At 38.1% G+C, this 70,192-nt stretch overlaps 2 protein-coding genes and 4 long non-coding RNA genes across 7 annotated transcripts; 3 read left to right on the top strand and 3 right to left on the bottom strand.

Annotated features, from left to right (window-relative positions):
* Window positions 11,572-14,291, bottom strand: LOC107645931 (NKAP family protein). Its single transcript, XM_016350087.2, has 6 exons — window positions 13,977-14,291; window positions 12,996-13,071; window positions 12,858-12,920; window positions 12,243-12,287; window positions 12,101-12,157; window positions 11,572-12,008 (listed from the first exon to the last, which is right to left on the bottom strand). The coding sequence occupies exons 1-6, from the start codon at window positions 14,180-14,182 to the stop codon at window positions 11,916-11,918; spliced, it is 540 nt and encodes a 179-aa protein (XP_016205573.1). The 5' UTR covers window positions 14,183-14,291; the 3' UTR covers window positions 11,572-11,915.
* LOC110263697 (putative uncharacterized protein DDB_G0277003) lies at window positions 16,743-17,684 on the top strand. Its single transcript, XM_021105433.1, has 4 exons — window positions 16,743-16,762; window positions 16,883-16,967; window positions 17,179-17,235; window positions 17,445-17,684. Exons 1-4 carry the CDS (start codon window positions 16,743-16,745, stop codon window positions 17,619-17,621), a joined length of 339 nt encoding a protein of 112 aa, XP_020961092.1. The 3' UTR covers window positions 17,622-17,684.
* On the top strand, window positions 19,890-20,332 carry LOC110263899. Its single transcript, XR_002349636.1, has 2 exons — window positions 19,890-20,206; window positions 20,277-20,332. It is a non-coding gene; the product is annotated as an uncharacterized LOC110263899 (long non-coding RNA).
* Window positions 20,681-22,008, top strand: LOC107648013. 2 transcript variants are annotated; one of them, XR_001621696.2, is made up of 8 exons: window positions 20,681-20,891; window positions 20,969-20,990; window positions 21,095-21,178; window positions 21,252-21,305; window positions 21,390-21,476; window positions 21,549-21,615; window positions 21,696-21,791; window positions 21,876-22,008. It is a non-coding gene; the product is annotated as an uncharacterized LOC107648013 (long non-coding RNA). The 2 variants fall into 2 exon arrangements; XR_002349635.1 differs by lacking the exon at window positions 21,549-21,615 and having other exon boundaries at window positions 21,876-21,987.
* Window positions 36,195-49,692, bottom strand: LOC110263166. The gene is made up of 3 exons (XR_002348322.1): window positions 49,476-49,692; window positions 48,252-48,254; window positions 36,195-36,206 (listed from the first exon to the last, which is right to left on the bottom strand). It is a non-coding gene; the product is annotated as an uncharacterized LOC110263166 (long non-coding RNA).
* LOC107648014 lies at window positions 38,068-38,763 on the bottom strand. Its single transcript, XR_001621697.2, has 3 exons — window positions 38,678-38,763; window positions 38,349-38,447; window positions 38,068-38,149 (listed from the first exon to the last, which is right to left on the bottom strand). It is a non-coding gene; the product is annotated as an uncharacterized LOC107648014 (long non-coding RNA).

The following is a 70,192-nucleotide window of genomic DNA, read 5'->3' as shown; positions in this document are numbered from 1 at the left end:
ATATATTAATTTATCTAATCATTTGTAATATTATTTTTATATAAAAATATTTTTACGAAAGTAATCATCTTTTGTATATATTTTTTTAAATTTTTTATACTATTAATTGCTTTTAATATTAAAAAATAAAAAATAAATATAATTTATCTTTGATTTGATATGGTTGGTCCAGGTACAGTTTTCTTAATAATGATGCAATAATGCATTTACTTCACACGTGACATACTTCGCGTTTCCAAGGAAAATGATTTTTGAGTAATGATTTATATTCTTATGTTATCTTCTTAATTATTTTTTAATATTTAAATCGTAAAACTATTTAATTCAAAAATTTAAAAATAAATTAAGACTTTCAATCATTTTTTAAACATATTTCACATTTACATTTTTAATGTGCTAACTAATGGTAACTTATGAAACACAGACCGACACTTGTCCAATATATTTTGAACGTATGATGGCATGGACACGTGACATGTCAACACGTAAATTTTAAAATTTTATAAGGTATGGAATTTAATTTTTTAATTATTTTTAATATTTTATTTTAATTATATCAAGTATTTAAAATATATTTTTGTTTTAATAAATAATAATATATACTATATCTAAATTTATTTCAAAAATATATGTTAAGAATAAGATTGGACACGCTGACATGTGATGGTATTTAGGTGTGTCCAAGTGTGTCTGGAGAAGAATTTTTTATTTTTTATTAAGACACGGTTGGACACAGCAGACACGCGTGTCGGACGAGTGTCGGTGAGTGTCGTGTATGAAATGTGTCTGACACGTGGACACGACAACTCAGCAAAGTGTCTGTGCTTCATAGTTTTGAACACAACACTTATCGACACTTGTTCGACAAACCGACATAGGTGTCTTCTTGTCTGACACTTATTCGGACACGCTTGAATACACCTAAATACCATTACGTGTCGGCGTGTCTAACCTTATTCTTAGTATATATTCTTAAAATGAGTTTAGAAATAGTATATATTATTAATTATTGAAACAAAAAATATTTTAAATATTTTATATAATTAAAAAATATTAAAAATAATTAAAAATTTAATTTATATTTTAATATCAATAAAATACGAAAATATCATTACAATTTATCTAAAAAAATACTTTATATTTTATATATATACCGTGTCCCCGTATCTTATAAGAATTTTAAATTCACGTATCTGCATGTCTGGTATCTGTGTCCATCATAGATGACAACCATGATGGTAGAATTGAGTGATATAAGTAGAAGTGTCGAAAATATAAACGCTTCTAAAGGAATCTGAAATGGTAAGGGTTAATACTCAAAATCGTCCCTGAAAGATCGCGCGTTTTCCATTTTCGTCCCCAAATTATTTTTTTAACCAAATTAGTCCTTAAATGAATATTTTTAAATCACGTTTGTCCTTTTGTTAACCTTGTGACGCTTCCGTTAAAAGTCTGCTGACCTGGAATGTGAGATGGCAATACGAGTAACACCTGGCATGGTGTGTATGTTGCTAACGAGATATGTTTAGGGTTATGTATCAATTTAGTCCCTAAGTCTCACATAAATAAACCCGAATTCCCATTTTCCCACAAACATAAATGCCTTGCTTGAGTGTTATCGCAGATCCAGCAGCTGTTGAGGGAGGAGGAAATCGATTTCGGCGCCATGATGGGGAGCAGAAGTGGAGGTCCCGGTGGTGGGTTGCCGTCGCACTCACTTGATAGCTATGCTTCGAGCTCGTCCATGCGAAGAAGAAAAAAAATGATGAGAAAACTTGTTTCTGCAGTATAAAAACTTTGATTAAGAAATCTAGGACATCACAGAATTTGGTTGTTTCATACTTGTCCAAGATACTGGGTCAGTTTAATTTTGTATGAATGATAGCATCATCTTGGCTTTCACTATTTATGTGGGGTTAACAATTTTATTCAATGTTTTCAGAAAGGGAGCCACTGTAATTTTTTTAAATGGGTCGAGAAAAATGAACATGTAGCTGTTGCCGAAGGTCCAAGGAGAGTCCCAAAAACTGATGGAGAACTGGAGATTGATTATGAAGATTGGAAGGTTAAATTAGCATAGAGAATAAGTTGTTTAGAAGTAGAAGTCAGAGTATACAGAATGTTAATGTGTTTTATGTTTACTGGTCTGATAATGGTCATCTTAGTAGGAGCTTTACTTTGCATATCATATATGTACAAGTAGGAGACAGTGAATGTGATATGGTGGTGTGATTTAAGGTTTTGGTTTTCTTGTTTCCAGTTATCATGGCTAAATTATTTTAAACTGAAAGTAGAGCTTATAAATGGCAACTTGAATTTTGAGTACACCTGTGAAGGAAATAAATTTATATGCATCACTCACACTGTCATATGTAAAGAAGTAAATGACAAATCAAAGACATAAAAAGATAATAAAATTCTTAAAAAATTCTTAATATAAACTCTTAATATAAAGTAGCCAACATTGTGTATGTCACCACAAAACATAATAAAGTTCCTAAAAGTGATTCCTTAGAAATACTATATACTAAGGCAAAACATTCATCCAAAATAAAGGCCTTACAAAACAGTGAGACTTAATAGTATTTAACACCATGATATCTTTCCTAATCTATAGCCTTATACAAAAAAAAAAACATATGTTCTGATGATGGTCTTCAGATAGCGTTATCTTTTTTCCTTGGCCGTTTGAACCCCGGAGTCGGCACAAAGATCATGAGACTTGCAAGCTTTTTGGTTGTCACAACACTAGATCCTTTGATTGTTCTAACAGAAATTGAAATTGTTGCAGTTGTTGCAGTAGGTTGGGGAGAGACAGCCTTTTTTTTCTTTTCTCTTGGAAACCTAAAACTTGGGTGGTCTTCCTTTCACCTTAGCCTGCATGACATATGAAGTAAATACATGAATAGACAACCACATATTCAGGTATATGAAAATGAAAATAAAGTAATTAATCAAACTACTACAGCTTCAGTAGGTGGTGACAATTGTGTTTCTTGGGTTGCTGGGATTATTTTCGGTTAGTTCAGGACTATCTGTGAGACTGCATTCGATCGTAATGGCGGTGGAGAAACAAACACTGGAACAAGGTTAAGTGGGGGCGACATGAGCAGCATCATTTGGGAGTTCGTTTGGTGCATCTGTGTTATGATCAACAACTGCAAGTTGCAGTTGTATTAAACGATTCACAAGCATTGTTACAAATAGTGTCCATTTTTGGCCCCTCACGAAAATGAGCTTTAGTCCATGCTTCCTTCGGCGGCTTATCCAGATAAGCCCATTCCCTTTTGTTTATCACCTTGACTCTCTTCATGTTTCTATCAAAGTCACTCACAGTCCTTAATCTAGCACATTTTCACACCAACTCCTTCAGTTATATACTCCCCCACTGCTTCGAGAAATTCCTCCAGAGATGCCACACGCAAAATTGATGGTGAACTCTTGTCATTACTTCCTGCATCGCTGGGATTAATCTCTGGAAAAATAGTTTTCAGCAAAAAGATGTTGCATTAAAATAGTCCCCAAAAGATATTTCAGTACATCAAATTAGTCCTTTAAAATCTTTTCGTGGATCAAATTGGTCCTTACCTTCTGCATATCTGAGATAAAGGCCCATCCATTTTCCTTGTAGTCACCAAGGTCGTTGTGTAGCAGTTCAAGAAACCATTGCCAGTTGTCTCTGTTTTCGACATCCAAATTGCATAAGCAATCATGAACACGTGATTGTTGGCATCTTGGCCACAAGCAGTCAGCAGCTGTCCTCCATGCAAGGTCTTCAGAAAGGCTCCGTCCAGGCTAATTAACGGTCAAAACTCGTCCTTGAATCCTTTTTTACACGCATTGAGACATACATAAAACCTTTGAAACTGTGGAGGACTTTTAGGCATAGGAATGACACCAACTTGGACTGTTGAACCTGGGTTGGTGGTCCACAGTTAGTTAGCATAATTCCAGATAAGTGCATATTGTGCAACTTCATCTCCTTCCACTACTTTCTTTGTTGACTTTAAGGCCCTAGTAATGCAGGTACTGTTTAGCTTAATGTTGCACTTCCTCACAAACTAGTTATAAACCTGTTTATGCTTCATAGTTGGGTACTTCCAAAGCTTAGGAACCAGCTTACCCAACGTCCACTCCTGTGTTGCAGCCCTGTTCTTTCTCTTCCTAGCACATTTGTGTTCATCAACTGATGTCTTAATATGCCAAACCCTATTTTGCTTGTTACATGCACAATACACAACCTAGGAACATCCCTCTGTTTTGCATACAGCTCTGACTCTAATGTTGTCATTTTTAGTAAAAATGATATTCCTACCCCATTTTATGGTGTAATCCCTAGTTGCATTCATAAAGTGGTGCTTCGACTTAAAAATCATGCTTACCTCAAGTTTGAGGTTTTCGAACTTTGCCTTTTTATTGTATGGTGGATACACAGTAGTTTCCTCTTCATCAGAGTCCAACACTTTATCCATATCTTCCGAGTGCCAGGAGTCACAGTCAGATTCACCTTCAATTTTGGTTTCCTCTTTTGAGTCTGTCAATCCAAGTACAATGAAGTTCAGTATTCCAATCAACATGTTTGATATAAAATAACATGAGTAACATAAGAAAGACCAATCATGACTTACCAAAATCAGATGGCTCATCCTCTTTAATATCTTCATAGCTAGAGTCATCGGTGTCAATAACCTTTTCAGTCCCTCTAAAAGAAGTTGGTCTGTGCTTCTCTCTAAAATCAGTTTTTCTTGGCCCTCTACTGTTGAAGTCATCATTGCCACTGTCAGTGTCACTGAGATCTCCCAAGACTTTAGTGGATTTATACAGACTGTCCTCAGTACTCTCATATGAGTCACGAGAGTCACTATCATCCTGAATTAGAGATGGCTTAACAACTCGACTAGACCTTGTGAATTGCAGAGGTTCTTTGTTCTTATTTTGAGCATGTGACTTCTTTGGAGGTTGATGGCCACTTCTTAGTTTAACAGCAGGTTTCAAAGGATCAGTGCAAGATTTTGCAGGTTGGGAGTAACTTTTTTTTTATTGGAACTTGGGCTGGAATTTGGGCTTTTGTGTGGGCTGAGAATTACACTTTTTGGTGGGCTAAGAATTAGACTTGTCAATGGGATTCTATGTGGGCTTGGAGGACCTTGTATTGGGCTGCACATAGTCCATTTTCTTGGGATGAGGATTGGGTCCAGCAAAGGTGGGACTGGCTTTGTGTAAAACTCGGTTAATTAACAACTAATTAATCCATAAATTAAAATCTATTCCAGAAAATTAGAAATGCGAATTTGATGGTTTAATATGATAGAGAAAATTAAAATGAGAATTTTGACACCAATTTTAAAGAATTTGGCCCAAGATTGAGCCGAACGGGCCAAACCGAGCCAACCGGACCCATATTGGGCCTTGGCCCAACCCAAAATCCAACTAAATGAAGGGCACAGCCCTTCCCTCCCCATTCTAAACACACACACGCTGAAACACTTTCGGGGAGAAGGGAAGAACACAATTCCCAAATCCTAACCCTCACTTAATCTTCAAATCCTTGTAACTTTCGATCCGGAGCTCCAATCGCCGCACCGTTTACGGTCACGCGACTGTGGCGTCAAACGCTACAAAGGCCATAACTTTGTTCTTGAGGTAAGCCACGAATTCTTCTCTGAATTTCTAGCCCTTAATTTAGAAAATTTTGGGTAAAAAATATTGAGATTTTGAGTTTTAATGTTATAGGATCCAATTAGCTTGAGAGGAAGGCTTAATCTTGCCTCTTTGATCTTTGGGTAAGGTAAGATTATTAACCCTAAGCTAAACACTTGGAATTTTGTGATTTAGTAATTGAGTTGTATGTGTGGGTGTATATTATGTGTATCAGGCAATGTATGTGTGTACATTGGAACTTGATTGATGGTTTTGGAAAGCTTTGGAGTGAAGCAATAAGCTTGAAAATCTATTGGTGAAGTTTTGGGACCTTGAAAGATGGATTTGGAAGTGTTCTGGGTTGAACAGGAATCGGCCAAGGTATGGTTTCGGTTTCGTGTATCTAAAATTTGATGTAATGTGAAAACTTAGGCTAGAGACCTTAGGATAGGCATTGAATTGGAGATGTTGTTGATTGGTTATAACGGATTATGTGGATTATGTGATTATTGATCTTGAAGGTGGATTTGATGTTTTGTTGATGATATATATGATTTGCGTATGATGATACTTGGAACGTATAAAGGTTGAATTGAAGTTGAAAATTATGCTTGATATGGTTAGTTGGTATTTGATGATGTATATTGTGAATTGTGAATTTGGATTATTAAGTTAAAGTTGATGAAATAGAAAATTGATGTATTGTGGAATGAATATGGAAGTTGGAAATGTGGTTGAGGTTGAAATGGTAAAGTTTTGGTTGGTTTCAAAAGTGTTTGGAAGTGTATGATTTGAAAATTGGAGATTTGTAGATTTTGTGAAAATAATGGTTTTTGGCCCAACTTTGAAGGAGCATAACTTGGTCTTTGATGCCAGGGCATTTTGGGCAGTTTCACTGACCTTTTCTTTACTGTTTTTAAGGAAGTTTCATGCATTTCCTTAGAAAATATAACTTTGTCACTAACGTTGGAATGAACCACACAAGCCACAATGAGCCACGTTAACTCCCACGTTAACTTAGTTAACGTGGTAGCTAACGTGAAGAAGAGAGATGATGAGCCAACGTTAGTGACATTCACCTTTGTCACTAACGTTGAAGATGGCTAGCATTGCTACGTTAGAGGCCACGTTAACCTAGTTAACGTGGAATCTAACGTGGGAGATAGGGGCACATTGGAATGTTAGTGACAAAGGTAAGTGTCACTAACGTTCTCGAACCCACAATTTCACTTAACATTAACACCACTAACGTCCTGAGCTAAAGTCCTTGCCCACTTCACACTTTCTCTCTGCAAGTAAAGCTAAGCCCAATGAAGAAGATAACTGCTTCAAACTCAAGATCCAAAGGCCCATACCAAGACTTGAGGAGCCAACTAGAAGATCAGAAGAGTAGTATATATAGGAGTAGTTTTGAATTGATTATGGAGATTGGAAAAATTGGGGGAAAACTACTCTCTGTATTTTGCCATTCTCTGCACTTCTAGTTTTATTTTCATGATGTATTCTCCATCTTTGCTTTTATTTTCCAGAGCTATGAACAACTAAACCCCTTTCATTGGGTTAGGGAGCTCTGTTGTAATTTGATGGATCAATACTAGTTTTCATTATTCTTCTTCTATTTGTTTTCTTGATTTTACTTGAAAGCTTTCGATCTTCATCCAATTGGATAGTTATCTTGGAAAAGAAGCTATTCAAACTTGGATCTCTTCTGAACCTTGAAAGAGGAAGGAAGAGATCATGCTAGAAATGCTTTCTCATGCTGGACCAAATTGGGTTTGGATGGATATGTGACTATAATCCTCTCAATACTTGATTTGGGAAATGCATGTGGTATAATCAGTGACCATACTTCATCTCTTCTCATGAGCAATTGACCAAGGAATTGGCTATTGATCAAGATTTGAGAGAATGAATTACAAGGAATTGTAACTCGATCACTTAAGATTGCTAAGGAGATCAATGAATGCATTGATTGAGGAAGAGATGAAAATGAAATTGATCCGGAGAATGCAACATCTCCTGAGCCCAATGAACTCCCCATTTCTGATCTTACCCATTCTCTTTAGTTTCTGTCATTTACTTTTATGAGCAGTAACCCCATTCCTATTTACAATTCTGCAATTTACTTTCCGTCATTTACTTTCAGCTCTTTATTTCTAGCATTTACTTTTTTTGTTATTTACTTTCCCGCCATTTTATTTTCTGCAATTCTCAACTCAAATTCTGATTCGCTCAACTAGAACATTCCTCTAATTAAAGTTGCTTGATCAATCAATCTCTGTGGGATTCGACCTCACTCTATTGTGAGTTTTTACTTGACGACGAAATTCGGTACACTTGCCGAAGGAAATTTGTTACGAGACAAGTTTTCCGTGCATCAGTCTTCGGACCCCGATTAGTGTCAAATTTGATTAGAAATGAAATTGGGTTCGAGATGTTTATGCCATTCGAAGAACGGAGGAAAATATTTTAAAATGAGGTAGTTATGCTTAATCAAAGTTTGGTGCATAAATTGGATAAAATGGGACTTAGCATCTTTTTCGTATTTCTGCATAACATGCGTACGCATGCAGCTGATACGCGGGCAAAATCGCATGCCCACGCGTACGCGAAATTCTCATGCGCGACCAGTCGATTCTGCCTGGTCCTCATGCGTGCGCAAGAAAGAGCAATGCGTACGCGTAATGGGCTAAAATGCACGCTCACGCGTGCGCGTCGCCCACGCGTATGTGTGACCCTGTTTCCAGCAAGTATGATTTTTGTGCTTTTAAAACTGAATTTCAAGCTTCTAAACCCCCATTTTCATCCCTTAAGTCCTAAATCATTATAGAATGCCTAGTAATTAAGAAGAAGCTAGGAAGGGGGTAACTTGTGAATGAAGAAAAGGGAAATATTGAGGAATTATGACTAATGATGATTGTATGAGTTGTTGAGGAGGATGGTGAGAGTGCTATGTATGATATGAGTCAAATGGCTATATATGATGATGGATTATGGCTGGTTATGAATCATGATTTTAAGCCGGATGGCTGAGATAAATGTTGATTTATAGCTGAGAATGAATGCATATATGCTGATTAATTGATATTGTGATTGTTGCACTTCCACCTATCTGAGATACGAGTTTCCCTAGGTGAAAGCAGTGGCTAGCCACCACGTGCTCCAGGTTGAGACTCGATACTCTGCTGACCCTATGTCGTAAGTATGGCCGGACAATGTGAAAGTTCCAGATGAGCTCGCCCCCGTGGATAAACACCAGTGAGGGTGTTGTATGTGATTATAATTATGTTTGTGAATAACTCGAGTTGGGGATACGCGACAGAGGGACAATCCAATGGTTAGCTATCAGGACTTGTCGGGTTGGCTTTATAACCAACATATGAGACTCATCAGCCACTAGGACAGGCATACATCATATGCATTATATGTTATTTGTTTGGAACGCCTAATTGATTGCATAATTACTTGCTAATTGTCTAACTGCCGTATCTGCTTCTTACTTGTGATTTTCTTTGTTTGATATAATTGTTTTTGCGATATCAAATTACTAGTGGCGGTTGGGAGGTCCGAAGAATTTGGAAAGGGGAGTTTTAGTTAGACTGAAGATCCTTAGTTAGTTGCCTATTTTTGTTTCTCATGATTTAGTTATGTTTATACGCTTTACTAATGAATTGGGAGTTCTAGGATTGCCTTCAGCTTTCCCAAGACATTATATGTTAGATATTTAGGCACTGTTACCATGTTGAGAACCTCTAGTTCTCACCCATGCGAATTTTGTGGTTTTCAGATGCAGGACGTGAGGCTCCTCGCTGAGGCATACTGGAGACTTCTGTTTTAGCGAAGATCCTTAGCTCTGGGACTTTATTATCTCCATTGTGTATATATATATATATATATACTGTATTGACTCCTCTTAGAGGTTATTTTGGAGAAACAGGTTCTGTAATTTGTCTTTTGGGTTTCTTTTGGGTTCTCCTACTTTATATATGTATGTATACTTCTATGCTCAGACCGGTTATCTTTGCAAACCGGGTCTTGTGCTTTGATATCTGTATCTTGACACTCTTTTGTGCATATACTCATGTTAGCTTATCTTTTATCCTGCCTTGCTTACGTTATCACACTCGTGAGTGTTGCGCTTTTCTGTTTAACGATTTTGATTTACCCATTTTTCTTCAAAGGCTCCTAGTTATAAACATTTTCACACTACTATATATACTAAATTTTATTTTTAGAGGTCGTAATACCTTGCCACCTCTGTTTTATGACTTAAGCATAAGACTCTATGTGGTAGGGTGTTACACTTTGGCTATATTTTTGGAAGGGGAGTGGAGAGGGTTAGTCTTCGATGGCTGTGAGTGGCTCTTTGTGGGCTGGGATACATTTATAGTAGCTTGCATTGTAGGCTGTGTGCAGGGCAACTTCATCAAAGAGGCATTCTTTGGCAGAATCACTTCATCATCCTCACTCATGCATTCCACCACGTGTAGCTCTGAAACTCCATGTTCAAAGAATATGTTCATGATGTTGTGATTCCTTCTATAGGTCTTACACATTTTAAGCAGATCTTTATCAGTCTCCAACTTTCTCAGCCCACCCTCAAGTGATAGCCAAGGAACTTTCCACCAACATATGTCCCCCCCAGCATATCCCAGTTCTTTATAGTATCCTTTAACAAAAAACGCATCAAGAGAATCTCCATCAACCCCCATCAAAACTTCTGTATTACCTGGTTCGTAGATTCTACTTCCTTTCTCATCATTTTTAAAATTTTCACCATGATGAAAATATGAATGTCATCGGATGACCGTCCATCTACATAATAGCAAACAACAATATTAAGAAAAAATGTCAATATAGCAAGCCATCTAAGACTATCAATGCCTCCAAACCCTATCAAAAATTAATACAGAACATGCATAATACTAACTCATCACCAACACAACAACTAAACCGGTAACCATTACTTCATTAACACAAACAATAGGTATTATTTTTCGAAGCCACAAAAATAGAGTCTTGCCATTGTTACCCATATAACCGATCATAAGCCAAACCCTGGGATGAAACCCTAAACCCTATGCACTAAGTCACTAACAGATTCTTCACCATGACTCAATCATATAATGGGGAAACTAAGGGTTTACATAGTGTTACCAATTTTTTTTACAAGATACAAAAATTTTACCTCTCACGTCGAACGCAGAAACAATGCTGTGTTGTTGCCTTCAAGATTCCCACCAAGCTCCAGAACTGACGCACGAATAATGCTCCACAACTACTCTAATGGTTGCGGACGACGGCACGGTTTTTTTCGTCTTCGTGATGGTAGTTTATGGGTCAAAGAAACAGAGAGTTACTGCGAGAGTGAAAAAGAACAAATGAGGACTTGTTCAGGAGACAAAGTGCAAAATATTACACTCTCTACTCTCAATGGTGGCGTTCCACAACTTGCATACTTTTAAAGTGCAAAACGACACTGTTTAGTAGGATGGGCTGCAGCTCACGTTCCAGATCAGCAGATTTTTAACGGCAACGTCACGAAATTAACAGAAGGACGAACGTGATTTAAAAATATTCATTCAGAGACTAATTTAATTAAAAAAATAATTCGAGAACAAAAATAAAAAACGGGTGATCTTACGATTTTGAGTATTAACCCAAAATAGTAAATGTTAACTCTTGCACAGAGATCTCACGAGTTTATAATTTGATATGCTTTTATAGGTAAAACTAACATTTCTTTTTTCTTTTTCTTTCTATACACGCATAACAGTAAAAATCATTTTCTTATCTCATATATCCATTGTTTAATGTTTATTGATCTTGCAATAATAGCCAATAGGGGTAACAAAATGTGTGAAAATGAACTGCCGTAAATTTCCTGCAAAATCCAATAAAGATCATTTAATTTGTTTTAGACTCACACGATTAACTGATTAAGCCTTATATCAATAACATTTTATAATTTTCTACTAATAATTTTATAGTTTTCCTGTCATGGTATGGGGAAGATGGAACATGTCCGGAACAGGAAAAGAATACAAATGTCGATCCATTGATCCGGAACCATACATGTTGAACAAAATTTCATTCAATTGTAATTTAAATGAATTCCACCCTTTCACCATTCACTCATTTTTCACTCCCATCCTAGATCGTAGGCTACTTGGTTCTCAAAATGGCAAGATATTTTAGGCACCCAGGTAAGCTTGGTTGGTTCTTCGTTAACTACCTTGTATCCCCAAACAAATCCATACCTTCACCCTCAAACGCTAATCAAAACTAGCATTCAAGAAGTTCAGCAGTTCATTTCTCCTGCTTTCAGCCGCCTTATCTTCCTTTGATTTATCAAGTTTCAGAAGAATCTGAAGATATAAGGAAAAAAGAGAGATACAAGCTTACTGTTACTATTATCCATAATAAGAATAACATAAACAAGGAGCAGTTGCATCAATACCTTCTTGCCAGATACAGCACTACGACGAACTCCATCATCTTTGTCACGCCCTAAAAACTGTATCAGGTATAAGAGATTTAGTAACAAAAATAACCATATAGTCTAGTAAGAGAAATGAAATTTTAGCTTTTAGCGGAGATACCTTGGAAAGCTGCACAGGGCTGCTGCTCCTCTCACTATTCTTCTTCTATATAGAGCTCCCATTGCCAGGACAAACCCGACCAATAACCAACATCCAAGACAATCAAGCACCAAAACATGTCACAGATCCCAGCTCCAATTTCAAAGAGCCAATGCATAAAATAGGCAGAAGGTATCATAAGCATCTCAGACTAGAATGTATAAATCTTTTCTATGAATTTGGAAAAAATTCTCAATGTTCATGGCAAATCAATGATCATTCTCTGCTCTCTGCATGCATTTCTAGTTAAGGGCCAACAGTGTATAATCAAAATTTAGAAGCCAGGGAAAATGAATTTTATGGATAGCAAGGCTCAGTAATATGAACATCTGAAGTTGACACGTAATGTATCCAAATAGCAAACCTCCGAAAGTTGCCAATTAGCAATAAGTAAGGCAAGTATACTTATGGTTCTGAATAAAAAAAACTAGTGGTTTGTCTTACTTAAGTTCTCCTACATACTAGATACTTCAATATAAGTATTTGAGTTAGAAACTTCAAACATCTAGAATATAAAATATTTAAGCCCAACATATGAAACGCTCTTCTTTTGTACACAGTAAGAAGGTGACCAACCTCTTTTACTTTATGCTTCTGCCGCTTATGGTGATGGCTTTTACTTCGATCCTTTTCCTTACTCTAGATAGAAGAAGAAAGTGAGAAGAATAGGCAAGGTAATAAACAGGGAAAAAAACTGCAGTACCAACAAATAACCTTTTTTGGTTTGTCATTCTTTTTGTGCCTCTTTGAACGGTGAGACGATTCATGCTCACAATCAGAACTCTCACTCCTGTAGTAATTTAACAAAAGGAACAATATTTTATAACATAAACCAGACTAATACATGTATTGAATTATTAACATCAATGGCACAGATCAATATTCAACCACAGCGCAACACTCCATTGTACTACTCTTGCAAATTATTGAGTTTCATAATTCAATACACTTTATCAACATCATTAGACATTACAACAAAACTAGGTTTCCTAATCATTAGGACAAGAGAGACACTACAACATGAACAAAAGAATAATATAAGATCAGAATAGTGGAAAAACAAACGTGCTAAAGGGGACAATGGGACACCATGCTCGTCAATTGCCACTTGACCAAAAGACAGGTAGAGTGCTTTGTCAATTTTAATGATATCAATTATCAGATACATTTTCATTTTCAAATTTCATCAGCTACAATCATGGTTCCATTCCAGAAATATCACTTCCAACTTCCATGTACCAAAGAAAAAGTTCATTCTGTAAACATAAAGCAGAGCGAAAGCTCTAATTAACTATTTCCATATTGAAAAAGTCTAGAGGGCCAACACTTTTATTAAAATGTAATCTCTCACCATTAATTTTATAAGTGAGACCAAAAATAAATATGAGAGAGAGCAACGAAGGGTTAAAGATCAAACTTTCCACTCTCAATTTTTTTTACAATTGACAGGATCCATTCCCAATAATAATTCGAAACAGCTCTTATACACGATCGTTAAAAAGTATCAACCATGTTCGGCGATAATATACTGAGATTCGAATTGAACTACATAAAATATTTTCCAGAAAACAACACTAATCGAGATTCATGAACCGTAGAACATATGCGAAGTCAAAACTGTATCAAAACGACACTATGTACAGATCGACCACATAATTGATGGAAAGGGACTCAACTAAGGGATTGAAGAGGAACCTGGAGTAATCAGAGACGGAATCGGAAGAATAGGAATCGGAGTCGGAGGAGTGGTGGTGCCTGCGGCGTCGTTTGGAATGAGACTTTGTCTTCTTTTGGATCTTGAGGGATTCTTTGTCGCGGTCACGGCGAGAGCGGTGGTGACGCCTGCGGCGGTGGGAGTCGTCGGAGGAGGAAGAGGAAGAGAGAGAAGAAGAGGCCGCCATGAATGAATAACTTGTAATTGCGAGGGTTTGCCAATTACCCAAAGATTAGGGAAACCTCACGCAACCTCCACTCACAAATATTATACGAAACTAAAACAAGTGCTATTGGATTGAAGTTTATACGTAGTTGTTTGGTGAAATTGATTTTGTAGATAATATAAAATTGTATAATTATATTATTTTTTAGATAATTATTTAGGGTCCTGCTATACATACAAGCAAATAAGGCTTACAAGCCTTACAAGTTGGTCCAGTTCAAAAATAATCCACGCGCATTCATTCTCTTTGAATGGAGCGTCAATCCCACGCGCATCACTCAATGGTTACGCTTCGAAAAAAACGCTCGTTATGGCTCACTCTTCCTCTTCTCCTTCAAAGAAAACACAAACAGTCAAGTTTCGAGGAACATTCCAAACTGAAGAGACGTTCGAACTCGTCGCGAAGATTAGCAGAAACCATCAACAAAAGATAGAACTCTCCAACAACAATCTCGAAAAAAAACGAAGAAATATTATTCAAGGTACGTTACTGTTTTACTCATGTTGTAGATTTTCCAGATTTCTGTTTCTGATTTCGAAATCGAAGAACTAGGTTTTACTGTCACTACCACAAATACGGTCATTAGCCACGGAACATTTACCACGGATCCATGTTAGTAGCAAAGTCAGATTACCGTGCCCCAAATTTGCTACCAAAACAGACTCTGTGGCTAAATTGCGCTTGGGCTTTGCAATTTGCGACACTAAAGTCATCGCCGTAGCAAATTGCGGTGTTCTCCACGTTCTTTTTTATTTTTCTTTGATTATTTTCTCCCAATCAGTTATCAAACCCTTCAATTTTGAACCTCTCCTTGTTGGCTTGCTGCGATGTTCTCCTCTGATCTCGTCGTCGTCGCTGCCTTCGCTCCCTCTATGCCGTTCTCCTCACTGATCTCGTCGATGCTATCCCTTCTCTCTACGCTGCCGGTGCTTTCCCCATTAGTCTCTGCGTTGTTTCTGCCATCGCCCACTGGAGTCTGCGCTGCCGCTGCCGTTGCTTTATAGTCTCAATGTCACTATTGTTGTCGCCATCACAGCAGTAGGTTGGTATGTTATCCCTTCTTCTTGTTCTTGCTCGAATCTCCTGCTTCAGTGCGAAACCCTCGTCCTTCTTTGTAGAGCCTAGATTATCTTACTGTGCGCGTACTCTACGCATCCATTTCGGGTTCTGCTCATGCCTCTTTCCTTCTGCTGCTGCCACTTCCTTCCTCTGCTTTATCTATAGTTTGTTTTCCTTTCTTTTATTTTTTCTAATTTTTCTTTGATTGGGGCTAATTCTGACATATTTGAATTTAGTTTCATTTTGAAATAACCTAACCTTTTCTTGTTTTTTATTTTGGATAAATCTAAGTTGAGGTTTCTCCTTTCCTGTACATATCCTTTGTGTGTTTGGAACTTTATTTTTTTCTTCTTCTTTTTACAATTCTCTCTCTAAATTCAGCTTTATTTTTTTGTGGAAGACAAGCAATATCTGGTAGGAAAAAGCATTGTGTATGTATATACCCTTTAGAATTTGAATCCAAGGATCTCTGCAGATTTGGTCAAATAAAGGCTTCTTAATCTTTTAGGTGCAGTTTCCATCTATTATGTAAGAATTGAGACTACATTTCATAATTGCAACAACAAGATAGATGTCAATATGCCTGTTTGATATGGAATGTTCAATCAAATGGTTTAAGAAAGTTAATTTAGTTATGTGTAGGATTTTCTATTTTGTGTTTGGCAATCTATAACATTTGTTTGTGGTATTAGCATTAGTCCATACCAATTTTTTGAAAGTATTATTTTTTTGTGATTGGTTTCTTCTGTATTTTATTCATTGTGATGCTTAACTTGTTTCTATTGGCATGATATTAATATTACCATTGCATGTTTTCTTGGATTTGCATGTTTTATTCATTTATTTTACTATCCTTTTGGTGGTATAGAGAATGAACTACTGATATAAAGTATAATTTAAATGCATAAATATAATTATCTACTTAGTAGTACAAGTATGTACTACTGTGATTAATTACATTCCTAATTGACCTTAGTTCTCTTTTATATGCTGAAATTCCTAAAATCAACATTATTTTGGTAATGCCTATAGCCATAGCAAGGTATCAAACAAGAGTTGTTGTTTACATTTCTTGGAATTTCTTGTGTTTCTTACTTTTGAGTCTGACTTTATGCATTTAGCTCTGTATATTCTAAACCACTTCAGAAGAAGAAGTTCCACCATTTAGATCACTATGGTAGCATCCATTCTTCAAACAAGTAATTTTCTATATACTCAACCTTTTTAAGAGCCTAATCTTTGTGAATATTTCTTTTTACACGAGTGTTATTTTGTGATCATAATAATGTTAGTCAGTGTAGTTCAAACTATCTCCATGAGAGAGGATTTAGTTCGATGTATAGGGAAGAATGAAGCTCCGAGAATGGTAAGAAGTAGTCTATGTGTTTACAGGGAAGATTGATCGATAGAAGTGAGATGGCAGTAAAAAAACTTAAAAAATTGTAAGGATACTTTATTTAATATGCTTAAAGGTGATACAGGGTAAGCTCATACTTGTGGTAAAAGACCTTTGATATCAACTGCAACATTTCATGGATGGTCATGGTCTGTTTATATAAATGCAATAACTTTGTAAAGTTTGGTGCTGGTTTGGTTGTGCAGGTGTTCCATATGGCCATCGAGTCTGTTTCTATCCGAGTTAATACTTTCTCATCCAAAGTTGTTTTCTAATAAATCTTGCTTTGAGGTCAGTTATATTATATATATACTACGATTTTGTTGAATTTAGAAACAATTTTGATGTTTTTTGATCATGTATAGTCCTTTGCATTGTTGGAATTTTCACCTTCTGTTTATAAATTTTGATAATTTCATTTCTTTCCTTAAGATAGCTATATAGGCTTTCAAATGTTATAATTGTCTTGCACCGAGTCTTACTTCCTCAAAATTTGAAACAGATTGGCTCAGGAGTTGGCTTAGTTGGATTATGTCTTGCACATGTGGAAGCTTCCAAGGTATACCAAAAACCAATCTTTAATTGATGACTCATCCATGAATACTGAATACAAATGCTTGCATTTTTGCTTTTCGAACAATGTTTTCTTTCATTCTTAACAGAGTTTAATTTTAACAAGCAATATGTGATAGATTTTTACATTGGTAATCTTAGGTTGTGATTTACCAGTCAAATTTAGTCAACATAAGACATGTTTTTGGTCAACAGGTGATATTAAGTGACGGGGACTTATCAACTCTAGCTAACATGAAGTTTAATTTGGAGTTGAACCACCTCAATATCGAATCTGACATGCCACAAGGAAGTGAAGATCCAAGCATGGTAAGTCTGAATCTGCATGGACTCTTTCGGATTCTGATTTTATACATATATATGCAATCCTGACACCATTCATCTCTCAGTATTCTATAGACCATTAATATGTGCTTCAACTTATTACCTTATCTCCTTATTCATGTAAGGATACTTTGTTTGATTTGCTTCTTTCAACCTTTCTTTCAGCACTAGATGAAAATAAAAACCCAGCCTTATTGGGTATGCATTTCTACTTTTTTTTTTTAACTACATTAAAATATTATTTTAAATAATGTCTTGGGACTTTTTTTTTCATGAATTAAGAGATAACACAATCTTATTTAACTGTTAATCTTAATTATATATATTATATATATATATTTTTTAATTTATCATTTATGATTAGCCACGGATTTTCCGTGGCTAAATAACCCAACAATGTTTAGCCACAGAAAAAAATGTGGCAAAAAAGCCCATATTACCAATTTTAGCCACAAAAAAATTATGGCAAAGCTATACTTGTTGGTTACACTGTTGTCATTTAGCCACGGTTTAGATTGTGGCCAATAACGTAAAAATTGTGGCTATTCAGATGTCTCCACGGGTCATAAAACTGTGGCTAACCGACGGAAAACCGTGGCTAACTGAAAAGGCATCGCCCTTGTTAGCCACGAAAATGTATTCGTTGTTAACGCTTAATCGCCATGGAATTTCTTGATTTTAGCCACGGTTTTTTCCGTGGCTAATCACCGCATTTCTGGTAGTGTGTTCTTCTATGTTCTTCTAGGTTTTACTGATCTTCTTGTTCTAAATCTCATATTACTGTTTTTACTATTCTTCTTATTCTAGGTTTTACTCTTCTTCTAAGTTCCTCTAGGTTTTACTGTTCTTCATATTCTAGTTCTTCTCGTAACTAATTTTTTGTTGTATATTGCTTAATTTGTTGGGTGTATATGGCGTAATTTATATGTGTGTATATAGTTGATTGTTGGGTGTATATGGTTGATTGTTGGGTGTATATGGCGTAATTTATTGGGTGTATATTCCTAAACCCATATAATGTAATATAATCAACTGTTGCAATTGTTCTAATATTACTTGTCCTTAGCTTTATATTTCTTGACGTTGTAATATTGCTTGATCTTGTATATTTATCTATGTTTCAGTGAATTGAACATTATTTTGAACTGATCTAATTAAATACTTATGAAATTGGTTTAGGTGTATATGCCTGATCTAAGTTTTTACTGTTCATCTTGTTCTTGGTTTTACTGTTCTTCTAACTTCTTCTAGGTTTTACCGTTCTTCTAAGTTGTTCTAGGTTTTACTGTTCTTCTTGTTCTAGTTCTTCTCCTAACTGATTTTTGTGTGTATATTGCTTAATTTGTTGGGTGTATATGGCGTAATGTGTTGGGTGTATATGGTTGATTGTTGGGTGTATATTTCTGAACTCATATAATTTAATATAATCAACTGTTGCAACTGTTCTAGTATTGCTTGTCCTTGGGTGTATATTGCTTGACATTGTAATATTGCTTGAGCTTGTATATTTATCCATGTTTGAGTGAATTGAACATCATTTTGAACTGATCTCATTAAATACTTATGAAATCAGTTTGGGTGTATGTGTCTGATCTATGGGTGTATCTGACTGATATATGGGTGTATTTTTTATATATTGACAGCATCTCTTTTTCATTGCAGTAAAAATGGAAGGCAAAAACCAAGCTTCAAAAAATGTAAGAACAAATATATGTGTTGGATCAAATTAGTTTTTCATAATAGAAATATATCTAACTCTAATTTTGCTTTGTTTACAGCAAACCAAAGACCTAAAGTGTGCAACCTGTCTGTTGAGTGAGAAATTCAGAAATATGAGCGCCGAGAAGAAAGAAATTGTTAGGAATTTGGGGTTTGGTGGCCTGATGCACATCCCGCCGCTAAGGGTGCATCACAAAATATTAAAGGAGTTGGCTAACTCCTTTAAATTAGGGAAAAACACACTCGAAACCGGTTATGGTTCGTTTAAAGTAAGACCAAAAATAATAGGGGCTGCGCTTGGCATTAACGCGTCAAGTAACTCGTTTCAAACATAGGTGTATATGAGCCATATTGAGGTTTATTTCAAGTGATGCTTGGGTGTATTTCAAGTGATTTTCATACAAAGTTGTTTCCCTTTTTGTAGGAGATCTACTACCTCAGAAAGTCAATTATAAGGGTCTTTTTGAAGACAACAAACAAATTTTTAGAAGATTCCAGGGGAAGACCCTCAAAAATCTGACAGATGAGATGATGGCTATTGGTGTTAATAAGAACAGGAGCGCCTCATGTTCAAGAGGATTTTCATCCTCTATATACAAATGGCGTTCCTGTTACCAACCACAATAAACAAAATCTTCCCTGTGCACCTGGCACCAATTTTCAAGATGGACACAATAAAAGAGGGGAACTGGGGGGCACATGTTCTGAATTTCATCATCAAGGGCATAACAGATTACAATCTGAAAAAGAAAAAGGTAATTGATGGCTGCTTGTTTGCCCTGATGATAGTTTACTTCCATTTATCAAAAAATAAAGACAAGAAAGTAGAAGAAAGACCTCCAGAACCCTGGATTGCCAACTAGACTAGAGAGCAGTTGGTTGAAAGAATGAGAGCAGAAATGGAAGAACATATGGTAAGTGAAAAGAACATTGGGTGTATTTTATTTACCTAAATACAGTTAACTAACATTTCTAATGTTTCAGGGAATTGTAAAGATGGCCGAAACAAAGGATAAATTAAAACAAATGAAGAAAAAAGATAAGAAAGAAAAAAACAAAAAAACAAAAAAGGAAAGCAAGTTCATCATCATCAGAGACTGAAACATCTGAAGCTGAAGTCTATTCTTCCTCTGATTCTGAGAATGAAGAAGAATCAGAGGGACCAAAAAGGAAATAACCTACCCGAACAGCCAAAAAGTAAGTAAGATACTTGGGTGTATTTTGTGCATTCAGTTGGGTGTATTCTGTGTATTCATTTGGGTGTATTCCATGTATTCATTTGGGTGTATTTTGTGTCTTCATCTGGGTGTATTTTATGTCTTCATTAGGGTGTATTTTGTCCCTTTTAGTATGTTTTTAAATAATGATTATTTGCCTTCCAGAATGGAATCCAAAAAAGGAAGAAGATTCAGGAGGATTCTGATTCAGAATCTGAATCGAATGATGAGTAATGTTCTGAAATTATTATTGCTTTCCTTTCAGTTTATTATCAAAATTTCATCTATTAATAGAGCATCTCTTATTAACTTTCAGAAGCAAAGAATCATCACCAGTAGAGAAGCAAAAAACAAAGAAAAAGACTAAGAGAACACCCCAAAAGTAAGCACTTCTTTGGATAGTATTTTCTGATCAATTTTATATTTTATTTCTGATTCATACTTGTTTTTTCCCCCCAGGACACAATCGAAAAAGAAAAAGGTCATTGTTGAGGATTCATCTCCTAAACAAGCTCAATACTATCATGGGTAGAGTACTTTGTAAGCTATATTTGTTAACATGTTCTTTTATGCATGTACTGTCAGATCTGAAATTAGAACCGAAGAATTAGAAGAAATCTTAAGGGAATCTAGGAAGAAGCAAAACAATGAAAAATCTGCTGCACAGGGGTACGTCTTGTTGGGGTGTATATTTCTGATTTTAAGGTGTTTTCTTTGCTAATAATTGTTTCTGGTTTGCCAGGTAGAAGGAAGCTGACCTGCGATCAACAGAAGGTCACTATGACTCATCTGAAACGTAAGAACCTTTATTTGATAAAATCTTGTTATCTTGATTTAACTGTATGGTATTTTTACTGAATAATATCTACTCTATGTTTAGAATACCGGAGGTAAACTTAGGTAGTGATGATCCTTTGTCTCAAGGACACACAGATCAAAGTAGTGTAAACAAACCGGCGGAGAGCATGTAATTTCTCTTTGTAATGCTGGTTGCTTTTATCTTTTAGTACCTTCTGCTTCTAATTCTGTATATATATAGAAAAAAAGCCCTTTAATGTTTTATTCGAGAAAAAAAGGCAGGAAAAAAAAGCCAAAACTGGAACTATGTAAGTTCTCAAAAAAACAAAGCCTGTCTTTCTTTTGAATGCTTCAGATATATTTTTGACTTTCTTTCGGTGTATTTCAGGTTGAGTCTAGTTGAAGAGTCGTCCAATGAGCCAGGTGAAGAGAACATGATGGTTGTGCGGATAGAGACACAGTCAGAAACCGAAGCGCTTTCAATGTGATTTTTTCAAGAAAATTTCAACCTTATAACCTTTTTACCTTCGCGGGGCTTTGCTAACCTTTTATTTTTCTTCTTGTTTAGAGTTCCGATTCAAGTTTGTCTACCACTGTCCCAAACAACCACTGTGCCAGAAATTGAACCAACCCTGTGCCAGAAATTGAACCAACCCCTGCAAAGTCTCCAACTGAAAAAATTAATGAAGAAACTGCAAAAAGGTAAGGAATAATCTTGGGGTGTATTTGTTTATTGTTTGGGTGTATATTGTCCTTGTTGGGGTGTATATTCTCACAATTGTTCTGTAACACTGCAGCACTCCAGAGCCACCGCCAGAAACTGAACAAAGCATACCCACGCTTCCACCAGCACCATCTAAAGTGTAAGTTGAGCAGAGTAAAATTTTGTTTTCAATATCATTGATCTATTCTTATTCTCATAGTATGTTATATCTCATCACGCAGTAATCCAGCCCCAGAAGATGCTGATGCCCTCTTGATGATGGCACGGACAGCATCGTACGTTCCTAAAGAAGGTCCGATGCCATCATTCAGCCTCGGCTTGACTGATTCAAGCCATGAAGAAGCATCAACTCAAGAGGGTCCAGCAATGCAAGAGGGGCAGAGGGCGAAAACTCCTGAAACGCCAAAACTAATAGAATAGTTAGGGGAGCTGGTTGAAAAAATTGTAGGCAGCGGGGTGAAAACGAAAGGTAAAACTCCACCTATTCATAAGCAAAGTGGTGAAAAAAGTTTTGAAAAATTTGAAACTCCTGTGAGGACAAATGAAATGACTGCTAAAATGAAAGAGAAATGCTACATCTGGGCCACACGCATGAAAACATACGCAGATCGAAATACTAATGAGTATGACAACGTGTGTACACTCATTGCCCAAGATAAATATATTTTGTCAAAACTCCAATTCGCATCTCTCCAAGCTGATACACATATAGAAGCTGAGGTAATATTAGAATAACATTAATGATTTTATCATGAAATGTAATTGCAATATCGATTTATGTAAAAATGATTTGGGCTTTTATTTCTAGATTGTGTCTGCCATGTGCATCATCCTTAACCAGCAAAAGATTAAAAGGTTTCAAGAAGAAATATACTGTCTCCCCCTGATATTGTGGTAAGTTGTACTTCAACAAATCTTGGGTGTATGTTGTTTATTCGTTTGGATGTATTTTCTGTATTCGTTTGAGTGTATTTTCTGCATTCAATTGGGTGTATTTTCTGTATTCGTTTGAGTGTATTTTCTGTACTCATTTGGTTTTTCACAATTGTTGTAGAACATGGCCCTTGCAAATCATCCAGAAGGGGTATTCTTGCAGCCTAAAAATAATAAGCCATTCAGGGTGGAAGACTACCCAATGTTTATACCCTTCTTGGACCTTAAAAAATTAGTATTGCATCGTTATGTAAGTTTTTTTTCTAAAACTTCTTATTACCATTCTTTAGTTATGTGCCAAATAAATTAAAACACTGTTCAATGTGGACATACTTCAGATTTTTGCACTTGTTTTCCATTCGCAATATTGGTGGTTATGGGTGGCTGATACAAGGAAAAAAAAACTTTTATACTCGACCCATATCACAAGACTTGTCCATCCGATGAAAGGTCATAAATATATTTGTTGTAAGTAGGTTCTGTGTTCTGTATTTTAATATTTGGGTGTATTTATATTCAATATAAGGGGTAGGTTTGTGGTCTTTTGTTTAAAATTATTCATATATTACTAATTTATTTTGTATTTTAAGGGACATGTAATTTCAAGAATGAGAGTATATGCTGGGGGGGCACCTTTGAAGAAAAATGATCAGGAAATTCATACACCCTACATTAAAATCTCAGGCCAAAAGACAAGGTATAAATCTTTTAATCTGAAAATTAAACTTTCCCAAATGTAATTTCCTAAATTTTTTTTCTTGTTTTTCAGCTATGACTGTGCTATTTATGTAATGAAATGGCTTGAGATAATTTAGCCCGAAAACATTAAAAGGGGGAAGTATGAGTAGGACAATTGGACCCAGGTAATTGTGTTTAAAAATTATATAACTCTATATTACCTTACTAAATTAACATAGTTGATTAAAAAGAAAATTCTTTTAAACTTCAGGATGAGGTGGACCACTATAGAGTAGATTATGCTTCCCAGATTCTATTCCATAAAATGAATCAAGACAAAGCTGAAGCCATTAGGGGAAGTGATGCTATAAGACTGTCCAGGCCATCCTCATTGTTATTGAGTCCATATCGTCAGATAGACTCTAATGATATTGACACTGATTAATGTAACTGTTACTGTTATATAGTCTTGTAAGAAATTGAACAAATGCTGTAAAAATTTGACAATTATAAGTAAAATTTTTTTCCATTATTAAACTCCCTCTGCTGTATTCAAAATGTCTGAATTACAGGTACTATAGTATGAAGGACAACATCAAACCAAATATACACCCATAACCTGACATTTTACACCCAAAGAAAGTTGAATATACACCCAAACCTCTATCCCCTAATCATTGATTTTACACCCATAAGATCTCATTTTACACCCAACGAAAGTAAGATATACACCATGCTTCTATCCCCCTGATGCTTTATCCCTAAACCCCTAAAACCCTAAATCCTAAACCCTAAGCCCCTAAACCCGTACAACATAAACCCTAAACCCTAAACCCTAAAACCCTAAAACCTAAACCCTAAACCATAATTAAAAAAAAAAAACAATAATTTATAACATAAACAGCAGATTCTGAAATATATGTATATATATGTAAAATGTCAAGCACAAATAAATTCAAAAAAACACCCAAGGAAAACTATGGTTTACACCCATATTCTGTAACTATACACCCAAAAAACTATCCACTACTGTTGGTTCCCTAAACTGATAATTCATAACACGTCCTTGATATTGGCTGGAATTTGGATGCACCACTGATGCAGCATCAAAGAGGTTTAACTGGATATAATAAACTCACATATTAGCAAAAATATTAAGAATAAAATTAAAATCAATCACCACAAGTTTACAGAACATCACTTTTACCTCGTTTAGATCTTTTGTTTTCTTCTTCTTTGAGGCATTTGCAATCTGTTTGTCCAACTTTGAACCTAGCCTATTTTTTGGACGTCCCTTTGTTCGAATCCTTGGAGGGCTTTGAAGCTCGTTAACGGATTCCAAGTTGGCGTCTTCATGAGATAAGGAACATGTCCCCTTCCTTTTGACTTTCAGTTCTTCAATCTCAACCATGACCTTATCGTACACACGGTGGAGATTGGCAGCCAATTCCTCTGATTCTGATGTAAATTCACAAATATTTTGAGAACGAAAAACCAATTCGTCAAACCTCTTGCTTCTTGGCTCCAATAATGGCTCGTCGTGTCTGCTCTTGATGTGTGTGTATGTCGTCTCTTTACTTTCTTGCTCCATCGTTCCAATATATACTCGATGACACTTGGCTTACTCGTTCAAAGCTTAACACACTTAGTGCGTGACGGCACAATATCCCTCTTGACTCGAATAATAAGCATTGACATTTTACCTCGGCTACTACTGAGTCGTAAGTAACCACAAACTTGTTGAATATTGAGCTGGAAACTTGTTCTCCAACTTCGTATACTGAATAGCCTAGAGCGGAATTCGTTAATCTAGTGATGCAATTCGCCTTTCCTCTAAATTGTGCTTAGACTTCCCTAAACTTTTGATGAGTGTACACATCTTGAAACTGAGCTTCAATGGAGGATTTGGTTGCACACGGTATGACCGTATGAAAAACTGCTGCATCTGATTCTCTCTCTGCTTGCTCCCTGCTTCTGAGACAATTATCGTATTGTTTGACAAATTGAATAAGCAAGCTTTTCCGGGTAATAAACTTGTTAAAAAATGAATGCATACTCTCGCTCCTTTGTGTGATTTTCATCCCTGCCTAGAAGTGGTGATCCAGAAAGATTGGAACCCATATATGATGGTCTTCGTAAAGATCTGCAGAATACACCCAAAAACAGACTATAAATACACCCGAAAAAACATGCAATTTACACCTCTACTGCAGATTTTAAACAACATTAGCTGAAAGCCACCTGTTGTCCACAAGACCAAAATTCAGCAGAAAATCATTCCAATTCCTATCAAATGAATCTTTACTATGAGAGTTCCAAACAACTTGACTCAATTCTTGTTCGATTTCAGCATGTTCCTTGTACCCATTTAATTTGCTTGGGATCTTCTTTGTGATATGCCAAATACACCAATGGTGAATTGTTGTTGGCATACAAGCCTCTATAGCCCTTTTCATTGACGCGCATTGATCGGTGAGAAACCCTTTCGGAGCATTTCCCCCCATGCAATGAAGCCAACATTGAAATAACCATTTGAACGACTCAATTTCTTCATTTTTCATCAAAGTGCATCCAAGAAGTATTGACTGACCGTGGTGATTCACCCCGACAAAAGAACCACAAACCAAATTATACCTGAAACAAATTACGACATTGCAGAATGCAAATCATTATGTACACCCATATAATGAATTTATACACCCAAGGACATATCCAATATGCACTTCTGCAGCAGATTCATAGAACAAAATTAATTTAGCAGCATAAACAAGAACTGCATATTACCTGTTTGTATTGTAGGTGGTGTCAAATGAAATAACATCTCCGAAATACTCAAAGGCAGCTCTGCTCCTTGCATCGGCCCAAAAAGCAAGCTTAATCGATTGATCGTCCTCGAGTTCAAGCTCGAAAAAGAAATTCTTATTCTTCTCTTTTATTCTCAATAGATATTTCCCGAATTCCTTTGCATTTTCTTGTTCTGAAACATTCTGCACTTCTCTCATGATGTAATTCCTCACATCCTTTTCAATAAAATTTAACTCGTGGTGATCCCCAGCTGCCGCAATGAATGATTGGAATGTTTTGCTTGGTCTGATACCGGCCTCCTCATTATTCTCTATTGTACGACGAACAGACATGCTTAGTTCCCTGTGCTGTTTGAGCATCTCTGCTTGAGTTGGACAACAAGGGTGTGAATGATGCAGCACGACCTTCGAAATGATCCAAGCACCAACATCCTTCAATGTGTGTATATAAATTCTTGCAGGACAATTTAAACCAGTTGTGGGATTTGTCTTCTCGGTCGAAGATATTTTAGATTTCCATTTTCCCTCTTTACTACATGTGATCAATTGATTCTTAATTTCGTTTCCCTTTTTATTTGTGCTCCGAACTTTTGTAGAAAAATCTGCAGCCTTGGCATAGTCCTTGTAAAATTTTGCAGCATCTTCAAGGGTTTTAAAAGTCATTCCAACCTTGGGAACAAACTGGTCATCAACAACAGAGAGGGGCTACAAAATACAACATGTTAAAAACAAGAAAATACTATAGAATACACCCAAGGACTCTTGATCTACACCCGTTACGACAACAAGTCAACTAAAATAACAGGGAAAACCATAAACTATAAATACACCCAAACTTTCCCTAAAATACACCCAGACTTCCCTAAGAATACAGCCAAAAAGTTCTGATCTACACCCGAGCGTCTGCTAAAAATTGTAGATAATTAATCAAAACTAATACATTAGATTCAATCCACAGATTATGTTCACGCATTAATTTCACAGTCTATGTTCACGAATTATTCAGCTAGACAATCATAGACGAATAAGTGCATCAAACTCAGATTAATCTTAATTAGCTGAATCTAAATCAAACCTCAGGAACTTCATTCGATTCAAATTCAAAATCGACTTTGCCCTGATTGAGCTGACAATCTGAGGTTGAATCATCCATTATCTTCAAAACGAGTTCAAAATTTGATTTCAGAAACCAGAAAATTGAAATAAAATGAAGCTAGAGTTACAGTGAGAGAAACTCACGTGAATGACGAAGAACAAAGCAGTGATAAACGCAGAAGAAAGAACGATCGAAAAGACAAGGGAAGAATGCAACAAGCAGAACGAAGAAACTTGGCAAGAGATTCGAAGAAGGTAACGAAATCTTTTGAAAATTGAAAATTATATATTCGCGCGTTAATTGATTTTGATTGAATTAGTATTCTGTTATATAGCGCGTGACTTGTTCGTAACAATTGGAGCGCATTTAGGGTTTTAGTAAGTTTCAGGACTTGTAACACTTGTAAGTGTTAATGGCTTGTATGCTAAGATTAATCCAATTATTTATGTAATTAATGTGAAAGATATTTATTTTTGTTGATGTGACATTATGTAATTAAATGTATTTGTAAAACTATCTTACACTGACAGATAGTTTATTAAAGTTAAATTTATTTAAATAATGTGAAAAAATATATCAAATTATTTTTATGTGAAGATGATAGGCAAAGTTTGATTTTCTCCCACAAAATTAACATCATCAAAACATAGCAAAGTATATAAATAACATATGTGCAATCTGTGGCCTATTAGGGTTAATAGTTTTCTGCTAGGACAAACAATGCTCTTTTAAGAGTAATTTTTTCAAAAATTTTCATAACTGTCTCGAATCTTTTTTCCTGTAATTCATACTAATTTTGTAGTAAATTTTTTACTCAATTTTCAACGTATGGCAACGAGAGATGGAGGAGGTAGGTTGGATCAGAATAACAGTGATGAAAAAACGAAAGAAGTGATTTTACTCGTTGAAAAAGATATCAGAAAAGGGAACCAAGCTTACGTTAATAGCCTTTTTGGGAGAATTTTCTCAAATATGATTTTCTCAGCAGGGACTATGTATAATGCAATGAACGTGATTTGGATAGTCCAAAAGGATTCTGTGTATCAGAGAAACGGAGTAACCATTTTCAATTTTTCTTTGATAGAGATTTCGATGTGGTGAGGATTGAAAAAGAATCTCCTTGGCTTTTCAAGGATTTTGTTCTTCATGTTTGACGCTAGAAAGAGAATGATCAAAGTGATAATGTTGTGATCCACACTTTTTCAATTTAGATTCAGTATTGGGGTATACCACGGAACTTTAAAACGCTGAAGGCTGGTTGAAAGATTGGAGATAGACTCGGAAAGGTAATTGAAAAAGGTTTCTTTGAGATGAAAGGGAAAGAATCGAGGATTGTGAAGGCTAGAGTGGAGCTAGACATAAGTAAACGTCTTAGAGATTCTCTGCGTGTTGTTAGTCCAAATGGTAGTACTAAGAAAATTGGCTTGAGATATGAGCGCATAGGTATCTTCTGTACCTATTGCACGAGGATCGTCCATGAATCTAAAACTTGAGTTGAATTCTTGGAACACTCTAACACCAATAATGGTCGACAAGATCGGATTGGTGAATGGAAAAAAGCTGAACAAGTTGGGAGAAGAATAGAATGCAGGGATGAAAACTGCTCTAATGCCTCTGAATCAGCCCCTTTACAGAAAGCCTAGCCGTAGCGAAAGAAACATACTCCTTCTTGGCTCTTGAGTAGATTTTCTAATTTGTCTATGAAAAAAAAATGGAAAAGAGGCATTGTCAACTAATTCAACTGGAAATCCTAACAAGGTAAAAGAAAAAGAAACAGGGGAGATGGAAGTTTCCTCTATGACTGTGGATGACAATATTCTATTGCTGGATGCAGCAGTAATTATGCAGCTAAAAATGCAGAAAATAAAAAATTTGGCATAGAAAGGAGTTATTATGGAGAATTTTTTTAGTGGGGGCAAAGAGGAGTAATTTGAGTAAGGAGAATTTGAATAGCTAGAAAAGAGTTTGTTTGAAAAATGACCAATCTAATGTTGCTGAGGTAGAGGGTGCCAGCCGGGAAATGGCACCCCAGAGGTCATGAGAATCCTCTTATGGAATTATGGAGTTTGGAGAGACCCCTGAAAATTCATAGCCTAAAAAGAATAATTAAATCCCACTCTCTCGAGATTGTGTTTCTATGTGAATCCAAAAATCAATCTCAACAAGTGAAAAGAAAGACGAGATCATGTGATTTCTATAGGTGGTTCAGTGTAGATCCTATGGGTGCAGCTGGAGATAGGGATGGCAAAACTTTCCGAAATGTGGGGATCTTCGCCGGGACCATCTCAAATGGGACCCGAAGACGAAAAATTTTCTCTGCGAGGTGGAGATAGAGGGTAAAATTATTCCGAAACAGGCATGGGGATTCAAGTGGGGATCCCCTGCCCCATCCCATTAATCTCCAAATTATTAAATTAATTTAAATNTGGGAATGGCGGGTAATATTCTCCCATGGTAAGGATGGGGATGGGGACAGAGAGCAAAGACGGGGACCAGGTATCCCCGTCCCCACCCTCGCCCTGCCCCGTTGCCATCCCTAAGCTGGAGGTCTAATTTTGGCATGGAAGGAAGACTTGGAGGTGGTTATTTCTAGCTCTACCAACTTCTATATAGCTACTACGATTTCAGATCCTATGTCTCATGAAGAATGGACTCTAATCGAGGTTTATTTGAGTTGCAATGAACAAGTTAGATTGGCGCGATTTGAAACTATATCTTTATTAATGGAGACAAAGTGATTAGAGGGTGGTTTTGATGGGGATTTCAATGCAATTACAAGCCTACAAGAAAAGGAAGGTAGAGGTGACAAATCTCCATCTTCTATGGCATCTTTCAACTGTTTTATTGGTGATAATGGTTTGGATGATCTTGGAATGGTAGGGAGGCATTTTACTTGGACAAATAGAAGAGGAGGGACTGATCTTATTCAAGAATGTCTGAACAAGGTTCTGGCTTAGAACAATTGGTTGCAGTTATACGCTGACCCAATGGTTTTAAGGCTTTCAGAGACAGGTTTGGACTATTCCCCATTATTGGTGGACTCTAACCCTAATTGGAGAAAACCAAGTGATGTTTCAAGTTCAAGAACATTGGTGTGACAAGGATGAGGTTAGGCAAATCATCTTGGAAAACCCTAGTACAAGGATTCGCAATGTTTCAAGTGGCTCAAAAAATCAAAATCAGCAGATACAAGTTAGTTCAATGGCAGCAATCGACAAAAACAAACTCTCAAAAAGAGATTGAGGATCTTCTTAAAGAAATTGAGGAGATGAAATAAGGGGGGGTTCATGGTGGTTAGGATCTAGCAATTTTGAAGAAAAAATGGAGACTGCTTTGCTTAATGAGGAGTGATTTTGGCGAGAGAAATCCGAGTTAAATGGCTACAGGAAAGGGACTGTAAAACTAAGTTTTTTCATAGGACGTATAAGTTCAGAACATGACGAAACAAGATATGGCATTTACATGGTCAGAATGGTGAGACAGCCTCTTCTCTCCAAGGCATTGTGGTTATTGTTGAGGACTATTTTAAAAGAATTTTGTCTTCCACAAATCATGAGGATCCTTCCCCATTTTTCACAGACTTTGCTCCTAAGGTTACAGCTAACATAAACTGAAGGTTTCAAAGACCATTCATCCTAGAAGAAATTAAGAGAGCCACTTTTAGTGTTCACCCCCTGAGTGCCGCATGATGCGATGGAATGACGGTTAGATTTTTTCGAAGTTTCTTTTGGGGAGGGAGGATATTGAAGAGTTTCAATCACACTCATATTTGCCTTATTCCTAAGATACCATACGCTAGTAATATAACGCAGGTAAGACCTATCGACTTATCTTACAATTATGTACAAGATTATATCTAAAGTCTTAGTTCATAGACTCCAACTATGTATGAGTAAACTTGTGAGCTCTAATCAGAGTACTTTCATTAAAGGGAGACTTATTTCAGATAACATTCTTATTACCCATAAATGTATGCATTATCTAAAAACAAAGAAGAATAGCTTAGAGAGTAAAATGGCTTTGAAATTAGATATGAGTAAAGCATCACTACAACAGAAGCGGAAGTTAGCAGCAACAAATTTGGGGCCATTTGAAAAAATGCCGCTATCTAGTGATTTTGGGGCAGTTGCTGCAGCGGTTTAATTCCCCAGCCACCATATCGTTCGATTTGTGGCAGATTTGGAACAAACTGCCGAAATTATCATCTATTCTAATATATTAGATAAAGAGGAAAAAAAATCAAATCTTCATTTTCATTTTCTTTGTGGCAAAAATCCCCATTATTCTTCTTCTCCATCTCAGTCGAGAGATACCTAGGATCCTTTTTCCCCCTTTTCTTGAATGGCGTCATCACGGCCTCTTCCGTCGAAATCGGCTGACCTGGACCTCACAATTGTCTCAGCCAAACACCTCAAAAATGTGAACTGGAAGAATGACATTCTCAAATCCTATGTCGTGTTCTAGGTCGGCCCTGATCGCCGATTGGCCACTAAATCCAACGATTATGACTCCACAAAACCCGTATGGAGCAAAAAGTGTAAGAGTAGATGTGAAGGTATAGGATTAATTTTCACTCTTATTTCTGTAAAATGCAACAATCTATAAGTATTTGATTTTATTGACACATGTAAATATTATGCTTCTTAGGTTGCTGATGGAAAAGGGTTACCTTTGGTTGTTAAGGAATTGGGCACTTGTGATCTCTACCCACAAATGAGTGAATATTCTTCTTCCTCACGTGATGTTCTATTTTATTGCTCTGTTTCCTCTTATTTTGAAAGGTTTCTGCTCTTTCTCAATTCTCATCATACAACCCTTTCTTTATGGGATTTTGAAAATGAATGATTGGCATGTTTATCCTGATTTATTATGCAGTATTTTCCACATGTTTCCTGAAGCCTACCGGCAGTTTTGTTGTGCTTCTCTACTAAAAGCTTGATTTTATTATGTAATGTTAGAAATTAAAATTGAGCTATTGAACAACTTAATCTATAAGGATATAATTGGATAAATAGAAGATTTTATCTAATTTTATGATTGGGCAGATTGCAGGTTAATTTATCGGATTGATGTCATTGTAAAAGTGAGTAAGTGGTGTTCATTTCATATTAAACTGAAAAAATGGAAATTTCAGATAATTTTAAATGCATTAACTTGACTTTTTATTATCTATCAATTTATTGTCAGTGTTATGGGATATACATGTCATATATTTAAATTGATTTATACATGTTTTGCATTAATAAGTTACTGTAACCAAATGCAACTATCTAGAGTATGGTTGATTATATTCTGATATACACTGACAAACCAGAAAAATAGCATCAGCTATCACTAAGAAGCTGAAAAAAAAAAAGCTCAACTCCGATTCTGGAAACATATACACAAGCCTCCAAATCTCTATATGATTCCCTGATCGGAGCAAGAAGCATTGAAATTCTTCAAGAGAAAAATTTAAATTAAGAATGATGGGGAGCGATGGCGACGGTGATGCACCATTATTGGATGATAAAGCAAAGCGAATGAGGGAAATATGGTTTTATATGCACCATTATGATAACTTATATGATCCTGTAGCGTTTTATATGCATGCTTTATTCGAGCAGGATGAAAAGTACTATTTTGGAGATGGAGGGGAATATGGACTACCTTCTTGAAAAAGTAAGTGTAGCATTAAATTAATATTATTTATCATTAGCAAAAACAAAAAGAAGAATAGGAGGCTTGAAATTAAATATGGACTACCTTCGTGGTACTCCATCTCTCTTTCTATCTCTAATCGTGTTTGATTTACATTTGATTTGTGATAAACCACTATTTTATGGTTTATCTTGTGTTTAATTGAGTGGTTTCATCAAGTCTTTACCCACTTATTCATATGATTTGCATGATTTTAAAATCCCTTCCTAGTTTTGTTCTATGGTTAAAAACTTGTTTCCTAGAGATCTTTAATTTGTATATTTTAATTCTCCTTTATACCATTCGATGCCGTGATCCGTATGTTAAGTGTTTCAGGTTTTATAGGGTAGGAATGACTTAGAAAATGGAGAGGAAGCTTGCAAAAATGGAAGGAACACAAGAAACCAAGGAGATAACCAGCGAGCACCGACGCGCACGCATGGCTCACGCGAGCACGCGATATGGAGAAATTTGCAGCGACGCGTGCGCGTGCCTGACGCGTGCGCGTGCCTGACGCGTGCGCGTGCCTGACGCGTACGCGTGGATTGGAGTTTGCACAAGGACGCGTGCGCGTGACTGACGCAAACGCGTGACACGCCAAAAAGACCAGCGACGCGCATGCGTGACTGACGTGTACGCGTGACATGCGCGATCTGCAGAAATAACAGAAAATACTGGGGGCAATTTCGGGCCGAGTTTTGACCCAGTTTCTGGCCCAGAAACACAGACTAGAGCCAGGAAACCTGCAGAGACTTAACACACATTCTCATTAGCATAGTTTTAGGTTTTTAGATCTGAATCTAGAGAGAGAAAAATTACTCTTCCTCTAGGTTTTCTTTTACATTCATAGTTTCATAGTTTATTGCTTTTGCTTTTGATATTGAAGAGTCATTACCTCCGTTGAAGATACTATTCTAGTTTGTTTCCTTACTCTTTTATTTATTCCATATTCTTAATTCTTGTTTAGAGTTACAATTGGATTATTTTCATGGATTGTTAATGCAAATGATTACTTTTATTTTTAATTAAATCGTAGTTATTGTCTATCATGTCTTTCTTTTATTCCCTTTTTAATTCTATGCAAGTAGTTCTCATGTTAATGGAGTAGATTCCCAACTTGACATGGGGGTTGATTAAAAGGAGACACTTGAGTTGGAATGCTCAAGTGATTAGTTAAATTGGAAGTTGTTGGCTAATTCTGTATTTACTAACGCTAGACCTTCCCAAGGGAGAGGATTAGGATTTGCGAATAAGAGTTAGCTCAATCACTTGACTTTCCTTTATTTAGTAAGGGTTAACTAAGTGAAAACAACAATCTCTTTACACTACACTTGAGAGAATTCCAATAAGGATAGAACTTCCAATTAATCATTCCCCCAGTCAAGGCTTTTTATTTTGAATCTTATAAACCTCTTTTAATTTTCACTGCTTTAATTTACAAATATTTACTTGCCCATTGCCCAAACTCAAAATTACCCAGAAAACTCCTGATTAATAAATTAGCACCCTTTCTAGCAACTCGTTGGGAGACGACCTGGGACTCATACTCCTAGTATTTTTATTCTAAACTTTTGTGACAACCTTTCTAAACTGATGAGGCAGATTTTTGCTGGTTAAGGGCTATACTTGCAACACTGTTCTTATATTATAATCTCTTAATTGGTCAAATTTCTGTCGCGCATCAATTTTTGGCGCCGTTGCCGGAGAGCTGCAATTGTGTGCTAAATTATTAATTAGTGTACATATTTTAATTTTAATTTGTATATTTTATTTTATTTTATTACCATGAGCTGTATGTTTCTTTCATTGAATGACGCGTTCGTTGCCTTATCCGAGCTTAGCCGCATTTGACCCTGAAATTGAAAGAACTATTTCACGTATTAGGTGAGCTCGGCGTCGGTTAGCCTCTGAGGGTGGTGAAGTGATTGTTATCGATTCACCAGTCTCATCTGAGGGCGAATCTGAACCGCCATCTGAGAGCGAAACAAGCTCCTTTACTACTGATTCAGTTGATTCACGTGCAGATGGAATGGCAGCACCTAGGAGGATTACTCTCTAGGAAGCTGGAACTCTAGATTTTACACTGCAGCCGTATCAAGTGCATCATCCAACTCTGGCTGCAGATTTTGAACTGAAGACTGCACTAATCAACTTGATGCCCAAGTTTCATGGCTTACCTGCTCAGGAGCCTATCAAGCACCTAAGGGATTTTCAGACAGCCTGTTCTACAGTTAGGTGTTATGGTGTAAATGAAACTTCTATTCTGTTAACCGTCTTCCCGTTTTCTTTTGAAGGAAAGGTGAGGGAGTGGAACTACTCCCAACCTGAAGTGACTGTTACCAACTAGGATACGCTTAGGAGAGAATTCCTGGAAAAATACTTTCCAGCTGAAGTTACAGATAGATTGAGGAAAGAGATCTCCTACATTGTTCAGGGTGAATTAGAAACTCTCTATGAGTACTGGGAGTGCTTTAAGAACCTTCTAGACGCATTCCCCCATCACATGATTGAGCGGTTGGTGTTGATCAGCTACTTCACTCAAGGCATGAAGCCTCGGGATAAAACTACACTGGATGGAGCATGGCAACTGATCAACGACTTAGCTGAGTCCACTAGAAATCACAGGCGCAGGAACAGCCACTCAAAGTCTGTTGCAGAGGTTTTCTCTAGCAGTGAGACTTCTACTCTTACACAGAGTATATGTGAGATGACCAACATACTGAAGCAGATGCAGTTGAATCAACAACAACAACAGTCTCCCCCACCACAACAAAGCCAATAGTTGGTCCCTCAAAGAGTATGCGGAATTTGTGCCGATTATAGTCATTATACTGATGAGTGCCCGCAGCTCCAACAAGAGGACAACACCGTGGCAGCTACTCATAACTTCTATGACCGCCCGAATCAAGGATACAATCAACAAGACGTCAATTACAACCAAGGTGGGAACTATAACCAAGGGTGGCAGGACAACTCCAACCAGGGCTGGAGAGATAATTCCAACCATGGATGGAGGGATAATTATAACAGAGGAGGCAGAGACAACAATGGAAATCAGAGGTGGAATAACAACAACAGACCGTAGAATCAGAACCAGCCTTACAGAGCACCTCACCTAAGGCAGTCCCAAGGACTCCAGCACAACCAACAACAGGCCCCTCAGATCACTTATCCCCCTTCCTCATCAAATGACGAGATGCTTCGTTCTCTTGAACAAGGACAACAAGACATGCAGACTACACTGAACTCTACTCTAAATGGTTTGAATGCCACTTTACAAGCTCTCGTCTCCCGGATAGATTCATTACCTACTTCCACCAACCAACCTTTAAGCTCCAGTGGAATTCCTTCTCAACCCTTACCTAATCCCAAAGGTGGCATCAATGCCATCACTTTGAGGTCCGGAACCACACTGCAAGAGAGGACCCAGGAGGAGCCAAACCTACAAGAACACGCCCAAGATGAAGACTTGGTTGAAGTGGAAGATGCTGAGGAGGAAGAGGAAGTACAGGACAAGGTTGAAGAAGAAGTAGCTCAACCAAGGAATGGAGCACCAAAGGACACAAAAGCTGCAAGTGGCACCATTCCTATCCCATTTCCACATCACTACAACAAATAAGGCTTTTCGCAACGGTCAAAAATCATTGCCGTAGATTGAAAAACCGTTTCCAAAACTTTAGGCAACGCTTTGGCAATGGTTTTTGACCTGTGGTATATGCGGCCGTTACCAATGCTCAAAGGCAACGGTTTTTTACCTAAGGCAACGGTAACAGAAAAACGTTGCCACAGTTAGTGGCATAGACAACGGTTTTGACTGAAAATTTTAAACAACGGTTTTCATCCGTTACTTAATAAGCAACGGTTTCAAACCGTTCCTATTAATATGACAACGGTTTAAAACCGTAACTGAATAGGCAACAGTTTTAAACTGTTGTAATTTTATTATTCATAAAGCCAACGGTTTTAAAGCGTTGCCATTGATGTCATTTTTTGGCAACAGTTTTAATACCATTGCCATTTTATAGTTGTCTTTGACAACGGTTTTAACACCATTGCTTTTTGTGACTTTTGACAATGGTTTTTTGTAAGATATAATTCTTTATTTACAATAGTTTTCTCATTAATAAAATTAGTTCCAACTTATTTTTTTAATTTAGTGTCAATAAATAACCTAAACTATTTGAATCAAATTATTAAAGAAAACTTATTGAATATTTACCATCAAATTTGACTTATAAAAATTGTTGTAAGATCTACAATCGCATTATATCATCATTATAAAATAACATAATACTAGTCTAGGTCATAACTGCTTTTACTTATATCATCATCATTTTTCAAAACACCATAATAGTATACCCTAAGGTTGACAATTTCTTCATTTTTGTTCAACAAAGTTGGTGTGGTAACTCTTCCATCACATCGCACTCCCCCGGCCTTCTCTTTCCCAAATATGGATTGGAAAGCTCTAATTACTAATTCTTTAGACTTTTCATTCTCAGCTTGCAGATGTGCCTATATTAATTTGAAAAATAAGAATAATTAAAAAATAACTACACAATTGGACTAAAAACATATATCATTTGACAACATCAAAGTAAATAGTAGAAATTAAGAATAATATCATGAGTCTTTAACTCAACTGTAAACGTAAAATTAACAACAATCGATGGACAAATTGCCAAGAGACAAGAAATCTATAACCTATTTTAACTCAACCCCAAAGCTAGCTCAAAGGCGAAGAATGTCTCACATTTATAAACCACCAAGAAACCTCATCTTTGAATGACGTTGGATTTGTAATGCTGGCAATGTTCATTACCTCACAAAAGTCACCAGAAATCTGCTTAGATTTTGCTTGTAAAGTCGTATATATGGTACTCACGCAACAAGCACTGGTCAAGAGTTTAAAATCTACCCTCTCGTATCTGCCTCAGTTAGACGGTTTACATTATAGTAAGTAGCTTTTCGTATGGAAGGAAGAAAGCATAGTAATCAAGAACTCAAATGAGTTTTGACAAGAAAAAGTTAGACGGTTTACATTATAGTAAGTAGCTTCTCGTATGGAAAGAAGAAAGCATAGTAATCAATAACTTAAATGAGTTTTGACAAGAAAAAGAAACTCACTGATCTCAGGGAAACCTTCAAGCTCAATGGCGAAGCTTCTTTAAGTCTATTTAGGGTAGAAATGCACCATGCATCATTTGTTTCACTTGCCACTCTTTCCTAATGGAAATTTAAGTAATTAGATGGGAAAAAACCGTGAAATGTTAACAGAAAGTTAAGCCACTCACAATAGAGATGTTAATCAAGACTAGCTGGTACAAATAGAGTTAACGAGATAAGAGACTACAACTAAGAGTAACACTAAAGACATTTTAGCAGCAGAATAAATGAAATTCTAAGATAAAGTTGTGCTGGAGGTACTTAAATTTAATGGAAGATGTAAAGATCACCAAAGAATCAACAATCTGTTCCATTGTGTCATGGCAAAAGCATTTATCTACAATTTCAATCCTGAAGAAAATGAAACATAGAAAAAAGAGCTATCTTAAACTGTGAATCAGAATATAAGAAACAAAGTTAGTAAAGAGAGCATCTAAACAGCTATAGGAATTTTTCATTTTTAGAGAACCAGTTTCCAAATCAAAATCAGAACAACATTAGACATGTATCTTCTCAACACACTCTTGCAGACTACAGCATACACATATCAACATGTTCTACCTTACTATCGTAAAATCAACAAGAGGCACAACCAGTCACATATTTAATCTACAACCAAAATCCATTACATATGAAGCATTCAACTATTCGTAATAATCCAGTAAACTTTTCAGGCATTCAAAGTTTAAAATATTTAATGAATTAATCAACATGTTCTGAAAGATTTATGCATACATAAAGACAAAATTAATGAATTAGAAACTATTTCTTTAGGTAGTTCTATATCTGCTTTAATGGGAGGTATACCTAAAAAATGTAGTGACCCAGGTCCATGCATGGTTAACTGTACCATTGAGGGTGTAATATTTTCTGACTGCATGTGTGATTTAGGAGCGTGTGTTAGTATAATGCCATTGTCTATATATGATACTTTGAGGCTCCCTCCCTTGAAAAGGTCAGCAGCTCATTTTGTGTTAGCAGATAAAAGCATTATTACAGTGGTTGGAATTGCTGAAGATGTATTAGTGAGCATTAAGGGGCTCACATTTTGCATTGACTTCTATATCTTGGAAATGCCCCCTAATGACTCAGGAAGACCATCATCAATCCTGCTTGGAAGACCATTCCTGAAGACTTCAAAGTTCAAGCTGGATGCATTCTCAGGAACTTACTCCTTTGAGATAGATGGCAGAGCTGTAAGTTTCAGTTTAAATGAAGCTATGAAGCACCCTTCGGAAGATCATTCTATCTTCCAGTGCGACATCATTGATGAAACTGTAGCTGAAGTTCACCAAGAAGAAGTAGAAGAGAAGCACATGGAGCAAGGTCAAAGTGCGGGGACACCCTCTGAACATAATGAAGATACCTTGCCATTATTACTAGTTCCAGATAATCCAGAGCCTAGCCATGAGAAGACATTGGAATTAAAGCCCCTTCCACTCTGCCTCAAGTATGCTTACCTTGAGGATAATCAGAAGCTCCCAGTTATCATTGCAAGGGAACTCACTTCCCAACAGGAAGAACAGTTGCTCAATATGCTGAGAAAACACAAGAGAGCAATTGGGTGGAGCTTGACGGATATAGTAGGCATTAGCCCTCAGGTTTGTGAGCACAGGATATTCTTAGAAGAGGGAGCAAAACCTGTCCGTCAACCCCAAAGAAGATTGAATCCCACCATCTTAGAAGTTGTCAAGAAGGAAGTGACCAGGCTAAACAGATATCATTTACCCCATCTCAGATAGTGAAAGGGTTAGTCCAGTACAAGTGGTGCCCAAAAAGTATGGAGTCACAACAGTAAAGAATGAGCATAGAGAACTCCTGACAACTAGAGTGCAGAATTCATGGAGAGTTTTCATTGATTACAGGCATCTCAACCAAGCTACTCGCAAGGATCATTATCCCTTGCCATTTATTGATCAGATGCTTGATCGCCTGTCAGGTAAATCTCATTACTGCTTTGTAGATGGTTATACAGGCTACTTTCAAATTCATATAGCTCCTGAAGATCAAGAGAAGACTACTTTTACATGTCCCTTTGGAACGTATACATACAAAAGGATGCATTTTGACTTATGTAATGCACCGGCTACTTTCTAAAGATGCATGATGAGTATCTTTTCAGATCTTATTGAGAACTGTATGGAAGTTTTTACGGATGATTTTAGCGTATATGGTGATTCCTTTAACCTTTGCTTGGATAGTTTAGCTAGAGTATTAGACAGGTGCGTTAGTTCAAACCTTGTTTTAAATTTTGAAAAATGTCACTTTATGGTAAAACAAGGTATTGTACTAGGACATGTTGTTTCTAATACTAGTATTTCTGTAGATCCAGCAAAGGTAGATGTCATTTCTAGTTTACCTTACCCCTCCTCCGTGAGGGAAGTCTATTCGTTTCTTGGCCATGCAGGTTTCTACAGAAGATTTATTAAGGACTTCAGTAAGGTAGCATTGCCTTTATCCAGACTACTGCAGAAAGATGTTGAGTTCGAGTTCAATGAGAATCGCATGCAAGCATTTGATAAGCTGAAGATCGCCCTGACTCAAGCTCCAATTGTGAGAGGACCAGACTAGAGCTAGCCATTTGAGATTATGTATTATGCCTCCAACCATGCAGGAGCGGTGCTGGCTCAGCGTGAAGGTAAGGATCCTTTCGTCATTGCTTATGCGTCTAAGACCTTAGACGCTGCTCAGTCTAATTACACCGCCACTAAAAAAGAGCTTCTAGCGATTGTTTTTGTTCTGGATAAATTCCGAGCCTATTTACTTGGTACTAATGTGGTAGTGTACTCAGACCATGCAGCTCTAAAGTATTTATTAGCTAAAAAAAAGTCTAAACCAAGGCTAATACGTTGGGTACTGTTGCTGCAAGAATTTGATTTAGAAATTAAAGATAGGAGTGGTAACCAGAATTTAGTGGCAGACCACTTGAGTCGCCTTGAGCACATTAAGGATGACCGTACTCCTATAAATGATGCTTTTCCATTTGATAGCTTGCATGCAGTATCTAAAGTAGTTCCTTGGTATGCACCTGTAGCTAATTATCTAGTTAGCCATACTTTCCCTCCCAATTTTACTAAGCATCAAAGGGACAAGCTGAAAAACGAGTCTAAATATTATATATGGGATGACCCATACTTATGGAGGTGTGGTACTGACCAGGTAATTAGAAGGTGTGTGCCTCAATCAGAATTTCAGTCCATTTTAGAGGCCTGCCACTCTTTTGAGAGTGGAGGACATTTTGGCCCTCAAAGAACAACTAGAAAAATCCTAGACTGTAGATTCTAGTGGCCTACTCTTTTTAAAGATGCTGCTGTCTTTTGTAAATCTTATTCCCCATGCCAAAGGTTTGGTAATATATCCAAGAGGGATGAAATGCCTCAACAGATTATGCTATTCTGTGAAATTTTTGATGTTTGGGACATTGACTTCATGGGTCTATTTCTAAACTCTAGTGGTTACCTTTATATATTGTTAGCTGTAGATTATGTTTCTAAATGGGTGGAAGCAATTCCTACCCATACTGATGATGCTAACACTGTTGTTTCCTTTGTTAGAAACCATATTATATGTCACTTTGGATCACCACGAGCAATCGTGAGTGATCAAGGCACTCACTTTTGTAACAGGAGACTAGTAGGATTGCTGAAGAAGCATGGAATTGTTCACAAAGTAGCAACAGCATACCATCCCCAAAAAAATGGGCAAGCAGAAATGTCTAACAGAGAGATTAAACGCATTCTGGAAAAGATAGTAAAGCCTCATAGGAAGGACTGGAGCGCCAGGCTACAAGATGCACTCTGGGCATATCGAACAGCGTACAAGACACCCATTGGGATAAGCCCCTTCTGCTTAGTGTACGGAAAGGCTTGCCACCTTCCAGTAGAGGTGGAACACAAGGCTTTCTGGGCCGTGAGGGAGTGCAACATGAATTTTGAGGAAGCTGGTGCTGAAAGGAAGCTGCAACTAGCAGAATTAGAGAACCTTCGCCTAGAAGCATATGACAACTTCAGGCGATACAAAGAAAAGATGAAGGTTGTCCATGACAAGCACATAAAAAGGAGAGAGTTCAGACCAGGGGAGTTGGTTCTTCTTTATAACTCCAGACTGAGGCTCATGCCAGGCAAGCTGAGATCAAGATGGAAAGATCCCTATAGAGTAGAGAAGGCAGAGCCATACAGAGTTTTTCACCTGCGTCATCCTTCTAGCTCCAAATTTATTAAGGTCAATGGACATCACCTAAAGCTTTATCATGTGAGAAGATGAAGGATCACAAAGAGCTAGAGGTCTTCCTCTTGGAGGACCCACCAACAAAAGCAGAATGAGCTTGAAGACCGTCCAACTTAAGGACATAAAAGCAAAGTGCTAGGTGGGAGACAACCCACCATGGTATGATCGTTCCGTTTTAGTCTTAGTTTTGTTTTATTTTATTCTACTTTATTTTTCTTAGTGACTCTTCTCATAATCTCTGCATATAGTCTACATTTACATTTGCATTCTGCATATAAAAAAAAGGGCACGCGACGCGTGAGCGTCGCTGACGCGTCTGCATCATGTGTGCATGCGAAACAAAGAGGTAAGAAACAGAAAGTTGCGCGGGAGCATGGCTGGAGGTGTGCCTTAGGCACAAACACGCCCACGCGTACGCATCCCTAACGCATCCGCATCACTTGAAAAATCAGCCTCCCACACATGCGTGTCACCCACGCGCACGCGTGACCTTGTAAAATCGACGTAAAGGGGTGTATGGCAGAAAGTTATGATGGAGTGGGGCTGGAATGGTGCTGGAAGAACAAAACCCATCACGCGTACGCATCACCAACGCGTACACGTCATTTTTCAAAAAACAGGCCACTCACGCGTGCGCGTCCCTCACGCGCACTCGTCACTCTAAATTTTGGCAATGTACGTATAAAACAGAGAGTTGTGCGTACGCGAGACTGCTCTCGCACCAATGGCACAATTCATTTCACGCATACGCGTCACCCGCGCGTACGCGTGACTTGAAAATATCACAACCCACGCGAACGCGTGCTCCACGCGTCCGCATCGCCTGCGCCGCACATTTTATCCAAATCAATACTAGAATTCTTATCTTTTCTTCTCCAATCCTAATTTTTCTTCTCCCTTCTTATTTCTTTCTTCTTCCTTCTTTCTTCTTTATTCCTTCTCACTTTTTACTTTCTCCCTCCTTCTTTTTCACGTCCATTATCAAGGTTCTTTTCTTTTCTTCTTCCCTTTTTACTTTTCCATTATTATTTTTATTTATGTTTTCTTCTTTTTTCTTTTTTTACTTTCATTATCTATGTTTTCTTTTTCTTTCTTTTTCTTTTTGCATTATTTTAATTGGTGTTAGAGATGTAATTGGGTGATTATTTTCTTCCCTAATTGCTTGTGGACTATTAAAAAAGTTGTTTGACAATTATCAATAATTATTTTTGGGTTACTTACATGTTCAAATTTAGTACTTCCAATAACATATCTACCATGCATGCTAAGTGTTTGTAAAAAAGCCCGTATGGCATGGTGCATTTTTAAATTATTCTATTCTTCTACTCTAATACCTGTTTTTCACAAAATCCCTTTTCATATATTATTTATTGAATATAATTGTCAATACAAACAGATTGTTAGTTTAAAACACTTGATAATCAATTTGGGCAATTAATGCTTGATCTATGCTACTCATGCCTTTGCCAGCATGCCAATAAATATCTTGCATCTACTTGCCATAATATGCACTTGCTATATTCCCATTGATGAACTTATCACATGTAGTCGCGACCATGTGTTAATGACATCCTTCTTTACCGTGCATTGATTATCACTTGTACCATCCTCTTCCTTGCTCTAACCCTTAGCTTTAAATGTTACTTACTTTTTCCCTTTTCAGGATGGCCACCAAGAAGGGTAAAGAGAAAGCTACTCCCAAACCACCGGCAAGGAAAGCGAAGAGAATGCCGTAACAAGCGCCGATTTACATACCTCAAGGAGCTGCTTGTTGGTAACCACCCACCTGAAGAAAACCCAGACACCCCAGACTCCACTTCATTTACCAGCACAGGGAGCCATGACGGTCCCGATTGTGGAGATGCTGCTACCAACCCCCCGTTGTTCCTGACTGATGGCACCGAGGACGGTGCTAAGCTTTAAGTGTGGGGAGGTCGGTCAGTACCTGACTTCTGGAGGTAACTGCTCTTTCTTAACACCAATAAATTAGTTATTTTTCTTTTGTTAGGATAGGATAGATTGCATAGTAATAGGTATTTGCATGTATGTTCTATTTGGTTGAAAAAAAATAATAAGTTTCTTTTCAAAGACTCTATTTTGAAAATCTCACTAATTTAAATCAAAATTTTTGAGTTAAAAACTTGTTTGAAGATTGTAAATTGGAACATAAATTATAGCAAAGAACACACAACATGTGAGAATTGAACTTAATTACATGGTTACATTATTTAACCATAATATTTTATTCTTGTGTGTTTTTCTTCTCTATGATTGTAATCTATATTTTGTTCCATCCTATATGTCCAATGTTTAATGTGTTATATGCATGCATATGATTGAGGCCATTATTTTATTAGCTCACTTATCCCAAATAGCCTACCCTTTTATGTCACCTTTGTTAGCCACTTTGAGCCCTTTTTATCCCATTTGTTCTATATTTTACCACATCACTAGCCTTAAGCGGAAAAACAAATTAAATACACCCAAATTGAATCTTTGGTTAGCTTAAGATAGAGATTATGTATCAACTAAGTGTGGGAAAAACTGTGAAAACTTGGGTTAATGGAAGTGTACAGTGCTTAAATGATGAATTACTAGGAATTTGGGTACCTACTCATGTGAAACCAGAAAAATTAAAAATCTATGTGCATTGATAAGTTATGTTTACTTTTACTTTAAAAAAAACCCAAAAAACCAAAAATGTTCAATCAAATAAATAAGTAAATAAATAAGGGGACAAAATTACCCCAATGTTAAGTTAATGAAAAGATCAATGCATATGTGATACAAATTAAAAGAAAAGTTGATGCATGAGTATGTAATGCAAAAGTGAGAATTTTGGGTAGCTAGGCATGATTTTAAAAGCATAAAGAGTGTATGTATAGGTAAGAGCTTAGGTTAGTCAAGGATTCAATTTATAGCTCACTTAGCCATATATATATATATATATATATATATATATATATATATATATATATATATATATACCCTCACCTTTACCTTGGCCCCATTACAACCTTGAAAAGACCTCATGATGTTTGCATTGGTACATTAAATACTTGTTGATTGGTTAGGTGAAGAACAAAGTTTAGAAAGCATGATTAGAGAAGAGTGGAGTGATTACCCTATACACTTGAGTGGTTAGAGTGCACATACACTATCAGTGAGAGTTCAATACTTGAATTCTATGTTCCCTGCTTTCATGAGATGTCTTCTTATAAGTCTACTTGTTTTTACTGTATAATTTTAATTAGTGATATTTGATTTATGTTTGTTTTGAAGAACTTATTTATTTTTAAACCAAGTAGACATAATCATTTTAGCATATAGTTGCATTCATAGGTTGCATTGCATTGCATTGCATGAGTTTTACTTTCCCTTATTTAGCCTTTTAATCTCCTTGAGCTGAGCATGAGGACATGCTAATGTTTAAGTGTAGGGAGGTTGATAAACCACTATTTTATGGTTTATCTTGTGTTTAATTGAGTGGTTTCATCAAGTCTTTACCCACTTATTCATATGATTTGCATGATTTTAAAATCCCTTCCTAGTTTTGTTCTATGGTTGAAAACTTGTTTCCTAGAGATGTTTAATTTGTATATTTTAATTCTCCTTTATACCATTCGATGACATGATCTGTGTGTTAAGTGTTTCAGGCTTTATAGGGCAGGAATGGCTTAGAAAATGGAGAGAAAGCTTGCAAAAATGAAGGAACACAAGAAACCAAGGAGATAACCAGCGAGCACCAACGCGCACGCATGGCTCACGTGAGCGCGCGATATGGAGAAATTTGCAGTGACGCGTGCGCGTGCCTGACGCGTACGCGTGGATTAGAGTTTGCACAAGGACGCGTGCCCGTGACTGAGACGAACGCGTGATACGCCAAAAAGACCAGCGACGCGCATGCGTGACTGACGTGTACGCGTGACATGCGCGATCTGCAGAAATAACAGAAAACGCTGGGGGCGATTTTGGGCCGAGTTTTGACCCAGTTTCCGGCCCAGAAACACAGACTAGAGCCAGGAAACCTGCAGAGACTTAATACACATTCTCATTAGCATAGTTTTAGGTTTTTAGATCTGAATTTAGAGAGAGAAAAATTACTCTTCCTCTAGGTTTTCTTTTACTTTCATAGTTTCATAGTTTATTGCTTTTGCTTTGGATATTGAAGAGTCATCACCTCCGTTGAAGATACTATTCTAATTTGTTTCCTTACTCTTTTATTTATTCCATATTCTTAATTCTTGTTTAGAGTTACAATTGGATTATTTTCTTGGATTGTTAATGCAAAGGATTACTTTTATTTTTAATTAAATCGTAGTTATTGTCTATCATGTCTTTCTTTTATTCCCTTTTTAATTCTATGCAAGTAGTTCTCATGTCAATGGAGTAGATTCCTAACTTGATATGGGGTTGATTAAAAGGAGACACTTGAGTTGGAATGCTCAAGTGATTAGTTAAATTGGAAGTTGTTGGCTAATTCTGTATTTACTAACGCTAGACATTCCCAAGGGAGAGGACTAGGATTTGTGAATAAGAGTTAGCTCAATCACTTGACTTTCCTTTATTTAGTAAGGGTTAACTAAGTGAAAACAACAACCTCTTTACACTACACTTGAGAGAATTCTAACAAGGATAGAACTTCCAATTAATCATTCCCCCAGTCAAGGCTTTTTATTTTGAATATTATAAACCTCTTTTAATTTTCACTACTTTAATTTACAATTATTTACTTGCCCATTGCCCAAACTCAAAATTACCCAGAAAACTCCTGATTAATAAATTAGCACCCTTTCTAGCAACTCGTTGGGAGACGACCTGGGACTCATACTCCTAGTATTTTTATTCTAAACTTTTGTGACAACCTTTCTAAATTGATGAGGCGAATTTTTGCTGGTTAAGGGCTATACTTGCAACGCTGTTCTTATATTATAATCTCTTAATTGGTCAAATTTCTGCCACGCATCAATTTGTTATTCTTGAGTTTTATTTAAAGACACCATATGAGTCTGTCAAAGTATACAGGTCTTAGCTATGGCGGAGGTAATATCTCATCCAAATACTACACTCGAGGAAAAAGAAGCTTTAGAACCTGAAAGTAGTGGAGAAGGGGCTGGTGAACTTCCTCCATCATCACAAAAAGAGGGAGAAGAAACAAAAGGTAATGATTATGTTGTTCTTTGAATCTGTTATGCATAATTTCCAATATCCTTCTTATGAAATTGGCATTGGCGAGTTAAAAACATTATACAAGTTCCTATTTGCCCGTTTTGTCAGTAAATCCAATTTATTTATTTATTTAACTTGTTCACTCTTGCGAGATCTTTTGAATGGTAAACTCTATCAATATGAATTTTCTATTTCAAATTGCAATTGAAAGTTCTGTTTTCAGATGGTCATTGTTCTTGTAATATAATATTGTATCTTAAAGCACCTAATGTAAGATATACATACATAACATAAAAGAGATGCTCAAGATACACCTAATGTCACTGCAGTTCCACTTGCATCATGTGGCACACACATCATGATATCTTGGTACTCTATTGCTTTTCTTTATAGCTATCCCCTAACATTGCTTTGAAACAATCAGTATATGGTTAAGTTTTTTTAATTAATGGACTTAATTAGTTGGACTAGCTATCTTAAATAAATTATTAATACATCAAGTAGAAAATTGAATTGTTGTTTAAGTAAGTAAAACTTTGAATTCAGTACAACTAGAGGAACCATAAACTTTCCCCCATAGTGCAAATTTTTGGATTGAGTAGGTTGGAAGGAAAACAAATCATGGCTTATCAAGTAACCTTTAAGCTTTCAATCATTCATCTATGATTTTTACACTACAAGACAAGCAGAGAATAGCGGCCAGAAATTAGCGTCCGTGTTCAAACTCGCCGCAAATTAGTAGAATCGCGTCGATTTTGAGCTGCGGTTTGGCTTCAGCTATGGAACTGTATTGGATAGCGGCTGTTCGGTAAAATCGCTGCAATTCAATCGTTTTGGGTATATATTGTGAAGAATCAGCAAATTTCTATCTTTTGTTCCTCGGGCGAACACAAATGGGAGCAGAGGCAAAGGACACACCTCTACGCATGAATCCTTGCCGCCGTGTACCTCTGCTCGTCAGTACCAGTTGCTACGCGCTTCCCCTTGTTGGTGGGTCCATCGTCAATCTGCTCCCTGCTTCCTCTAGTCCCGTCCTTAGGTCTGCTCAGGTATCCAAAAAATCCGTCTTTCAATTTTGTTCTGTTTTCTTTTTGGGTTTAGAATTCAATTTGGTTCACATTAGTATTTTTCTTCTTGATTTGGTTTCAATTTACTCTTTTGTTTTGATTTTGTTCTTGCCAAGAACATAGGACAAAAGGGGTGATTTCATTTTAATCTTTTTTCTGTTCTCTTTCTCCTTCCCTTTTCACTTTATTTATTATCTTTCATTCGCCTATTCTGAATGCTTTGCTATTTGATATAACAACAATTAATGAGTTTTAGTTTCTCTTGTTTCAAATTCTCAAGCACTCCAGGTGTTTGATGAATTGTGCTTGATAATTGCGGATTCCTTATGATAGTAGCCATACTTTCCAAACTGTGTTTGATGAATTGTGCTTGATACTTTATTCTTCTTTTTTAACTCATTATGATAGTATATTCTTTTGGCCATACTTTCCGAATTCATATTTCTTTTTTAACTCATTATGATAGGAAAAATTGTTCTTTTAGAGGTGATATTGAAGCTTCTGCCAAAAGCACTGACAGTGAACCAAGTTAGTTTTGTCTTTCCAGAAAAAAAGAGAACTATTTCTTCTAATTTTCTTATGGTTATCAGCAAATTCATCCTTCTTTAGGGATAATGAAGGCAACAGAGGATGACAAGATTGAAACAATAAAGAAGCGATTTAAGATTTTCTTGGAGTCTAGTCCACCTGTGATTTCTTATTATGGTGAGAAAGGAAAAGTTCGCAAGGTATTTGATATCTTGGTGCTGCAACCGCAAGTGTTGATAATTGAGTTTTAAATGCTTTGTAGTACTAATGGAATAAAATTTTGCTTCTTATTAATTGATGCAGCAAGGACTTCTGATCAGATTTTTGAGTTAGTCAAGACAATCTTTGAAGCACAAGATTAGATGGTAAAACCACTATTTCAGATGCAAAATTTGGTTATTGAAAAGAAGTTTTACAAATCAATAATATTATTTTATTGGGAGTCTCTTGTGTGTTAGGAATAAAGTTTGCTTTTGAATTTGTTATTTGGAGACAATGAAAGAGCACAACTTGGTCATGACACATTAAGAGGGTGCCTAATATGAAACCTTTTGAAGTATCTCCTTTTTATATTTTTAGGGCAATTCAGAAAAATTCATTCATGAAGATCTGTTTCCAGACATCATTACTTATTCAACATTGCTCAAGGTTAGATTTCTCATTTATTTATTTGTTTGATTACTTTGCTGTAGTTAGAAGCATAAATTCATCCCTTCAAGAGTGATATTCACTTTATAATATGTGTAACTCCCGATTAGAGGATTCTTAACTCACCAGTAGTGAACTAAGGGGTAGCTCCAAAATATTTTAGGATTTCATCTACAGTAATTTGGTCATGTGCAGGGAAAGACATGTTAGGAGATAGATAAAATGGAGTTGCCTAATAATAAGTTAGTTACAATTAGGAGACCATGGAAAACTATGGGGGAAATCATTAAAAAGTTTTAAAGGTAAATAGTTTATCTATAGACATGGTTTACTATTAGAACATTATGGCATTGCTTGATCCATTTAATATTGTTCTCTCAGCTAGTTAGAAAAGGCTTAGTTGGTTTGTACTATCTAGATTTATTTTGACGAATGTCATTATCTGCCCAGTATATTAATTCAATGGACATTATGCTCCACACAGTTTACATTTTCTCTTTGCTCATACTCTCAATATGTATTTTTGAACAAAAATATTTATAACACTATCTTAAATTTTTCTATTGGTTTGGGATGGTTCTCCAGCAGCAACTTTCTCAGTTTCTCTATGTAAAATATAGGGTTTTTAAGAGGCAAAGGATCTTGCTTTAGTTCTGAGAATAGTGCTGGAAATGAAATCATGCCATGAATTAAACATTGACAGAACTGCTTACACTGCAATAATTGATGCTTCACTAAAATGTGGCTCGGTTAAGGGTATGTTGTTATTTTACTACAAGGTTTCTTACTTTTCTTGTTTAATAGAGAACTACGATAATTTCAGGAAGACTTAAAAACATAAATTGATGTTATTTTGAATTATTATTTGTGAGGAGTGATGATAAATAGAAACCAAATTCATGTTTCTAAAATTAATGAGTTATCCTTGTTTCTCAAATTAAGGGGTAAAACTAATCTCAACTTGTAATACTAATGTATTTCTATTGTGCATTTATGTGTGATGAACGGATTTTTGCTAGTAAAGAATTTCACAAATAAGTTCTCGTTGCTAGTATAGTTTCTAAACCAACAAAGAATCCTTTCATACAAAAACTTGTTTGTCACTAAAGCAAACCCAATAAAATTAATAACCGAAGTATTTAAACCTCGGGTCGTCTCTCAAGGAATTGTAGGGAGGTGTATTTATTATTGGTTATGGGAAAAGTATCTTTTTTGGATTTTTGAAAGGTTGAACAAGGAATGTAAATGATAAGAAATTAAATTAATAATTAAGAAAACTCTTGGCAAGGTATGAAAACTAGATGTCCTATCCTAGTTATCCTTATCAATTGTGATGAGAATTGTTCACTGCTCCCACTTAGTTAACCCTTACTAAATAAAGGAAAGTCAAGTGGACTAATCAATTTGATTCCTCAAGTCCTAGTCAACTCCTAAGGAAAGACTAGCTTTAGAGGGATCCAAATCAATCAGCAAATTCCAATTATCAATCAACAAAAGAGTTTGATAACTCAAGAGTATCCAATTAATCAATTCAAGCTAAGAATGTAAAAAGCTAAATTAAAATCATAAATCTGAAATACCTCAAATTGCATTAATATAGAAAATCAAAATTGACAAGAAGAGTTCATAAACCAAATTGGAAAAGAAGAGAATCAACAAGAAGAATAGATAAACCAAAGTACTAGAATAAATAAAAACAGAAGAGAAACTAAATTAAAGGAACATTGAACCTGGAATTGAGAAGAAATAAACTTAAAACTAAGAGAAATCCTAAAACCTAGAGAGAGGAGAGAGCCCCTCTCTCTCTCTCTCTCTCTAGAAACTACATCTAAAACCTAAATTGTGAATTGATGAATGAATGAATAGATTCCCCCACTCTGTAGCCTTTAATCTGTATTGGGCCGAAAATTGGGTCAAAAATAGCCCAGAAATTGCCCCCAGTGATTTCTGATACGTCCAGCACGTCGCTCTGTCACGCGTACGCGTCACGTCGTCCACGCGTACGTGTGGATTGAACTTTTACCAGGTCACGTGTACGCGTGATTTACGCGTGTGCATCTCCTAACAGCAAGGAAACTATGAAAAATTATATATCGTTGCAAAGCCCCAGATGTTAGCTTTCCAACGCAACTAGAACCACCTCATTTGGACCTCTGTAGCTCAAGTTATGGTCGATTTAGTACAAAGAGGTCAGGCTGGACAACTTAGCAATTCCTTCAGTTTCTTGTATTCCTTCCACTTTTGCATGCTTCCTTTCCATCCTCTAAGCCATTCCTGCCCTATAAACCTTGAAATCACTTAACACACATATCAAGACATCGAATGGTAATAAGAGAGGATTAAACATAGCAAATTTAAGGCCAAAGAAGCATATTTTCAATCATAGCACAAAATTAGGAAGGAAAATGTAAATCATGCGAATTCTATAAATAAGTGTGAGAATAGTGGATAAAATCCACTCAATTAAGTACAAAATGTACCACAAAATAGTGGTGCATCAAATCTCTCCACACTTAAAGATTAGCATGTCCTCATGCTAAGCTCAAGAGAAGCTATAAAGGAGTGAAGAGGAATGGCAAAACTTATGAAATGCAACCTATCTATATGAATGCAACTAAATGCAAAATGCTTTTACCTACTCGGTGAAAAGTAAATAAACCCTTCAAGAACAAATATGAACTGGATTTCACTAATTCAAATCATAAAAATGAAGTACAAATAGACTTGCAGAAGAAAATAGCTCATGAAAGCCGGGGACAAAGAATCGAGCATCGAACCCTCACCGGAAGTGTATACACTCTAATCACTCATGTGTTTAAGGTTCAATTCTCTCAATTCTCTACTGACCTTGCTTTCTAAGACTTGCTCTTCTTCTACCAATCAACAAATAATTTGATGCACACATACACAAATCAAGAGGTCCTTTAAGGGTTGTAATGGGGTCAAGGTCAAGGTAGGATTGTATTTGGCCAAGTGGACTAAAATCTGAATCCTTAATTAACCTAAACTTCTCACCTAACTTAGGACAATCCATATAACCATAATATAAAATCTAACTACCCATTTACTATGTTTACCACATATTCATGCATCCGACTTAGAGTACAGTACATATGCATGGCCATCACAATTTGCTTTGGGGAATTTTGTCCCCTTTTATTATTTGCTCTTTTTCTCCCTTTTTTCTTTTTAATTTTATTTTTATTTTATTTTTGATTTTTTATTTTTTTTAAACCTTTTTCTCAATGCATATGATTAAATTATTGAATGCATGAACATGTCCTAAACATTTCTTTCATATTTTCATAAAGATATACAACACCCAATTCTTAAACCAAATGTTTCCAAACCCAATTTTCCCACACTTAAATCATGAACACTCTCACTAGTTTAAGCTAACCAAGGATTCAAATTAAGGACATTATTGTTTTCCACTTAGAGTTAGTGATGAGCTAAAGTAAAGAATAAATGGGGTTAAAAGGCTCAACATTGGTTTACAAAGGATAATAAAAAGGTTAAGGCCATATGGGTATGTAAGCTTAGTGAAACAAGGCCTCAATCATATAGGTGCATGCATACATCAAACAATAGAAATATAGAATTAAGCAAGACAAAGATCACAATTTTAGAGAGAAAAACACATACCAAAATAGAATATTGGTTGATAGAATGCAACCAATCAAATAGGCTCAAAATCTTACTGGGTTTTGTGTGTTCGAGCTCTAAACCATGTTCCAAAATAATATTTCTTCAAACAAGTTCAATAAAAATTTTAATTCAAATTAGCGAAATTCTATAAAAGGTTTCTTGAAAAAGAAAATATTACTTCAACCAAGCAGTGGCTAAATGCACAAAATCAAACAAACATGCAATCAAACATGCAAATGCAACAACTAATTTAACATTAAAAAAAATTAAACATTGGTGTTGAGAAAATAACTAACCCACGGAAGTCGGTATCAACCTCCCCACACTTAAAGATTGCACCGTCCTCCGTGCATGCTAAGATGTGCAAGTGGGCGGGTGGCTACAATTGATGCTTTTCTCTGAGGATTGTGCAGATGGACTTGTCTGTCGCCCCATGTAAAAGTTTTCTGTTTTCCTTCCTTGGTGGCCATCTTGAAAGAAGAGGAAAAAAGAAGAAAAGTAACCCAGAAACAAAGATATATAATAAATAAAATATGGTTGGGTTACTGCCAAATAAAAAGGGTCTCAACTACATGGTAGCTACAACATGCAAGTGAGAGAACAGTAGAAGTGCATGGCATATCAATAGTGCAAAAATTGCAATAATGGGGGAGAGAGTGTGGGTGATGAAGGACAATATAAGTTCATATCGATGCAAGAGGAGTGCAAGTATCATAAAAGATTAGCATTGATTTGAATAATATTACCCAATCAGAATAAAACAAGTCATGAAACACCAAAATAATACCAGAAAAGATACAACAGTTGAATAAGAACATTTAACACCAAAAGAAAAATAATAAACTTAGAAAAGAAAATAAAAATATGCACATAAGTAAAATGCAATGAAGAAAAATATGCAAATGCAGTAAAGATAGAAGTTAAAGAAATGAAGAAGAAGAAGAAGAAAGGGAGAAAGAAGAAAGAAAGAAGGAGAGAAGAGAGAAGAAAAGAGAAAGGAATGAAAAACGGGATGCGACGTGCGCGCGCAGGGCATGCGTGCGCGTGAAAACTGCATTAACCATGTGACGCGTACGCATCGCCCACGGTACGCGTGGGTGGCCTGAAAGCGAAAGGACGCGCACGCGTCAGGGACGCGTATGCGTGGGTGATGTTGTGCCTCTAGCACAGTGCCAGCCCCAGACCATCACAACTCTCTGTTCAGCACGCTTTTACGCCTTTTTCATACCCACACGTGGGGTGAATTTTTTGCCAGGGATGCGTACGGTACGCGTATGCGTGGGGTGTCTTGTGCGCCACGCACCCCCTCCCGCGCGTCTCTCGCGCAACTCTCTGTTCAATTGCGCATACACATACGACGCGCGCGCGTCGTGGACGCTTGCGCGTCGATCTACTTTTTTTTTGGATGCAGAATGTAGAATGCAGATGCAGATGATTATGCAGGTATTATGAATGAATGCTGATAAAAACAAAATAAAATAAAACTAAGAATGAAAGGGAACGATCATACCATGGTGGGTTGTCTCCCACCCAACACTTTTAGTTATTGTCCTTAAGTTGGACATTTGGGGAGCTCCTTGTCATGGTGGCTTGTACTTGAACTCGTCTTGAAACTTCCACCAGTGCTTGGACTTCCAATAAGCTCTATCAATACCATGTAAATTCCTCAAGCTTTGATGGAGTTCTTCACAAGCTTTGAGCTCCCAAAATTGATCCTCATATATTCCTGGATCCCAAATCTTGATTCTACACCCGTCTTCAAGTTGATCATCATGATTCCATCCGGGTGGTAAGCAATCCGAATCCTCACTAAGGCATCCAAACAGCTTCCTAGACCCATTCATTTGAGCTCTACACCAACCCTTGCATTTAGACTTTGAGCTCCCAACCACAACGAACCTAGGATTGTGTTGCCAACTAATAACCATCCTCCTCTTACTCTTAAAGCCACAAAGAGCTTTAAGCTGACCATCTGTCTCAAGTAAACCATATTCAAGTGGGAAATTAAAGGTCAAGGATAAGAATTTTACCCACTTGAATGTTGTATTGGATGGTAATGGTTTTAGGGGAGAGGTCTCCAACAGCTTTGGCAAGGTGATTTCAAGCTCTATTTTCTTGTGCTCTCCCTTGGCAACTTCCACTTCTTTGCAAGCTTCTTTAGTTTCAGCCTCTTCCTCTTCGTAGCTTTCTTCCAACTCAAACTCTTCTTCATTGCTTACCAAGGGCATGGGGGTTGTGCTTCTTCTTCTTTAATCTCCATCTCTTGATCAACCTCTTCAAAGTCTTCAACCATGATATGCCTTGGAGGTTGTACACCCTCCTCAACATCAACATCAAACACCTTGGAAGGAGGCTCTATGACTTGGCTTTCCCATGGAGGCTCCGCGTCTCCTAAGTCTTCAACCACTTCCTCTTCTTTGATAATTTCAGCTCTCTCCACTTGCTCTAATACAAAATCAAACTCCTCCTTGATGTCTTCCTTCACTAATTCTTCAACCACTCATTTGCCTTCAAGGGTCTCTACTACCTCCACCTTTAGGGCCTCCTCTAGCTTCTTATGAAGTATGGATTCGCAAAGATGATCCCTTCTCTCTTGTTCCATGTCAATAGCATAATTGGGATCATGTTGCTCTTGGATTGATGGATGTGGGTGCTCTTCCATGGAGGGTGGTGATGGGATGGAAAGATCATTATGTGGTTGAAAAGGAAGTGCACTAGAGCTTGAGGGTTGATTGTTAGGGGTATTCAATGATCCAATCTGTGAGGCGAGAGCTTGTAAAACAGAGGTCAGGCCGTTTAAGGTAGAGTTAAGTGTGTTCTCCATGGTCTTTTGTCTTTGGTGAATAACACTAAGAGTGTTGTTATCCAATGGGGTTTGGGGTGGATAGGAGGGTTCATTTGTCGGGAGAAATGGCTTATAATGGGAAGGTGGTTCTTCTTGGTAAGGGTAGGGAGATGGTGAATATTGAGGTGGTGGTTCTAAATATGGCTCATAAGGCTCTTGGTATGGTGGGTAAGGATTAGGGTCATACGTGGTTGTTTGGTGGTAAGGTGCTTGTGAGTTTGGTGGTTCAAACCTATGTTGAGGAGGGGGGTCATAGGCATATGGTGGAGCTTGTTGATAATTGTTCCGAGGGTTACCTGAAACTAGAGGTCGATCTCGGACGAGATATTCTGTACTGGTCGGAGATGATGTGTCCGGCTGGCTGGACTGGCTGCACTTCTGATCCTTGGTCACCGGAGGGTGGGGGGTACCTGCAAGAGACTCCGATGCTTAAGTTAGCACAGGAATTAAGCAGGTTTATTGTAGAATCAGAGTATGAGTTATACCTGGGTGCTCCAGTGTATTTATAGTAGTGTGGGCTAACCTTTCTGATAAGATAAGTTAGTTATCTTATCTTATCTTATCTTATTTCGAGTGAAGTCAGCTTATCTTCAAGGGAACCGCCTTTATCTCTATAGGCTTGGATTGCCTTTGGATTTGGGTCGTGTTCCTCTATTTGGGCCCTTTATTGGGCTTTCCTGTCGATTTGGCCGACCTCTTTGAGAAGAGGTCGGGTAGCCTGACCTAAAGAGGTCGGTCGCTTTGTCACTAATCATCCCAGGTCAGATAACTCGACCCAGGGTATGAATAGTGCCCCTGCTTGAGCTCGGCCTTCTTTTTTGAGGTCGAGTCCTTGACTTCGATCCTTCTCTAGTGAAGCCGAACTCAAGCATTTTGTCGATTCCTTTGTAGCAGCTTTTGAATGTAGAACGTTTTTCTCTAAAAGCGCGCGCTTTTATATCAGCGCTTTGGGAACGTGCAAGGGTTTAATACCTTCATTAATTGGTATTAATTGCCCCGTTTTTCCTTGTGGCCTTTTATTTTGAATTTGCAATCAGAAAACGGTTTCCCTTCTTCGCTCCTCTTCGTAACTTCTTTCGTTCTCTCGCTCTCTGTCCTTTGCCTACATTTTGCTTTTCTTGCGTTGTGGCGTCGTTCGGCGATTTCCTGGGCAATTTCCATTTTTACGTCTTCATTTTCCCTCGAAGCTTCTTTCTTCTCCAGGTTAGTTCCATTTGCATTTTCTTTTTCTTTCGTTGCTTTGGCTTTGTGATGAAGTTTTGATTTTTCTTTAGAGAAATTTTGGATCTTTCTATTTTTGTCGCGCCTAATTGTTGTTGAAATGTGTATTCTGGGAGTTTCTTCATCTTCTGCATGACCTTTTTTGCCTTTCCTGTTGCTTGATATTTTTTAAGGCTTTGCATGTTCTGTTGTTTCTGTCTGATACCGATACCCAGAAAATCTGCATCTTTTCTTGCTTTATTTGAAGATTGCTTTTTGTCTGATTCTGAAAAAAGGTTGCGCCTTTGATGGTTTCTACTTGGCGTGCTTGATGTTTGGGGATGCTTTTTGCTGGTAGACTGTAAGGCCGTGATTTTGATGACTTTTTATGTTTTGTTTTACTTTGATGAAAAAATGCTTGCTGTTTGAAGTCTTCTTTTCTTGTTTGAGAGATGCTGGGGTGCGAGCAGTAGATTTTTCCTAAAAATCCTGCTTTGTTACTGCCTCCAAAGGATGCCCCAGGACTTTGGTTTGAGTCTTGGGGTTTTCCTTTTCTGTTTGTTCGCCTGTATCGTATTTGATCGAGTTGTTTTATCCCTTGTCCGAGATGTTTTTAGTAATCCCCTCTTCTTTTCTTATTGTAGGATTAGTTGGCCTCATGTCTTCTCGCCATAACATTGTAGAGATGTCTTCCAGAGTTCCTGAGGGGATGTCCGATTGGCTGGACTCCCTTGTTTTAATGTGTGTTTCTGTTGTGGATGCTAAATTTTGCATAGAGCTGAGGAAGCGGCATAGGATTTATGGTAACAGTGCCTGGGAGAGGGATTATGAGCTTGTTGCTCCTGATTCTGATGAGAGGGTTTGTTTTCCGACCTCCATCGAGGGGGAGCGTCCCTTCTTCTATGCCTATGAATATTTCTTCAGTCAACTGGACGTTACTTTTCCTTTTACTGCTTTTGAGACCGACCTGTTGTGGTCGTGTAATATTGCCCCATCCCAACTTCACCCGAATTTCTGGGTTTTATCAAAATTTTTCAGCTACTTTGCCAAGAGTTAGGTGTAACAACTTCTCAGGCTCTCTTCCTTTATCTGTTTGTTTCCGCCAAGCCTGGTGGCTCTTCGAAAAAGAAAGCTTCCTGGGTTTCGTTCAGGTCTGCCCAGGGCCATAAAGTGTTTGCTATGTATGATGAGTCCTTTAAGGATTTCAAGAATTACTTCTTTAAAGTTCTTACTGTCGAGGGGGCCCGCCCTTTTTTTCTTGATGAAAATGATGAGCCTTCTTTCCCTCTAGAGTGGCAGAAGGATGTGAGAGTGTCTCGCTATTCCTGGGATATGCTTGACGATGTTGAGCGTGCCTTTGTTGTTGTTCTTGAGGATTTATGGGGAGCACCCCCCATCTTGATACAAAAAAGTTTCTGAATGATCCGTCCCTTGTTCAGACTGCTTTGGGTACTTGCCCAACTTGTTTTTATACTTGTTTATTAGTTTGATTTTCTCATCTTGTAGTTGTAACCTCTTACTGTGGCTGATTTTGTATTTGCAGAGATGTCAAAAAATAATGATTCCATGAAGGCCTTTAAGAGGGAAAAGAAGGCGACTGCTGCTCAAAACATCTCGGCCAAGGCGGCCGGGGAGGGGTCTTCCCAAGTGCAAGTGAAGCCGGCCGTTCCAAGTTCTCCTGGACCAAGGAAGGTGATCCCCACTCCTCGAGTTCATCTGGCTGACCCTCCACCAACTTCTACCTCTGCTTCTGGTGCTCCTCCCAGCAAGAAACAGAAAACAGCTAAGCCTTTCAACCTTGATGCTCCTGACTTTAATGCAATTGAATTTGTAGATCAACAAATCGGCCCCTGCGGTGCCCTTCCTATGGGCGACGTATCCATTCTTCGCCATCTGGACTTCATGACCCGAAATAGTGTAAAAATGGCGTATATGGGTGCTGTGTTGTACCGAACTGCTCAGAACCTTCCTCTCCATGCTACCAAAGAATTTATGGAGGAGGCAAAGTAGGAGTTCGACTAGATGAAGGGCCTTAAGGAGGAGCTGGAGGTAAAGGTTGCCAGGTTGGAGATGGACCTGGAGAATGAAAAGGCGAGTTCTCTTGCTTTGGCAGTTTCTGTGCGGCTGGCCGAGGACACGGCACTGATGCATAAGGACAGTTACGTTACATCTTATCGGGAGGTGATGCATCTGGGGGGGAGCTGGACAGTGCCCGAGAAGATTACGCTGAGCTTCAGGGTCATCTCGTTGGCAGTGTGACTGCTGCTTACGAGAACCTAAAGGAACAAGTTCGGGTTATTGCTCCTGAGGCCGATCTTTCCCTCTTCAGCCTGGACAACGTTGTTAGGGATGGAAAGATTGTCCCTAATGACGAGGATGATGATGATGTTGAACCTCCCCCTGTGTCCTCTGCCAAAGTGTCGACTTCTTCAGCTCCTTCAACCACCCCATCTTGATACAAAAAGGTTTTTGAATGACCCATCCCTGGTCCGGGCTGTTTTGGGTATTTGCCTGACTTGTTTCTATACTTGTTTCTTAGTTTTGGCTTCCTCATCTTGTGATTGTAACCTTTTATTGTGGCTGATTTTGTGTTTGCAGAGATGTCAAAAAATAATGAATCCATGAAGGCCTTCAAAAGGGCAAAGAAGGCGACTGCTGCTCAGAACATCTCGGCCAAGGCGGCCGGGGAGGGATCTTCCCAAGTGCAAGTGAAGCCACTTGTGCCGAATTCTCCTGGACCTAGGAAGGTGATCCCTACTCCTCGGGTTCGTCTGGCTGACCCTCCACCAACTTCTGCCTCTAGTTCTGGTGCTCCTCCCAACAAGAAACAAAAAATAGCTGAGCCTTTCAACCTTGATGCTCCTGACTTTAATGCAATTGAATTTGTGGATCAACAAATCGGTCCCTATGGTGCCCTTCCTATGGACGATGTGTCGCTCCTTCGCCATCTGGACTTTATAACTCGAAGTAGTGTTAGAATGGCGTATATGGGGGCTGCCCTATACCGGACTGCTCAAAATCTTGCTCTCCACGACACCAAAGCCTTTATGGAGGAGGCTAAACAGGAGTTTGATCGGATGAAGGGCCTGAAGGAGGAGCTTGAAGTAAAGGTAGCCAAGTTGGAGAAGGATCTGGAGAACGAGAAGGCAAGTTCACTTTCTCTGGCAGTTTCTGTAAGGCTGGCCGAGGACACTGAGGCATAAAGACAGCTATGTTACATCCTATCGGGAGGGAATGCGTCTGAAGGTGGAGTTGGAGAACGCCCGAGCTGATTACTCCGAGCTCCAGGGATCTTGTTGGCAGCATGACTGCTGCTTATGAGAACCTGAAAGAGCAAGTTCGAATTATTGCTCCCGAGGCCAACCTTACTCTCTTCAGCTTGGATAATGTTGTTAGGGATGATAAGATTGTCCCTGATGACGAGGATGATGATGATGTCGATCCCCTCCCTGTGTCTTCTGCCAAGGTGTCTGCTCCTGCTGTTCCTCCTGCCGAGGTCGGCCCTCCCGCTTCTGATCCTGACTGCCAGATCTTAAACCGGGATGATGGCACTGTGGATGTTGTGCCTATTCGGACTCGCCCTCTTTCACCCTGTACTGATGCTATTGAGAAGGCTTCTGATGTTTAACTGAACTTTTTATCTTGATTGTGTAGATAGCCCAGTTTGTGGGCTTTTAAACTCTTTATTTTGTAAATTTCATTTTGCTAACTGTTGACACTTGTTTAGTTGCTTATTTAGCAAGTTTAGGCTAAAAAACAAAAAATAGCTTTCAAGTTTTTGGGGCTGATTTGGGTAGCCCCTTTGAATTTGTTTTCATCACAACTTCGCGCCTTTAGTATCGTGTCGATCTTTATCTCGTCTAGGCACTTTTTCTAGGCTTTTGGCATTCTTGTGGCTTTGATTCCTTTGAGGCAACAAACAAAAAATCCTGTTTTGTTTGGACCTTTTGTGAGGTCTCGGCCAAGTATTACTTTTTGTAGCCTTTCGCACTTTACGTGGGTCGACTTCGTCATGTCAGGCCCTTCAAAGTTACTTTTGTAATTCTCTTTTTTAGACCTTGTTCAGGTCTCTTTCAGAGATTACATTTATAACTTTTATGTTTTGGGCCGACTTCGTCATGTCGGATCAAGTTATTTTGTAATCCTCTTTCTTGGACTTTGTTCAGGTCTCTTTCAGGGATTACTTCTATAACTTTATGTTTTGGGAGACCGACTTCGCTATGTCGATCTCTTCGAAGTTATTTTTGTAGTCCTCTTTCTTGGATCTTTGTCAGATCTCTTTCAGGGATTACTTTTATAACTTTATGTTTTGGGCCGACTTCGTCATGTCGAACCCTTTTAAGTTACTTTTGTAATCCTCTTTCTTGGACCTTGTTCAGGTCTCTTTCAGGGATTGCTTCTATAACTTTATGTTTTGGGAGACCAACTTCGCTATGTCGATCTCTTCGAAGTTATTTTTGTAGTCCTCTTTCTTGGATCTTTGTCAGATCTCTTTCAGGGACTACGTTTATAACTTGTTTGTAGGAGGTCGACTTCTTTGTGTCGTCCTCTTTTTAAGTTATTTTTGTAGTCCTCTTTTTTGGACCTTTGTCAGGTCTCTTTCAGGGACTACTTTTTATAACTTTTCATTTTGGGCTGACTTGTCATGTCGGGCCCTTCTAAGTTAAAGTAATCCTCTTTAATAGGGTTGGCCAGACCTCTTTCCAGGGTTTACTTATAACTTGGGTTGACTTGGTCCGACTTCTTAACGTCGGCCAGTCTTTAAGTTATTATTTAGCAATCCATAAGACCTCGTCAGGTTCTTTTTCCGGATCACTTTCGATAACTTCTTACATTATTTTGTGTTCATCTTTGCGGATTTGTAGAAGGTGGTTGCTATCTTTAGATTGTCTTTTAGGTGAATCGCGTTTTCACCTTTATCGGACGATTGTCTTTATCGTGATCGCGCAGTGAAATTATTTTTCACTTTATGCCAATCTGTTGCTTTATAATCGGATGATGAATACTTCAGATTAATGCGTCTTGAAGACTTGTAGAATATTTAAAATATATTTTATTCAAAGAAAAGTGCAAATATATACATGTGGGAATTCATCCCTTTAAGTCAGATAGTGTCTGAGTCTCAACTTGGTGCCTCAGTCGTTGTTCATACCCTGGGTCGAGCTACCCGACCTGGGATGATTGGCGACAAAGCGACCGACCTCTTCAGGTCAGGCTACCCGATCTCTTCTCAAAGAGGTCGGCCAAATCAACAGGAGAGCCCAATAAAGGGCCCAAATAGAGGAACACGACCTAAATCCAAAGGCAATCCAAGCCTATAGAGATAAAGGTGGTTCCCTTGAAGATAAGCTGACTTCACCCAAAATAAAGATAAGATAAGATAACTAACTTATCTTATCAGAAAGGTCAGCCCCATCTACTATAAATACACTGGAGCACCCAGGTATAACTCATACTCTGATTCTACATAAAACCTGTTTAATACCCATGCTAACTTAAGCATCGGAGTCTCTTGCAGGTACCCCCCACCCGCCGGTGACCAAGGATCAGAAGTGTAGCCAGTCCAACAAGTCGGCCACAACAGCTCCGGCTGCCACCAGCCAGCCGGACACGTCATCTCCGACCAGTACTGAAGATCTCATCCGAGATCGACCTACAGTTTCAGGTAACCCTCGGAACAGTAGTAAAAAGAGTGCATCCAGTAGTGAGATCTTTACTTTTTCTAGCTGTAGTACCTTCTTAGGTTGCAGGCGTGCCATGATCTGGGAAGCTCTCGTCCATCGAGTTCGGACAGTCTGTAGTAGCCCTTCCCAAGTACTTCTACAACTCGGTAAGGTCCTTTCCAGTTTGCTGCCAACTTCTCTTCTCCTGGTCGAGTTGTTCCAATATCGTTTCGGATTAGGGTGAGATCATTCTCTGCGAAACTTCTCAGCACTACCCTTCGATTATATCTGGAAGCCATTCGACATTTTAGTGCTTCTTCCCTGATCCGAGCTCTTTCTTGGATTTCAGGTAGTAGGTCGAGCTATTCCCTCTGAAGTTGGGAATTTGCTCCCTCATTGTAATGAACCACTCTAGGCGATCCTTCCTCAATCTCTACTGGGATCATTGCCTCTATTCCGTAGGCTAACCGGAAGGGGGATTCCTTTGTGGTGGAGTGTGGCGTCATTCGATACGCCCATAGGACTTGTGGAAGCTCTTCTGCCCAAGCTCCCTTTGCGTCTTGTAATCTCCGTTTTAACCCGGCCAATATGACTTTGTTGGCAGCTTCAGCCTGTCCATTGGCTTGCGGATGTTCCACGGAGGTGTACTGGTGCTTTATGTTTAAGTCGGCTACTAATTTTCTGAAGCCTGCATCTGTGAATTGAGTGCCATTGTCTGTGGTGATGGAGTGTGGAACTCCGAACCTTGTGACAATGTTTCTATATAGGAATTTTCGGCTTCTTTGAGCAGTGGCGTTGGCTAGGGGCTCTGTCTCGATCCACTTTATGAAATAGTCTACCCCTACTCTGAGGAATTTAACTTGTCCTGATCCCTGGGGGAAGGGTCCGAGAAGATCAAGTCCCCATTTTGCAAACGGCCAAGGCGAAGTTACACTGATGAGCTCTTCTGGCGGGACGACGTGAAAGTTGGCATGTTTCTGACATGGTGGACATGTCTTTACAAATTCTGTAGCTTCTTTCTGTAGAGTTGGCCAATAAAATCCCGCCCGAAGTACTTTTTTGGCGAGAGCTTGTGCTCCGAGGTGATTGCCGCAAATGCCGCCGTGTACTTCTTCTAGCACTTCCTTTGTGTTGTTGTCGGCACACATTTTAGTAATGGTATTGAGATCCTTCTTTTGTACAGGATGTTGTTTATGATAGTGTAGTACTGTGCCTCCCTTTTTAACCTCTTTGCCTCATTTTCTTCTGTGGGGAGTGTTTCTGTTTTGAGGTAGTTAATTATGGGGGTCATCCATCCTTGGTCCTGACTTGTTATGGTTAGGAATTTTTCCTCTTCCAAGATTGACGGGTTCTGTAGCATTTCCTGGATGAGGCTTCTATTGTTGCCCCCTGGTTTGGTGCTGGCTAGTTTCGAGAGTGCGTCAGCTCGGGCATTTTGTTCGTGGGGTATGTGGCGGATCTTATAATCCCCGAGTTATCCGAGTTGTTCCTTGGTTTTATCCAAATACTTTTTCATGGTGGGATCTTTGGCTTGGTAGCTCCCTGTTATCTGTGAGGTGACTACTTGTGAATCGCTGTAAATGTTGAGTTTTTAAGGGAGAGCTCAACTTGGGTTCCTTGGTTGCTTTCTATTATCACACATGCGCTACTTCTAGTCTTATTTGAAGAACCGTCCACATAGAGATTCCATTCTGTGGGGATTTCCGGGGCATCTGTGAATTCTGCGATGAAGTCGGCCAGATACTGTGATTTGATGGCCGTCCGAGCTTCATATTGGAGGTTGAACTCGGATAACTCGACTGCCCATTGTAAAATTCTACCTGCTAAATCTATTTTCTGCAATATTCCTTTTATGGGCTGGTTAGTTCGAACCTTAATGGTGTGAGCCTGGAAGTATGGGCAAAGTCGTCGAGATGTTAGAACGAGAGTATAGGCAAACTTTTCTATTTTCTGGTAGTTCAACTAGGATCCCTGTAGCGCTTTACTAATGAAGTAGACGGGTTGTTTCCTACTTTCGTCTTCTCTGACTAGTGCTGAGGCTATTGCCCGGCTTTCTACTGCGATATATAATATGAGCGGTTCTCCTTTTTGTGGCCGAGATAGGATAGATGGTCGTCCCAAGAAATCCTTGAAGTCTTGGAAGGCTTGTTCACATTCTGTTGTCCATTCGAACTGCTTTCCCTTCCTTAAAGTAGCATAGAAGGGGAGAGATCTTATCGCTGATCCTGCTAAGAACCTGGATAGGGCGGCCAATCTTCCGTTGAGTTGCTGTACTTCTTTGACACAGGATGGGCTCTTCATGTTGAGTATGGCTTGACATTTATCCGGATTTGCTTTAATTCCTCTTTGTGTGAGCATGAAACCTAAAAATTTGCCCGCTTCTACTGCAAAGGTGCATTTTGCGGGATTGAGTCGCATGTCATGCTTCCTTATAGTGTCAAACACTTGAGCCAGGTCGGATAATAATGTCTCTTCACTTTGTGTCTTTATCAACATGTCGTCCACATAAACTTCTATGATTTTCCCGATGTGATCTGAGAAGACTTTATTCATTAGCCTTTGATAAGTAGCTCCCGCATTCTTGAGACCGAAAGGCATCACAATGTAGCAGTAGTTCGCTTTTGGCGTTAAAAATGAGGTCTTTTCTTGATCTGGTGGATACATGGGGATTTGGTTGTATCCCGAGTATGCGTCCATAAATGAGAGGTATCTATATCCGGAGGAAGCATCGACTAGAGCGTCGATACTTGGGAGTGGGTAAGGATCTTTCGGGCAGGCTTTGTTGAGATCGGTGTAATCGGTGCACATTCGCCACTTCCCATTTGATTTTCTCACCAAGACGACGTTGGCTAGCCATAGTGGGTACTTGACCTCTCTTATGAATCCTGCCTCCAGTAATGCTTGTACCTGTTCTTCTACAGCTTGGGATCGCTCTGGCCCAAGTTTTCTTCGTTTTTGCTGTACTGGCCGAGATCCTGGATAGACCGCCAACTTGTGGCACATTAGCTTGGGGTCTATGCCTGGCATGTCTGCGGCTTTCCATGCGAAGAGATCGACATTATCTCGTAAGAATTGTACCAGTAATTCTTTTGAGTCTCCTTTCAGGATCGTGCCAATATTAGTCGTTTTGTCTGAGGTGTCTCTGATCTGAACCTTCTCTATCTCACCTTCTGGCTGCGGACGGAGTTCTTCTCGTCTCTGAACTCCGCCAAGCTCAATTGTGTGAAACTTTTCTCCTCTGCCTCTGAGGTTTAGACTTTCGTTACAACAGTGGCGTGCCATCTTTTGATCTGCTTTTATTGTGGCTATCCCCTCTGTAGTTGGGAATTTCATGCATAGATGTGGAGTCAAGACTATTGCACCGAGTTGATTTAGTGTTGTCCGACCTATTAGAGCATTGTAGGCTGAACTCACGTCGACCACAATTTAGTCTATTTTGAGCGTCCTGGATTGGTTCCCTTTTCCAAAGGTTGTATGTAGTGATACGTATCCTAGTGGTTGTACAGGGGTATCTCTCAGTCCAAACAGACTGTTCAGGTATGCCTTAAGCTCCTTGTTTTCTAGGCCGAGCTTGTTGAAGGCAGTTTTGAATAGGATGTCAGCGGAGCTCCCTTGGTCTACTAATGTGCGGTGCAGATTGGCGTTTGCCAGTATGATGGTGATGACCATGGGGTCGTCGTGTCCCGAGATGATACCGGATGCGTCCTCTTTAATGAATGTGATTGCAGGGATGTCGGTTGCTTCTTCCTTTCCCTCAACATGATATACTTCTTTGAGATATCTTTTGTGGGATGATTTGGAGATTCCTCCCCCTGCGAATCCGCCGTGTATCATATGGACGTGTCTTTCCGGTGTACGAGGTGATCGCGCGGTTCGTCCAATATCTTCGTCCCTTCGTCTCTTTCTTTGGTCGTCATCTCGGGTGGCTAGAAACCGATCTAGTTTTCCTTCCCTCACCAATTTTTCTATGATGTTCTTTAGATCGAAGCACTCGTTGGTGGAGTGCCCTCGCACTCGATGATATTCGCAATATTCATTCCGGTTTCCTCCTCCTCTTTTGCCTTTGAGTGGCCGTGCTGGGGGTATTTTCTCTGTATGGCAGACTTCTTTGTATACGTCGACTAGGGATGCCCTGAGAGGAGTGTAATTGTGGTATTTTTTTTATTTTCTCTTCTTGTCGATCTTCTTTCCTTTTGGATTCCTTGTCTTTATCTCGGTAGGGGACCCCAGATTTTGAGGTTTCTCCTAACCGAGCATTTTCTTCCATGTTGATATATTTTTCTGCTCGCTCCTATACTTCGTCTAAGGAGGTAGGGTACTTCTTTGATATGGACTGGCTAAAAGGTCCTTCTCGTAGGCCATTGATGAGTCCCATGATGGCGGCCTCTGTTGGCAAGCTTTGTATGTCCATGCATGTTTTGTTGAATCGTTCCATGTAGTTGCGGGACTCTCCCTATCTCCTTGTTTGATCCCTAGTAAACTGGGGGCGTGCTTGGTCTTATCTTTCTGGATGGAGAATCTGGCTAGGAATTTTTTGGCCAGGTCGTCAAAGTTTGAGATGGACTTTGGAGGTAGGTTGTTGAACCATCTGATTGCTGTCTTCGTGAGAGTTGTTGGAAAAGCTTTGCAACGAACGGCGTCCGAGGCATCGGTGAAGTACATTCTACTTCTGAAATTGCTGAGATGATGGTTGGGATCTGTGGTGCCATCATACAAAATCATATCCAGGAGTTTGAAGTCTTTTGGAATTTTGGTTTTCATGATTTTCTTGGTGAATGGATCTTGTTCTTTGCGTGAATTTTCCTCAGGAGTAGTCCGAGGAGCATTGGATTTGAGATCGGCTTTTAATTGCATTAGTTTATCTTCCAATTCTCGACGCCGCTGTACCTCTCGTTGTTGTTGGGTTTCTTTTTCAAGTTGCTTTAAGCGGTCTTGAAGTGCTGCTATTACCTCCGGATTTGATGAGTTTTTGTCCCCGTTAGATTCCAGAGTATCCTTTAGCGTAGCATCCGCGTTCTTGTGCGGTGTTCTGTTTTCTAGATCTGAATCGTGGTCGTTGTCATGGTCGTCCGCCATGGTGTTGGGATGACTTCCAGGTTCCCCAGCAACGGTGTCAATGTTCCGAGGGTTACCTGAAACTAGAGGTCGATCTCGGACGAGATCTTCTGTACTGGTCGAAGATGATGTGTCCGGCTGGCTGGACTGGCTGCACTTCTGATCCTTGGTCACCAGAGGGTGGGGGGTACCTGCAAGAGACTCCGATGCTTAAGTTAGCACGGGAATTAAGCAGGTTTATTGTAGAATTAGAGTATGAGTTATACCTGGGTGCTCCAGTGTATTTATAGTAGTGTGGGCTGACCTTTCTGATAAGATAAGTTAGTTATCTTATCTTATCTTATCTTATTTCGAGTGAAGTCAGCTTATCTTCAAGAGAACCGCCTTTATCTCTATAGGCTTGGATTGCCTTTGAATTTGGGTCGTGTTCCTCTATTTGGGCCCTTTATTGGGCTTTCCTGTCGATTTGGCCGACCTCTTTGAGAAGAGGTCAGGTAGCCTGACCTAAAGAGGTCAGTCGCTTTATCACCAATCATCCCAGGTCGGATAACTCGACCCAGGGTATGAACAATAATCAAAAGGGTGCTCACCATAGCCATTATCTTGGTATGCCTCTTGGAATGGCTCTTGGTCATAGTATGCTGGTGGAGGTTGTTGCCAAGAGGGTTGATCAAATCCTTGTGGCTCCTTCCATCTTTGATTGTTCCATCTTTGATGCATGTTCTCATTGTAATCTCCTCTTCCTGCAACATAGTTGTAACCAAACTCATTGCCAAAGGGGTAAGAGTTCATAGTAGCTAAAGAAAATAAAAAAAACTAGTAAAAATAAGCAACTAATTCCTAAACAAACAAAAACTAGCAAACAAGGAAAAGCAAATATTTACAATAACCAATAATAAGGCACACATTTGCAATTCCCCGGCAACGACGCCATTTTTGACTAACGGATTTTTGCTAGTAAAGAATTTCACAAATAAGTTCTCGTTGCTAGTATAGTTTCTAAACCAACAAAGAATCCTTTCGTACAAAAACTTGTTTGTCACTAAAGCAAACCCAATAAAATTAATAACCGAAGTATTTAAACCTCGGGTCGTCTCTCAAGGAATTGTAGGGAGGTGTATTTATTATTGGTTATGGGAAAAGTATCTTTTTTGGGTTTTTGAAAGGTTGAACAAGGAATGTAAATGATAAGAAATTAAATTAATAATTAAGAAAACTCTTGGCAAGGTATGAAAACTGGACGTCCTATCCTAGTTATCATTATCAATTGTGATGAGAATTATTCACTGCTCCCACTTAGTTAACCCTTACTAAATAAAGGAAAGTCAAGTGGACTAATCAATTTGATTCCTCAAGTCCTAGTCAGCTCCTAAGGAAAGACTAGCTTTAAAGGGATCCAAATCAATCAGCAAATTCTAATTATCAATCAACAAAGGAGTTTGATAACTCAAGAGTCTCCAATTAATCAATTCAAGCTAAGAATGTAAAAAGCTAAATTAAAATCATAAATCTGAAATACCTCAAATTGCATTAATATAGAAAATCAAATTTGACATGAAGAGTTCATAAACCAAATTGGAAAAGAAGAGAATCAACAAGAAGAATAGATAAACCAAAGTACTAGAATAAATAAAAATAGAAGAGAAACTAAATTAAAGGAATATTGAACCTAGAATTGAGAAGAAATAAACCTAAAACTAAGAGAAATCCTAAAACCTAGAGAGAGGAGAGAGCCTCTCTCTCTCTAGAAACTAC

The sequence above is a fragment of the Arachis ipaensis genome, chromosome B06, assembly GCF_000816755.2.
Source record: "Arachis ipaensis cultivar K30076 chromosome B06, Araip1.1, whole genome shotgun sequence".
Classification (NCBI taxonomy): Eukaryota; Viridiplantae; Streptophyta; class Magnoliopsida; order Fabales; family Fabaceae; genus Arachis; species Arachis ipaensis.
The sequence above is the reverse complement of the archived record's forward strand: the minus strand, read 5'-3'. Positions and strand labels throughout refer to the sequence as shown.

Coding starts and splice junctions, on each gene's coding strand:
- LOC107645931 (XM_016350087.2), bottom strand. CDS start 14,182: ATGGCGGCCTCTTCTTCTCTCTCTTCCTCTTCCTCCTCCGACGACTCC. Junction 12,921..12,995: donor AGAATGACAAACCAAAAAAG/GTTATTTGTTGG, acceptor TCTTCTATCTAG/AGTAAGGAAAAGGATCGAAG. Junction 12,009..12,100: donor GTGCTGTATCTGGCAAGAAG/GTATTGATGCAA, acceptor TTATATCTTCAG/ATTCTTCTGAAACTTGATAA.
- LOC110263697 (XM_021105433.1), top strand. CDS start 16,743: ATGCTTAAAGGTGATACAGG. Junction 16,763..16,882: donor ATGCTTAAAGGTGATACAGG/GTAAGCTCATAC, acceptor TTGGTTGTGCAG/GTGTTCCATATGGCCATCGA. Junction 17,236..17,444: donor CACATGTGGAAGCTTCCAAG/GTATACCAAAAA, acceptor TTTGGTCAACAG/GTGATATTAAGTGACGGGGA.